Below are 69,017 nucleotides of genomic sequence, written 5' to 3'. Positions count from 1 at the left end.
TGCATGCAGATAATGTCTTCATAATCAAGAACATATAAGAATGTAATCTGTGCATGTGATTTTAAAACTGCTAAATTAAGATGACACTATTTCAACAATAAAAAGCCATTCATACCTAATAGCACCTCCCCTTAAAAATACACACAATTAAAGTACATCAGACAATGTGTATAGATGTGAATTTTATTTTCTACGAACACTTCTCAAGAAGTCATACACAGTTACAGTCCTGAAAACAGGATAAAATGATTCACTGGATGACATGTTGAATGGCTTTGCTCCATAGCATATAACCTACATTTGTTGTCACAAGCTTTAGGTATGAACAAAAATATTATATGTTATAAACATGTTATAGTTTAGAAACACAAACAGATAGAAATGGAGGCCACAGTCCTGCAAGCCTGACTGCTTGTCACTGCTTTTGTGTCCTTTTGAAGTTTAGGCTCTGGCTGTTGGACTGTGGTAAGCATGCAAGCATGGTTCTCATCTGGCTGTATGTTAGGATGCTGTCTGTGCAAATGTTTGCAAAGAGCAAAAGTTGTGTTAACAGTAAAATGTAAGTTGTTTCTGTCCTGAACACAGTTTACCATTTTTCCTTTCTGTGCAGATGACTGAACAGCCTTTGAAATGCATCTCAAATAAACGACATAAATGATATAATTGTATCTATAATGTAATTACTGAATTTAATACAATAGCACATTACATTACTGCAATACTGTGTAACTGTGTACTATGTGATTACATCACAATCAGGAATAGAAAGGCCAGCCAAGTAAACCTAATCACTATAATGACAAAAAACAAAAAAGCAGGGCCCTATCCCACGGTTTTAAAGAAGCTGTACCAATGATTCCACACCAATCAATAATCCAGTCCTTCCTTTGCCCATGTTTCACCTCCGCATTAATTTTCATAAATTGTGGCTTGGTAGTTCTTACCCAACCTCAGGGGGTCACAAGCTAATGTACTCCTGGTCCTGGTTCCAAGCTTAGATAAATGGGAGGATTGCACATGTAAATCCACCCACTCTGGCAACCAGTTGGGAAATAGGTGAGCAGCTCGCAGCAGCTTTTAGTTCTTGCTTAATCTTCCTGACTAAAAAAAAAAAAACACAACGAAAAGCCACAGAGGAGGAATGAATATGAAGCACATATATATTATTGTTATTGAATCGCAGGACATTTACATACTTAATCACAATTTCTTGCAGCTTAAAACAAAGTTAAAAGTTAACTGATAAATCTCAGTAAGTTAAATAGGCATGTTCCTGGAAACAAAATAAACTGTCGGTGGTCATGGCAATAGAGGCACATGAGCCAAGAACAATGGGGCCTTTGGCGGGATGCTGCTTTCCTGAGTGTCCTGCCTGTACTTGGTGGTGAAGGGTTTTGGATAAAAATGACCCTATTGTCTTGCTCATCCTGCTTCTGAGCTTTAGCAATGAAAGGATGCTTCTGGATGCCTGCCCACTGTGCTTTACTATCTATACTAGACATACTTTCTCCTTCATCCATATGGACAGGTAGGTGCAAGGCTTTTATTGTCCTTTCACTGTAGTACTGTGGATTATGTGGATTATGCTGAACATTAGTTTCAAAACTAACTAACATTAGTTTTAATTTATTGGTCATTAGACGGGAAATCAGTGAGTGCCTCCCATTGATCCCCTGAGAATCAGCTGATTCTTTTCTGTTTTTCCTTTTTTGTACTTTATGCTTTTATTTGTTGTTTTGTTGTTTTTGTTTTACCAATGGCTTCATTAAATATAGCAAAATCACTCTTAAAAATAAACAGATGACCGGGTTAAGATGTAAATGTTTTCAAATTTTCACTCATTTTTTTAATGTTCTGTTAGGAAATATGGAAATAAGTGCAGCAATTTGATGAAACATGGAAATATAGTATATATGGCAAAAATAGAACTTCTGCAATTTCATCGAGCTTGAAAGTCAATATTTGGCATGACCACCTATCTTCTGAAGTCTCTTCAACTCAATTCTACTTCTTTTTTTTAATATACCATCACACAAACTGATGCCTCACAGAACTTTATATTGTAAGGTAAAGTGTCCAACAGTAATTGAGATAAAACCGTAAACAATCTAACGACCCCCTATAAATGGACTCATTCTTACATAGCACTTTGCTACTCACCCAGAGTACTCAAAGTGCTCTATACAACATGCCACATTCACACCCACTACATTCACACTCCGATGGATGCATCGGAGAGCAACTGGGTGTTAGTATCTTGCCCAAGGATACTTGACACGCAGGAGCCAGGGATTGAACCACCAACCTTTCGATTAGTAGGTGACTTGCTCTACCTCCTGATCTACAGCCACCCCAGTGGTGCCATAAGCCACTTTCAGTGCTATAAGCAAGCACTTATAGTGGGAAAAAACCCTCACTTTTAATAGGAAGAAATAGGTAGCCATTTACTCTAACCAGTTGGGGGTGAGGGGAAGGAGACAGGAAAAAAGACGCTGTGGAAGAGAGCCAAAGATGAATAAAGATAACCAGACTTTGGCAAATTGGTGACACATCTGAATAACTTGCACTCATGCACAATTGTTTGAACTGATGATGTGGGATTCTGCATTCTCAACTTGTGCAGTTCTCCTTCTTACATCTTTGCTGAGTTCATTGTACTTTCCCATTGTTATGAGTATTAGTGAATGTTATCAAATTAATCTTTTTATACTGGCAAAGAGAAACTACCAGTTGAAGTCAATAATCATTACCAAGAGAAAAAATATCCGCTGGCCTTCTCAAGTTAAAAGATGTTGTTGAAAATTATTTCCTTCACCTATTGTGAAGGATCCGGTGATAAAAATGCCTAAAGATACAATTAAGGTATCTTTTTATCTTTTTACCCCAGAAAGTTTGGCTCCTTAGAAGCAAAATATGAAGAAATGAGATATGACTCAAAACTTTTTCACACTGTTACTTCAATATTTTGTGCTATATTGCAGTTCCTACTTTTTTTAAACAGAAAAAGCGAAATAAACAACAAGAAAAAAACAATAGTGCAGAAATGTGGGGAGTTTCTCAGGAAAGCAATTTGTAAAAGCCTGAAAAAGCACGCAGTCATGCCTAACAACCTCACTTGCTCTGCGGTGTGCCATGTTAACACAGACTGTGATACAAAATAATAACATCAATTTCAACTGTACTGCACTCCTTGGTATATAATCCGATGCATTAAATGCCTTAAAATATTCTTCTAGAGCCCTCTGTAAAAAATGTAGTTGTTAACTCTGGAACGGGTTATTTTTATTGTTTGCACACGCTTTCAAAGTTCTTAGAAAAACAGGGCTGCTAGTATTCCACCTAATCAAAGCCTAAATAGGTCAGTCACCTGTTTGCCTTAGGTTGTGTAACAGTCAATCGCTTTAAATGTCTGTCAAGAGTTCAGCAGGAGTCCAACTTGCTGTGTTTTAAATGAGTACATGCTTGCCATCTAGTGGCTAATAATGGCAATGCCAGAAGGATAAAATGAACATGATTTAACACATGTAGTTGTTCAAACCTAAAACTATATCAATATATATACTACTGCACACTTAGCATGCATTCAGTGGCATAATGAATAGCTGCATGAATAGTTGCATATTTACTTGGCAACAATCACAGTGACCTTGAAGGTTAATATTCTCCGGAGCAGATTACCTTTTCTTATCACAAGATTAAGACTTTAATTGTCATATGTGTTAAGTACTATAGTACTATACAATGTAATCATAGGTGGAGTTATGATCTGAACTGATTGTATTAATTTACAACATTAAAAGATTAAAGATTTTTTTTAAAAAGTATCCTGCTGTAATCTGAGGATGTCCTGCAGCATTGCTATCAGTGTCTGGAGTTCACTCAGTTAGAGAAAGGCAACGGCACTAAGATGTCCAGAAGAAGGAAGGAGCTGCCTTAACATACCCCTGATAGTGCAAATGAACCCTGACTAGGTCTGCTGCTCCTTTGAGCTTGCCCCAGCTCATTCCCTGACATAGACATTTAAGACAAGATAACGTCAAAGATCAAGGCCTCACAGCTCTGCAAGCAAAGCACTGTTATTTCAATTCTTTCTTTTTGATGGCTAGTTGTGAGTTGGATTGTATTGCCCTGATGGAAAACCTAATCAGAAAGTCATCATATAAATAACGGTGGTCATAAAAATAGTTAAAAGTTGCACAGTGAATGCCGTTATAGCCAGCACATTTTAGTTGAGTTTATACATTGAATTTTACAATATTAGTCAAAGCTTTTATGTTGCTACCATTTTTTTATAACATTTTGAAAACGTTTAAAATGTCTCTAAAATTCGGTTATCTTTTAGAATTTAACACTGAAACTCTATATTAGGTTATAGCATACAGGCAGACCTATGAGCTCATGCCCATGGGGGAGGTATCTGTCAATACTCCCTCAACAGTATCGGTCAGAATAAACACACATGATCACCTAATCGGTCTTTACACAAATCAAGGTTAAGTTCAAGGTCATATTTCACAAGAATCTCTGCTCCTCCCAGAGCACTGGGCAGATTTTCGTGAAACCTGCACTCAGTAATCACTCAGTGTGTTTTCATCCAAACTGTGCCCGAGATAAAGTTCAAGGTCAAGGTCATTTTATGGATACTAACCTGTGAACTGTGAGGGATCGTGAACTGGATAACCTACTACATCACTGATATTCTGATTTCATTTATTTTCTGATTTAAGAGTTTAAGGCAAATTTTCTTCTGCTTTCCAAACTTTTCAGCTGCTTTGTTTACTTCTATAGGGCTCTATAGCTCTTTTGGTTAATAAAGATTACTTTGTGTTAAGGTATGTTACTCACTATCTAATTTAACTAGACAAATGGTTTCATGTAAATATTTTAATATAAAGTCAAATCTGTGGTTTCATCTGTGTCACATTCACCACAGCCATACAGCCAGTTCTATAGGTGAGAATAGTTCAGTACTGTAAACTACTTAATGAGACTACTACTAATGAGTTAATTTTTAACTTGCAATGAAGGCTGGCCTGATATAGCTCTGAAGTTTGCATAATAATGATGTTTTTATCTTCCCCCTATGGATCAATGGGAGTGTGGATATATTGATTATCTCTGTTAGTAATAGAGCTTTTTAAAATCTCTGTGACTGCTAGATTTGCTGCAGTGCAGTACATTATTTGTCAGATTATCATATGGGTGTTTAAGTGAATATGGACATGCATGAAGACGACAGCTTTTACCTGCATATCAGACTCTTAATGTTTTATTTTCTTTGTTCATTTAACACATTCAAAAATAATACCCAAGTCGACATTTTCATATCGAAACTAAACAAATATGAACTTTCCGTTCCTTTGTCAGCGTAATGTAATGCACACTCAATACGAGTTGCTTTGCTCATGTGTGGGGGACGCAGAGCCCTGTCTGAGGGAAGTTGTTGGCATCCTCCTCAAGGCTTTTCATGCAGTCGCTTCAGTGGAGTCCAGCCTTAGTGAAACTGGCACGGGACGCACTCACCCCGGGGGTAGGAGATGCTCGGCTGAGAAACTGGGAGAAAAATGAACAAATGCGATGGGACTGCCACCACTCTCAGGCTGCCTGTGGGACAGCCCTTCACAGCCTGGTAAGAGTAGTTTAATGATAGTGGTAGCAGAGAATCAGAGAGGAGGAGTCCAAGAGCCAAGTTGCATGTTTTTGCTCGGGTGTCTTGTGTCACTCTTTTCTCCCAGAGGGTGGGACACATCCAAGTCACATGGTGGAGCTTGATCTGTTACATAAACACAGACCTTCACAGCCCCCAGTCTACTCGCATCAACTTTGTTCAGTAAATACATGCGGATAAACCTGTTGTGATGTCATTAGCGGCGTCCAAGGACAGTTGTTGAGATGTTCGCTCCTCCATGCTGCACCATTCAGCAGTCACTATGCCACAAAACTTAAAAGCTTGCAGTGACCTCTTAAGACGTAACCGTCTGCGACTCAAAACTTACATTTATTTGGTTGGAATATTGATGCAAGTATAAGTATACAGTATACATGAACCAGGGGCTATGAAAATGGTTATGAAATGGTTTATATAGTGAGTATTCACTTGCACCACAGGAATTACGCGTATTTTTAAAAACTTTTTTTAATCTGGTAAACTCATAAGACATTCCAGTGTCTTTGTTTCTCTTTATTTTAAGTGATCTGTTTAACATATAACAATAAATATAACCTTAATGAATATTAAACACCCTCTTTTGGCTGTTAGATGTGGCCAGTCCTTGTAACAACAGCAAAGTCAAACAATGTCTTACAGGGGAATACTGTAATATTTTCCTGGCTCAGGGCAGTCCAATCAATACTTATCAACATGAACTTCAGTTTCCCAAAGCTAGAACAGTCTGACTTGTCCAAGGACACAACGACTGTGTATTCAAAGCTAAACAGCCAGTGGGTTGACTCTATGGCTTGTTTTTACTCAGTAACTTTGTGCATCTCATGCATTTAAATGCACGCTCTTTAAAGCTGAGTTTTTATTGTTTGTCACTGCCACTATCAATTTAAATATCATATCATTTTTTTCTTAATCTTCTGCTGTAAAAACAGTAATCCTGCAAACAGTTATTATAAATAAAATTAAAAAGGCAATACTCAGGCATACATTTTTGATTACATAAGGTGTTTTAGTAGATAATGGTTCTAATATCTTGACTGAATACATCTGCATATTAATCTCTTCTAATATTCTGACTGCTTCCTTCGCTCAGAATGTTTTGATACCAGAGTGATAACTGCAGTTCACATCAACAGTGAGCAATTTCTGCAACTGTTGAGGAGCATAAAGTCTAACTGACTTCAATTTTAAGTCACGCAAATGTTCACTTCTTAGCTAGCTTCACTGGACCATCTGCGTCTTCTGGATGATGGAAGGACTTTAGAGGGAGAGCAGTGCGTTACAACTTAAAAACACGTGCTTAATGGTCCCTTAGGGAAAGCACATGTCCAAACGCCAAATGCTCAAGCCATTCCAGAAGCATCCCCTATCTTCTTTTCCTCACTGCTGCACCAGTGGTGCTTGCTACGCCGCATCTCCTCAGTCAAATGGAGAGGCGAGCCTTGAAGGCGAGGCCTCTGGAGGAAGGCTCCTGCAGGCCCAGATGGCTAGCACTCAGAGATTTATTAAGACCACAGACGACTCAAAAAGAATGAGATTTTAATGCAGACTTCTTTTTTACTGTTATTGTTTTAATCTGGGCATTTATTTCTGTTGGCTTACTGCACTCATAATATTGCAACAGTGTTTAAAGACACTGGATATCAAGAATTTTGCGTCATTTCTGAGTTGAAACTGTGGTTTGATTGATGGTGGACTTGCTGATGTTGTTGAACGTTATTCTCTGCTTTATAGCTGTACACAGATCATAATTAAAGAGTTATTGGGGATCTGGTGAAAGTAACTTTATAATAATATGGCCAACGTGACAATGACCAGGCACATTTCATTAATGCAAGCCAGACACTAACCCCTTTATCTGTCTTCTATTAAAAGTAGTCGAGTTTAAATCTCTTTCAAAACTTGATGGCAAGGTCTGGCACATAGAAGAAAGCGATGGAGAAATTCCTACTTCTAATCTTCCATGAATCGCTTCATCATCTGTATTTTGGGGTGTCATTTCTGAAGCAATTAATGTAATGCACATGTATGTGTGTGAGATTTCTGTTCATATAGCACAAGTCTTTTCATCATGATAAAATAAAGGCCATTATGTCCCTTTAGTAACAATGTATGCCGCTGCACTTCACAGGCCAAGGTGAAAGCTTTAAGTATAAACACCAAGTTGGGAAAAGACGTGCAGCCGCAGCAAAGACTGCGACCTGTCCACTGCTCCTATCTGGCCATCTGCCTGGACAGAAGATCTAAATATTATGACACTTGATATAACTGAGCATACCTGCTGGTTACATTCTGGCGGATCTGTATTGAGGCAAGGTGGCTTATATCTCAGTGACACTGCTGTCCTTACACTTACTTGCCTCCCCAAAGTTGTTTTTTCATGACCGTCACCCACTGTAAACTGTTATGTAATTGATAATAGAGAGGTTGCTAGTCTGCATTTATTTTTTGTTGATATGCTTGTATGTGACAGAAAGAGTGGGATAGAGGAAAAATGTAGTGATGTCTTAAATGATCTTTTCAGAAAACTAAAACTGTTTATCAGTCATTAAAATATAAAGGTGCTAGAAGCTGAGGTGCTTACTGTATGTGGTCAAAAACAGAAAGCGATAAAGACGATGACAAAGTGAGAAAAAGTAGAGAAAGAGAGAGAGAACGATACTCCCATCATCTCTGTTACAAATGTTGCACACGAGCGTTGGGGGGAGGTTGACTGTGTTGAGATTAACGTCCTCCCTCAGCTGGGTGTTCGTTTCAATCTGCAGTACCATATCCTCAAGTCTGAACCCTTGGATGAGGGTCAGTTGCCAGAGGAGGATTTTTTTCTTGTCTGCCTCTCTGTTTTTTTTTTTTTTTTTTTACTTCCTTCTTGGGCAGGAGGCTGGTGTAATAGAAACCAGACACAGGCTAGAATGTGAGGCATTCACAACGGCGAGACTTCACTTCTTAACAGAGTGGAAAACGGGATGAAAAGATATTCCAGTTCAACAGGTTTAGTCATTTTTCTTATTTTTTTGTGATTCTGGAAGTGATTAGTAAGACGGAGAAGGCCAGGACATTAGGATGGAAGTGGTATTCCATGGATCAGACTGTGGAGGGGATATCTAGAAAGGGCAAAGGAGACCTTCAGGATGGGGAAAACATGTGCAACTTTTCCAGGTGAGTTGTTTTTAGCCGACTTTCTTCCCTAGTCTAAACCAACTAGGTATTTTAGTATTTGTTCAACTACAGTCTTGCATCATGGCAGCATGGATGTGTTTGCGTGGACGTTTTTCTGAAAAAAAACCTTGCTGAAAGACATTTTGACGCTACTGCAGCAGTCTTTCAAATATCAAACACTCTGGCATATGCAAAGCAACTAAATGGAAAAATGTGTAGCAGTTGTTTTATAGTGTACAGTGCCGCGGTGTAACAGCTAACCCCAACAGAAAAATATGTCCCAATCCGAGAGGAAGCTCGTCACTAAAAATATTTTAAGATACTACTCTAATTTAGCCAGAATTCCCTTTCATAATATGGTTTTATGAAAAACATTATTGTCAAGGTGCATAAACCACGCATTTTAATATTTTGTATAACTTCCTATATAACTACCTCTAACTGCTTCACTAAATACCTCCCTGTTATTTGCACAATAAACAGCTTCTGGGACATTTGACAAAAAACATGGAAACTCTTCCTCTTTTTTAATGATTTGGAAAAATATTACAGCATTAAATTAAATTAAATTAAATTAAATTAAATTAAATATCCAACCTTAAATTTTACTTAAGGCGACATTTACATGTAATTAATAAAAATAGTTGAATATACTTACTCTACTGCTACTGTAGGCCAATTTATATTTATCCTAAAAAATATCCTAAGAAAATCTATCAGGTTCCACAGACATTTAAAACTCAAGGGGCATGTTGGGCTGAAATTGCTGCAGCCCTGCAATACAAACAAAACCGCACAAAACTGATATTACATTTTCTAAAACGGTTTTCAAAGCACATCAGAAGCGAGCGTAAATGTATAGGAATTGTTGTAAGAATAAGGTTGATGTTAAGATACACAGCAAATTCATTGCATCCTACATGAAACAGCCCTTCTGTCATGCCATCCTGGGGCAGACGTGAACTGCCCACCATAGGTGCCATCTGCCTCCATGACGCCGTAGCCCTCCCCAGCGTCAGCAGTGCTGCATCTGGAGGGGAGGCCTCGTGGCGGAGCAACAAGCCTCTCCTGTTCTCTCAGATGGCAGCAGAGATGGCACATCACACGCTGGGGAATGCAGTGTTGCATTCATGAGATCACCATGAACCATGAATGAAGGGACAGAAGTACTACGCTGTTTCCCCCCCATTACAGCTGCCTCACTGAGTCAGTTGTGATGCAGGCTATGAGAAGAGTATGACACTGTGAGATCTCATTTCTGTGTAGGACCATTGGCATGGAGTTTTAAAACAAAGCTTGCAGTATGTTTCTGAAGAGGCGCTCTTTGGTTTCCGAACTGGCTCGAGTTCTTTTCTTGTAGCAATCGGTTTTGTTCTGTCTAGTCAAATGATTGATGGTGCGTTTATTTGTTTGGCTGATGGAATGCTTTCTTTTTGTCTTTTAATCTTCCCTGAGCTATTTTGTACTATTTCAACCATTTCAAAAACTATTCCAGGGTGTCCTAATGACTTTACCCTATGCATCAACGCAAGCCTTTGTTTATTTGTGGCTGTGCAATCACTTGAAAAGAGAAATATCCTTTATAAAAAGAAGTAGCCAAGTGAGCTGGTCGCACGTCCATACTGTATGTTTCGGCAAGTACGCTTGCAAAGTGACTGTTTAAATCTGAGATTTTGAGAGCAACAAAATCAGTGAAACACCTTTATCATAAAATTAAAATTAATTTGCAATAATTGCCTTTCTCTTAAAAAATAACACCACACTTCTCAGCTATAACTTCATTAACAGAAAATATTTTAAGACTACAATTTGGTCTTAAGTTTAAGGAAACTCAGATGCTTTGCTGTTCAGGGACTGTAAATTACTTCTGGGTTTGTTTTCTTGTCATCGTCTTCCTGGGATCTAAAAAGCTGTGGGATTTTTTTTAATACTATTTTTGTATATTTTTTGTAATTGTATCTTTATACAGAAGAGTAAAAAAAGATTCATTTAATTGTCACTTAAAACCATTTTAGTTAGAGAACACCACACAATGAATACAATGGGTTGATTAGTCAAAGACTAGAGTTCTAAATGACAGTTTGCTAAAATGTAAAATGTTCACATCATCAGTCCAAAACATCTCTTGAATAGTTCCTTACTTGCATTTAATTATTACTTATCTTATTTTCTTTTTGACAGATTCTAGTTGAAAAGCTTCTTAGAGCAACATGAGCTGGAGCTTTCTCACTCGCCTCCTGGAAGAGATCCACAACCACTCCACCTTCGTGGGGAAAGTGTGGCTGACTGTGCTCATCATCTTTCGCATTGTGCTCACAGCAGTCGGAGGTGAGTCCATCTACTCGGACGAGCAGACCAAGTTCACCTGCAACACCAAGCAACCAGGCTGTGACAATGTATGCTATGACGCATTCGCTCCCCTCTCGCATGTTCGCTTCTGGGTCTTCCAGATCATCATGATCTCCACTCCCTCTGTCATGTACATGGGTTATGCCATCCACAAGATTGCCCGAAGTTCAGAGGAGGAGCACAGGAAGCAGCAAAGACTTCGCAAAAAGCCACCTCCTCACTTGAGATGGAGAGAGAGCCACCATCTGCAGGAAGTCTTAGAGGAGGAGGAAGATGACGATGCGGAGCCAATGATCTATGAGGATACACTGGAGGTGCAGGAGGCCAAACCTGAACCAGTAAGCAGTACTAGCAAAGACCCACCAAAATATGATGGCCGCAGAAAAATAATGCAAGAAGGCCTGATGAGAATCTATGTCCTCCAACTCATGTCACGAGCCATTTTTGAAATTGCTTTCCTTGCTGGACAGTACCTCCTTTATGGTTTTCGAGTTAATCCTTCGTATGTATGCAACAGGGTGCCCTGCCCACACAGAGTGGACTGTTTCATCTCCAGGCCCACAGAAAAAACAATCTTCCTCCTAATTATGTATGTGGTAAGCTGTCTTTGTCTCGTGCTAAATGTCTGTGAGATGCTTCACTTGGGGATTGGCACTTTTCGGGATACTCTTCGCATGAAGAGGAACCGTGGCCAGCGGATGTCATACGGCTACCCATTCTCCCGTAACATCCCAGCGTCCCCTCCAGGGTACAATCTTGTGATGAAGACAGAAAAGCCTACCAGGATCCCCAACAGCCTCATCACACATGAGCAAAATATGGCCAATGTGGCCCAGGAGCAGCAGTGCACCAGCCCAGATGAGAATATCCCCTCTGATCTTGCAAGTCTGCACCGGCATCTACGGGTTGCACAAGAGCAGCTTGATATGGCTTTTCAAACCTACCAAACCAAAAACAACCAACAAACCTCCAGAACCAGTAGTCCTGTGTCGGGAGGCACTATGGCTGAGCAGAATCGAGTTAATACAGTCCAAGAGAAACAAGGAGCAAGACCCAAGTCAGCCACAGAGAAGGCTGCATCCATTGTAAAAAACGGGAAGACTTCTGTCTGGATCTAGTGATAAATTTCCTTTAGTTGATAACAGTAAAAACTATCAAGTCCCCAGAATTTCAAAGTGACCCAGGTGGAGTAAGTGTTTGTGTGAGATACAACTTTGGACGATAACAAGTGAAATTTCAGTCTCGCTATTTTAAAGAAGTACAAAGTAGGAAGACAATTTGGGGGAATAAAAAATAAACACGAAGGAATTATTAACTCCAGTATCATAAATCTCCTTTGTTACTGTAGCGTGTCATATTGTGCTTGCCATAGATTTTGGTTATAGGCTAACAAATGCTTACTCAGTTTATTCATCTACTTCCAAATAAAATGTCAAAGCATAAACAGACTGCTTCAAGCTAATTACCGTGACTGATTTGAAGAAATTTTACTTTGAAAAGACACAACTGGATCTAAACCTGAAAATGCAGTCTAAGACACTGTACACATGCACAATGGCTCATTCTGAAGAATGATGAATGTTATTATTATTAGAAAGATGCATGTTTAAAATTAGAAGTATTTCTGGATGTAGTATGGATGAGTGTCCCCTCAAGAAAATTAAATGTAAAATTATATATATATAACTGTTTGACACGGAAGGCTTTAAATCTTCTTAGTGTGGCCGCCAATCAATGTGTCCCAAAGCCTTGCAGTGTCACATTTGAACAGAAAGAGGTAAGTAAATAGAAAATACACTAAATACTGATTCTATGCAATCTGAAGCAGATGATGCATGCTTTGCAGCTGGGAACATACAGCATAGACATAGGCTATAGTAAAAATCCTGTCCTTAGCTATTCAATAAGCTCCTAAGTCTTGGCATGTTAAATGAGATTATTACCTTTTCTTTTCTGTTTCTATAATTGCTTTCATAGTAATGGTTAATCCTGCCTTCGCTGTTTTCATACAACAAAGTGCCTCAAACCTTAAAAGACTGTTCAAGTATTTTATTTATGAAACAAAAATAAACTTGTTTGAAACCTCAGATTTCTGTCTTTACAGCAGCACTCTGCTTTTGTCTCACTGTGCTAATAAAAAAAGTGTTTCTAAAAGTGCAAACGCTTTAAAGTTTTTTTTTTGTTTTTTTTTTATTGAAGTCTGACTAAAAATTAGAAGCATTAAAGAAAGTTAGGATGTTACTGCAGGTACTTCTCAATCACTTCTGACCATCTGCTGGTTGAGCCTTATCTTAAAATGGGGTCATACCTTTGCTGTCATTGCACCAGGACTTTGGAATTTCTCTCGAGTGACCTCAGGCAAGCATCGACTCTGAACGTTTTTAAACCTAAGCTGAAGAGATACCTTTTTTAATTTTTTTTTTTTTGCTTTTAGATATACTTACTTAAGTATGTAAATAAGTAAATAAATAAAATTCACTTACTGACATAGTTTAATTTCCATTTGTGCTCATATGAATCTGGGAAAACTGCATTCAAATAAAATAAAGGTTATTTGTCCTTTTTATGTAATCAGTGCCAAACCTTAAGCTCTACAGGCTGTGCATATGCATCTATTAAGGTACGTGTAGGAAATTTTCAGACTACCTCTCATTTAATTATTTTAAACATTTAATCTGGTGTCTTATAAAATCATGGCTAATGAAAGATAAACATCACAATGTGGGAGCTGGCTACTCCACTGACTTACAGATTCACGGCACCATGATAGTATTAAAACAAGAAGATTCACAGAGCGTTACTCCCCCTGAAGGACAAGGCCTACACTAAAACTTTGATGTTTTTATTACAAACTGTTATCAGCCTGTTATGGTGTCATTGTACAGAGGGTTGCACAGCTCTCTCCATGCCCTTTCATATGCTATATTACTCAATATGGTTTCTTTACATTTTATTTTCAAAGTCAATTTTGACCTTGAGCACTAACAGTGAAGGTCAACGTCATATGTTTAGCCAACCTAGGTACTCATGTCCCCCAAGGCCTAGAATATTGTGAAGTTTGAAGATTGTAATAAAAAAATGTGGGTATTACAAAGTTTTTACTGATTAACTTTACATTTGGTGAGACGATCGACAAAATTAAATCAGCTCGAGCTGTTCTTGTTGTCTACCTATCAGCAAAATTTGAAAAGGATATAATTACTGAGGAATATGCAGAAAACTGGCAAACAAGCAACTTTAATAACTGTGATTTTTGCTGCTTTGCTGTTCTGTTTGTCGTTTTTATGTTTTACATTCTGATAACTATTTATAAAGGGACAGTAGGAGAGTTTTTATTCTATCAGTTAGCGTAAGCGTCCCATACCTCACGAGAAGACGACAGGAACAAATATCGCTCACTGACACACACGTGCTCCGATATTATCGAGCAATGCATTGTGGGATTTCAAAATGGAGCTGTTTGTGCAGAGTACGCTGTGATGTCCTTGGTTATTTAGCTGTCCACTGTCGTTTTTAGTGGAGTAGGCAGTCTTTTTACGACTCAGTACACTCCCGTGCCACTGTACATCATGGGGGTTTTGTGCTTTACTCGGGGAGTGCTGGCGTCCGCCTCTGGCCTCGGTGTTTACGCCAGGAAAAAACCCGGAGGTTTGTGCGTAACCCTTCTCTCAAGTGTGTCAGCTCCAGCTGGGATCCGTGTCAGGAGGTACAGCCAGGACACGGGTAATCCTAAACACTCCCCGGGGCAATTTGTGTGCTATTACCTTCCGCACAGGAGCCTGCTGAAAATTCAGGGACAAGACACGAGCGCGTTTCTCCAGGGTATTATAACCAATGACATGGCGGTGCTGGATGAGCCTGAACACAGAGCTTTATACGCTCACATGCTAAACGTACAAGGAAGAACACTATATGACATCATATTGTACAGGTAAGAGCAAACTTAAAGCACTGTTCAAACGCTTATAAGTGCATTCAGTAAACGCGTTATCAAGAGGGTGTGTCTGCTTACAGCCTACTTACGTAAAGGCGTTTTTTTCTGAGGCGTCACACTACCCGACATAAGCTTATCTTCTATTTTCCTTCTATTTTTTTAAACCCCAGAAACAAACAAACGTATAACAGAGAACGAGCTCAGGCTGACAAATTATTTAATAAGCTGTAAAATTCAGCACAGGAACAACAACAGCTCTTCTTTATCACTTCCCTACTTTTACTGTTACTAAAAATAATGTTAATAAAACTTTAAAAAACAAAAAACGACTAATGTTGATGGTTGAAGTAGAAACTATTTTTTAAAATTCTACATTAAAAAGCTTTTGTCATGTATGCTGTACTTGAGTACATCTAAATTATAGAGTATAACTACTCTAAACTGCAAAAAGACATTTTGCAATATTAGCATCTCATGCTAATATTGAATTTGACTGACACATGATCAATGTTCTTTTGGTTTTGATGTACATTGTTCGGTGAACCACGTTTTCTATACCTTTAATCTACTTAAGATTATATTCTTTTACACCTGGTTGCAAATATCCCCAGTTTTGAATAGTTGCAGTTGTATTCTCACCACTTATAACTCATCTTCATCTCTAAACAGCATTTTTACTAGTCTTTGTAGTATTTTGCACTATGGATGTCTGATTTTTTTTTTTTTTTTATTTTGTTTTGAATACAAAAAAATAAGCTTTAAGAATTTCAGAATAGTACAGTTTATGAAAATTGAAAGTCTAGTTCACGACTTGGAGCAGTGACATTTGTCCATAGTCTGGAATGTTTATTTTACTAGGAAAGTTTGCTTTACAGATACAGTAATGTGTAAAACTTATCAGCCGCCCCTCGTTTTCTTGATTTTTGTATAAATTGTTAAAGCAGTCTTGAGAAGTAGTTCTCCAGGCAAAAAACACGCCATTTGTTCTTACTGATAGTTTTCATATCTCAGTATAGTGTGCATGGTTTGCTTTAAACAAATGAGCTAAACTGGACAAGAGGCAGACTGAAAGTCAGTGAAAACAGGTGTGATAGAGTGATCGATGCAAATTTGAAATGTTTGGTTCAGCTGTCATCAGTGTGCAGAAGAGGTCAGGAGAGAATCTTCCCAGAGTCTGGAGCTCAACATTGCTGAAGGAGTGTAGGATCATCTTGACAGAGAACAGAACAAAAGGCAGACAACATCCAAAAAGAGATGTAAATGTCCTTAAAGAAGAATGGAGAACTATATCCCGAGATTACTTAAAGAAATTAAAATTTGCCTTAGAGAGTTTTGGCTATGTTCAAGAACAAAGGTGGTCATACTGAATATTGACTTTCAAGCCTGTTAGAATTGTGTAAACTCCATGTATGTTTGCATATTTTCACTACATCACTGTACCTAGATTCTATTTTAATTTTCCATTGTACAAAGAAACAAAGAATGGCTGAAGACTTTTGCACATTTCTGTATTTGCCATGCATATTCAGTCTGATTTTTAAAATTCGTAAGACATAAAGATGAAGACAAAATTATTAGCCCCCCTGTGAAATTAGAGCATTTGTAAAAATGTTTCCCAAGTGCTTTTTACCAGAGCAAGTGATTTTCATCGTAATTCTAAACATAATAGTTTTTTTCAGAAAGCATAAATTATTTCTGTTTCTATATCTTACAATTTCACATAGTTTTAAAACTTCTGTGAGGGTTTGCGCTCTCACTTGAGAAAGCATCATACCAAAAACAAATCAGTTTTGAGTTGAGAAAAAGAATAATTGATGCTCACAAAGCAGGAGATGGATATACAAAGTTCTCACAGCATTTCCAAGTGACAAGTATAATCAAGAAATTTATAGAGAGCCACGCAGTCTAGAACAAGCCTGGCAGAGGTAGAAAACAAAAGATTTCAAAGATTCTGGAAAGATAACTAGAGAGAGGGATGGGTCTAAAGACCCCAGAACAACTGGCAAGACACAAATGAATGACTTAGCCAAGTCAGGAATTGTAGTCTCAAAGAAGACAATCACTAGAACACAGCACAGGAATGGACTGCGAGGTTGCAGACCAGGAAAAATGCCACTTCTGCAGGAGAGAAGCCTTAAAGCCAGACTGAAGTATGCTAAGAACAACCTGGAGGAAGACTATGGTCTGGAAGCATGTCCTTTGGTCAGATGAGATGAATTTAGAGCTCTTTGGCCACAGAGATGAGGCTTATGTTTGGATAAAGAAGGGAGAGGCGTAGAATCCAAAGAACAGCGTCCCCACAGTGAAACACAATGGTGGGAGTATTATGCTGTGGGGGTGTATCAATGCATGTGAAACTAGAAATCTTGTCAAGGTAGAAGGAATTATGAAGAATGAGGAAAGTAAAGATTTTGAAAGAAAACTTCACGTGGTCAGCGGTAATACTGCCTCTGGGTTATTGCTTTATCCTCCAACACAATTCAATTCAATTCAATTTTATTTATATAGTGCCAAATCACAGCAACAGTTGCCTCAAGGCGCTTTGTACATAAATCATTTGTATATGTACAATGACAATAAAGGGCTATTCTATGTGATTTTCTATTGTAAGTTAAAGACCCTACAATGATACAAGGAAAACGGCGAAAACCCCAATAATCTTATGATCCCATGAGCAAATGCTTTGGCAACAGTGGGAAGGAAAAACTCCCTTTTAACGGGAACCACCAGGAAAACCAGGCTTAGGGAGGGGTGACCATCTGCCGTGCCTGGTTGGGGGTGACGGATGAAGACAGGACAGGGACACGCAACACAATGACCCAAAACATAGGTCACTCTTAGTGAAGAACTGCCTCCAGAAACCAAAGTGAACATTACTGTCTGGCCTTTAAAAAGCCCTGACTTGAATCCCACTGAAAATCAGTGAGGTGAACTGAAGATCGAGGTTCATGGCAGAAGACCATTAATTCTGAAGGAGCTTGAGAGATTCTCCAAAGAAGAATGGGCTGGGATTGCTTAGGAGAAATGTGTTAGACTTGTTGCAAATTACAACAAATGAGTGCAGACTGTTATCAGTTCAGCAAAAATAATACACAATTTTTAAGCTGGTGGTTTTTGGGAAATAATTTTGTTTCTGTGTGCAAAATAAATTAATGTAAACATCCTAAATAAAACTGGCATGTTTGGAAAAGCTGTGTTTAAAAACTCCTTGCTCCGTTTAACAGGATTTGCTGTTAAATCCTGTTAAAAATGACATTCTCATAGGAGAGCTAATAATTCTCTCCTTATCTGTAAGATACAGTGGGTGACCACAGATGTTCCATCGAAGTTCCACCAAAGGTCACCCAACCAGACAAAATAAGTGAAAACATCTGTGTGTGTTTGCTTTCATGTTGTTTTGCATTCTCCCAAGTCACTCATCCAGCTATATTTGCTTTCAGATTAAAAGAAACAGAAGGAGGATACGGTGTTTTCCTGGAGTGTGACAACACAATTAAGGACTCCATCTTGAAACACTTGAAAGTATACAAGATCCGCAGAAAAGTCAACATTAGCCCTTGTTCAGAGCTCTCTGTGTGGGCTGTGCTGTCCCAGCAAAACAAGCCAGGTCAAGAGTTCAGTAAGCCTGAGCTTTCTTCCCCTGATAAAGCTCTGGCATGGGAGGCTGATCCAAGAACTCAGCAAATGGGCTGGAGATTGGTGCTACAGAGTGATGTTGATCCTCTGAAAGTCATTGCATCCTGTCAGAAAGGAGACACTGAAGACTATCACAGACATCGCTATGCCATAGGTATGACACCAGCTTTGAACAATGACAAACAAGAACACCTGGAGAGAGAGAGCAACTTATTCCGAAGGGCGAGGGCTTTACTTGAACTCAGATTTTTTATTTTTTTTGCATGTTTTTATTACAGTGGGAGGACAGGTTGCTTTTAATACAATATGCTTTATTATCTTTAGCCGGATAAGGATAAAGATAAGATATACCCGTATGGGCAGCACAGTGGCATGGTGATTAGCCTCACAGCAAGAACGTCCTGAGTTCGATTCCACCACCTGGCCAGGGCCTTTCTGTGTGGAGTTTTATATGTTCTCCCCGTGTTTGCCTGGGTTCTCTCTGGGTACTCCAGCTTCCCCCCACAGTCCAAAGACATGCAGTTAGTGGGTTTAGTTTAATTGGCCATTCTAAATTGCCCATGAGTGTTAATAGTTGTCTGTCTCTCTGTGTTAGGCTTGCGGCAGACCTGCCATGTGTAGCAAACTGTTTTATTGGATATGCTATTTTACCCTATTTATAGTGTTTATTGTATCGATTGATATGCTTTTATACCTTTTTTATACCATTTTTATTGTTGCGTTTGTTATGCTTTTATTCCCATGTGAAGCACTTTGAAAAAACTTCCTGTTTAAAAAGCGCTATATAAATAAATTTTACTTACTTACTGCCTCTCGCCCTATCGTAGCTGGGATAGGCTCTAGAAAAAAAAACATAAGAAGAACAAGATAATGGAATGATTGATCTTTACCCATATGATTAGAGCAGAATTGGCTGAAATCTTTCGCTTCTATAAGCTAGATCCTGAGACTTGAAGATAAATTCATGCAGTGGGTGATTTTGCAAAACCTTCTGATTTTGTTGTGAGGTCGTAGGGTGTTGTATTGAAAAAATAAAGTATCGTGCAGCTCTCTCCATGCACTTTCATATGATATGTTATACTCTATGGGTTTTTTATTTCCAGTTTCTTTTCTAGGTCAACTTTGACCTTGGGCTATGAGAAATGAAGGTTGAGGTCAAATGCTTAGCCAACCTCAGTATCCCCCAAGACCTGGAATATTGTTGCGAAGTTTGACAATGATCTATAAAAAATTGGGGATAATATAAAGTTTTTGCTGATTTGTAGTTTTGGTGTGACCTTTACTGTATTCTCACCAAAATTAAAATCAGCTCGAGATGGTATTGAATCTACCATCACACAAAATTTAAACATGATATCTTGAAAGTTGTGGATGTTAGACTGCTAACAAACAGACAGATAAGCAGAGACAGAAAAGGAGGAGGGGGTGGGTCTGAGAAGCTTTTATTCGTCTGAAAAAGTACTCTAATTTTATGACGCGTGTTTGTGTCCTTTGCTGTTTTTGTTGTCTAGGTCTACCTGAGGGAGTCAAAGACCTTCCTCCTGGGGTTGCATTTCCACTAGAGTCCAATCTTGTCTACATGCAGGGTATCAGCTTTAGCAAGGGCTGTTACATTGGCCAGGAACTCACAGCCAGGACTCATCACACTGGTGTGATTCGAAAACGCCTGATGCCAGTACGCTTGTCATCTCCAGTGGAACACCTCGAGGAAGGAACGGCACTGCTAACCCAGTCAGGCAAGCCAGCTGGGAAGCACAGAGCAGGGACAGGAGAACTGGGTCTAAGTCTGATCCGCATGGCGCACGCCAAAGAGGTGTTGACGCTCAGATCTTCTGACGACACTACAGTGACACTCGAAGCCTCCGTGCCAGACTGGTGGCCTGAAGATGCGAAATGTAACTGAAGGGAATGATGTTTTAAAGCTCCCTAAAAATGACATGCATCACATCTGACAGACTTCTCATAGACATAACCCTCAAGTACAGTATGTTACACTGTCATTGCTTAACAGCTGTGTGGCACTAGTTCATGTTTGGGTATTTTTTATTTTTTTTTGCAATAAAGCCCAAGTTTGTGTGTGTTTTGGATTTTTTGTTTAAGTATTATTTACCACTTAACTATGCACTATTATAGATTTATCGCAGCTCGGTTCATATTGGACACAAATAGTGTTGGTGATTATTCAATAAATATTTAAGAGAAAACTCAGATTTTTTTTTTTTTATGTATTTAATCTGTCAGTGCAAAAACAAATGCAAGACATTCACAAGCAATATTTGAGATTGCAGTTCATCTCAACCCAAAGATGCAGTAACAGATATATCATCTTTTTTTTTTTGCACTTTTGCAAACGGGCACTTTTCATTCAAGCTATTTCCAGGCGATAACAATGGTGAGAGGCTGAACACATTACTCCTGATAAAGGAGATGCTGCCCTCTTGTGGACTGTATGGTGTCACGAATTTGCTGTAACATTGTTTCTGGCTGCAGAGTCAATGTTGAGTGATCGAGTCGCTTAAAGTCTTCATTGCACAGGAGGCATTCGATTATATGAGCTACTCTTTGTAGGTCAAAGGCCGCGTGGTAAGGTCCCAGCGTGGTGAGGATCTCTGAGAGATGACGTGAGTAATCGGAGGGATCCCCAGAGGAGCAAGCGTTAAGGAAAGCCATTCTGTTGTTGGCAATGATTTTCAAAAATGAGGCAAATTCTCCATAATTGATACCGGAGCAAGCCTTCATAATTACCTAAAAGGAAACACACCCAGCAATTGCTATTATGATCAGAGCAGAAGCACATTTAAATGACATGACTGAAATGTTCCAAGCATTGTACCTGGCAGTGCTGATGCCACGAGTCCATTGTGTTTCTCCACTCATCTATCTCTTTTTGAACAGATGACAGTTCAGTCTGAAGAAACTGCCACATGATGTCAATGTTGCAACCATTCAGCCAGTTATGATTAATGGAGATGGTGTCCTCCTGTATGAAACCATGTTTTAATATGTCAAACTGGTGATAAATAAAACGCAGTGTTATACAACGTAAAGTAACTGTGATGTCATAATTTCCTGCAAAAAGCCATATTTCTACCAAAAAATATATACAAGGTTAAACTTTATGAAAGATATGTTGACTGGAGGAGATAAACCAGAGCTGCTGTATTGAAACATGAGTGTGTCTGTACATGTGTGTAATGTTAAACAAAACATGAATTTTGTTTAAAACCTAATTTGAAAAAAAATTTATTAGGGCTCTTGTCATCTAGTGAGTAGTAAGTAATCCAGTCCATTAGATTTGTAGGCATCTGAACTTATCACTTCCTTTCATCAATATTCGTTTTCCCGACGAGATCTGAACACTATTAGACACCCGAGTTGTAGGCTAGCCCTCGCGCTCTACTGTCTACACTGTTCACACACGGAAAACACAAAAAACTCTTAAAACAAATGAGAACTGCACATTTGCTTCACATCTACAATGTAAATCTCCCATTGTACTACATTTGACAGATGCTCTGTTGCATTTCTCTGCAGAAGATTGAGACTCAACAGACCAGGCAAAATTGTTCTAATCTTCAATTGCCCATTTCCAGTTAGCCTGTGCAAAGTGTAGGCTCAGTTTCCTGTTCTTAGCTCAAAGGAGTGGCCAGGCATGGTGTTCTGTTGCTGTAGCCCACTCACTTCGAAGTCTGACATGTTTTAAGTTCAGAAGTGCTATTCTTGTAAAACTTGTTTCTAGCGAGTGGTTAATTGAATTGCTGCTAGTGCTACCTCATCGAGAACTGTCGTTCACTGGATATTTTCTGTTTTTCAGAGCATTCTCTGTAAGCTGGGAAAAGTTTCTGAAATACTCAGACCAGCCGGTATGGAACAAACAATAACATTCAAAGTCACTTAAATGGCCTTTTTTCCTAATTCTGATACTCAATATGAACTTCAGCAGGTCATTTTGACCATGTCTACATGCCTTAATGCACTGAGTTAGATAATTGTGTTAACAAGCAGCTGAACACGTGTACCTAACATTGTGGCTGGTGTTTACATTCAGTCTAACAGAACAATTCTCATAGTAAGAAATGCAACTTGTCTTTTATAATACTTGGCAGACCATTTTCCTCTAGTTCAACAGTAGATATGCCTCTACAGCTCTTACCAGATTATAAACTTGATGATGCCAACCACTAGGCACAAAAATGATTTCTCCTGCCTCCTGAATGATTTCAAGAGGTTGGCAGGCTTCTTCAGCGTGTGGAAAAAGGCCTCTGTCTCGAAGTTCAGCTGACGTAACATCATAAGGGAGGTTGCCGTGAGTGTCTCGTAAAAACTCCTCCTGACCTGGAGGATACAAGAGCCACTTCTTCCTGCCACAGATGTTTGCAGACCAACTGTATGAACGGAACACATCAGAGTGGAATGGTGTCCTGGTAACAAGAAAGTGCACTGGGTCGGATCATGAAACATTTTATGTAAGCTTATGTTTTGTTTAGTTTTTTTTAAAATAATGTTTTCATACCATGACCCTTTAGGTCCCATGTAGACAAATCGGTAGTCATCCACTTCAAGGGTGTCCCAGTATTCATTGAGCCAGTCAGAAGTAAAGAACACTGGTGTGGTGTAAACATTATGTTCTGGAAAGTCCCTGTGGAGAAATTTACAAAGGATAGTTACACATTTTTCATACAATTGTGTAAACATTTTTCATTGCATTAATATTACTGTGATACCTTGACATGTGCCAGTCTTTAAGATAGAGGCATCCTTTGGGTGATGAGTGTCCATTCAAGATGTATTCCCTCCAGTAGTGTATAAATTCTTTGAAAGGCATGACTTGTTTGGGGTTAGCATTGTACTCCTTCGCATTGCAGTTTGCAACAGGGACTGGAGTCTCATCTGTGATTGAAACAGTAACAGTTATTAAGAATTATTACAGAATATCTTTGCAGACATTTACAAAGTAATGCATGTTTGTTTGTTTGTTTTACCAAACTCTTGCAGCAATTTCTGGAAATTAGGTTTCCCATCCTCAGTCACCCACTGTTTCCTACACTTCCACTCCTCTGTAAATCTCCTTGAAAACATACAAGGGTGATTGGGGAGCAGATATTTCTTGAAAAACTTGGAATAGCTAAGCTCCTTGTCAATGTAATCTAGAAAATGCGAAGACCAAAACTGTTCATATGACTGCCTTGGTATTTTGACCAGGCTGCTGCAGTTACGGTACGCCTCCCTATCCATGATGGTAAACAAGCCCTCGGCTAGTTATTTAGCAAGCTCAGCTGTCAGGGTTTGTACAGCAGGGGAACTGTGAGGGGAAAAGCTAACTGGAAGACTAATTCGCCATTACACTGCGTACGTATTCTCACGTTTCTGCCACATTTGAAAATCAGGTTAAGATAGAAAAAGATACTAAGCTAAGAAAAAACGCAATTTTCCAATATGACAAGCCGCTACACATTAGCGCATGTTGGGACTCCTGAACGACGCACATATAAAACCGTTGCTATTTATATTTTGTCACGATACATACATATATATATTTAATATATTTATATTAACGTTATGTTTTTCGTATCGCTTGGAAAGTGCCGAAACCGCCGCCGCTGTCATTATTTTTCGCCAGACATTTTCGCAATAGTGCTTCTTTTTTTTTTGACAGCAAGTTTTTTTTTTCAAGTCGGACGGTAAATACAGCCGTGCTCGAGCGTGACGTCACTTCCGCAACAAACAGGAAAGTTACTGAGAGGACTACGAGGTAACGTAATGCCCAGCCCGGTGTTGACGATTAATGTGGTGTGGGTTTAATTGCACCGAGAGGATATAAAACACGTTAAAAGGGTTATAACATTATAATGACGCGCGCGTAATGCGGTCAGCTGGCTAGAGAGCTGACGCTGCCAGTGTGAACGCCTCGACTGAGCTCATCTTGCTGTCTGGACTACACTCAAAAGAAAGTATGTTCTTCATCACGACTCGTAGATCACTCAGTACAAAGTGCTTCTGATGTAATTTCATCTTAACCTGCAGCAGTACCTGTGTGTATGTTGTTGTCATGTTAAACCGATACCTATTTGTCCCCCTGACAGGTGAATCTGTCTTATCTCCTTCAATCACAATGAGCCGGGACGTTCCCATCCACAGCTGGCCAGGCTCCTATTACATCAACAGTGAGAAACGGTGGGAAAACGGAACCCTGTCTCTCACCAGAACCACGGTGCGCTTCGTCTCCAACCAGAGCAAGGAGAGTCTTGCCAGCTTCCGTCTCTCGAGGATCGTGGAGATCAAGATGGAGTCATCTAGTTTCATCTTCAGCACTCTCACAGTACTTGAAGAAGGCAACGTGAAACATTGGTTTGGTTCCCTTAAGCCCAACAGGGTGGTGGTTTATAATGTGTTAGAGCATTTCTGGAGAGAGCGGCTTCTCTCTCCCAGCTCAGAAGCCCAGCGGGCTGAGGCTCAGCCTACGAAGGGAAGAGAGCTGATCAGCCTGGTGGCAGGGGCCCAGAAAAGATTGGAGGACACTGGCAGAGTCCTCGGCCATCAGGGAGAGCAGTTTGACAATATGATGCAGGGCCTGGAGAAGATTGACTCTGACTTGGGCGTGGCTGACAAGTAACTATCTTAAGATATTTTTAGTTATTGAAGTTTTGCACATGTCTTGTTCATATCGCTTGGCCAACTCTATAACAAGGCCTAATTTATGACTAACATAAGTTCCTCCTGCCTCTGTATTACAGACTTCTGTCAGAACTGGAGTCTCCTTCCTGGTGGCCATTTGGTAAACTCCCCTGGAAGACCCAGCAGGATGCAAAAGCCGAGGATGCTGCGAGAGCTGCAGCTGCTGCTTCTTCTTCAGCAGCCAGGTACTCCAGCAGAAATAAGTTAATCACAAGCATCCCAGCAGTGCTGTCCAAAGGTGGAGAATCGGACTTGAAGCCTGGATGTTTGTTGGTGCTAGTGTCCTCGCTGGAGGTGCGAAACACAAACTGCCAGCTCCTTCACAGATTTGAGCGAAATGAAATTGACGAAATCAGGGTGCACAGCCCCTATGAGATTACCGTCAGGCAGCGTTTCATCGGGAAGCCAGACATATGTTACAGGCTCCTGTCCGCCAAGATGCCAGAGGCTTTGTCCGTGTTAGAGATGCAGTACAAAAAGAAGATAGAGTTCACAAGCGATTACACAGATTTTAAGACAACTCCAGTTTCATCGCCACGTGACACAGAAGGGAAAAGCTGGACTGAAGGTAAGGAACACATCAAAAAATAAATAAAGACACTCTTATTCCACAGTGGTTTCCATGCCTAGTATAGATTTGACCACTAAGTGGCAGTAAAGGTCTGCATTTCCACCTATGTGTATTTATAAGTGTGCAGCCACATGTAAAAACATTTCATCATGGTTATTGGTGTCTCCTTGACAGAAATGTATTTTGATGAGTCACTTCACCCTGATTGCCTCAGTTGCTGTACTCTGAGTTTACTGTCTGGTTTCCTCATAAACAACATATGTACTCTGCACTTTTTCACCATCTCCACCCATGGAATCAGGTTTACTGCAGACGTGCCAAGAGACAGAGCTCCCACTGGAGGTCCCCGCAGGAGAGCTGTCCCAGTTGCAGGTGCATGTTTTCCAGCCATCTGTCAGTCAGGCTGAGGCCCAGGAACTCAAACAGGTGAGAAAAGCTAGACTCTCAAATTTATGACTACACTACCCTGGCCTTAAAATGTTTCATATTTGTATTCACAAGACAAGTAACACAAATGAAAAGCCAGTGTGCTCCGGGAACAGATTGATTCAAATAGGGGTAGCTGCTATTGTAAATAATCCCAGAGTCTCAGCAACATGTATTTTGATGTTTCCAGTCCAAACCACAATTCATCATAATGATTTTTTTTTATTTTTCATCCTGTATGTTTAAAATGTTATTTGGTGAGACCACAAACCAACGTCCATCCTGGTTTTAAGAGAGGAAAAGAAACACGGTTAGTTATTTGGTCAGAACCTACAATGTCTTTCCATTCAGAACCTCACAGCGCTGAATGCTGTTACAGACACGGTCTGTGGTGGCAAGACCTACACAGTGACGCAAATTCAGACCCGTGATTCGAGCAAGGTTTTTTTTTTTTTTTTTTTATGTGTGTGTGAATCGCTATTACAGGTTGCTTAGACTAGGATTTTTCATGTGAAACTTTCAGAAAGTTGCTCTTTGTTTAATCATATAATGTTTAAATGATCAAAGTTAATGAGTGACTTCAGTCTACAAGGCCCTACTATATGTAAAAGAAAAAAATGATATTAACATTTACAAGTGAGAAGAAACTAAGCAAATACAGTTAATAATGGTGCAAATGTGCCAGGATTGAAATTTGTAGTAGACAAAAATGGCTTTGTATTACATATTAACACATAAACATATTAACTCAAAGTTTTTCATAACATCATTACCGCCCTCAACTCCTCAAATCAAAAACTGAAGCAACAACATACAAATGTCTTGTCAACCACAGCAGTGACACCACAGACAACAAATACTGTGTTGGGGTTAACAAATAGCTTCATGCTGTAGCTCAGGAGGTAGAGTAGGTCATCTACTAATCTAAAGGTTGGCTGTTTGGTCACTTTGCCAAAGTATCTTTGGGCAAGACCCTAAGTTGCTCTCAGATATTGGAGTGTGAATTTTATAGATAGAGGGATAGAAAAAAGTGCTTATATGAATGTGTTTGAATGGGTGAATGAGGCAAGTTGTATAAAGTGCTTTGAGTACTCCAGTAGAGTGAAGCAACACTATATAAGAACCAGTCCATTTAACATTTGCTTGCATCCTTATAGTAGTATATAAAATAATATCTCTGAGGACCTAACAACATTCCTGGCAAGAACTAATATACACAGGGAAAACCTGCAACCTCCACACAGAAAGGCTCCAGCGAGCCAGTGGAATGAAACCCAGGAATTTCTTACTGTGAGGCAACAGTGCTAACCACTGCTCTGCATGTTCGGTCAATCGGTGATTCTTAATTGTACGTAGAGGTGAATATGAGCGTGAACGGTTGTCTCGCTCTGCAGTAAACTGCCGACCTGACCTCTCACCCCGTGACAGATAGCCTCCAGCCCCCTCCTCTGCCTCCAACCTTCTTCATGATAAGCAGAAGAAGATTGATGGATGGATAATAATATAAAAAAGAAACAAGCACACCATAGCAATAACAGCACCAGGCCAATCACTGGCTAGCCTATTGTGTTTTAAATGGCATGTTATCTGCGGCTGATAATGGGTTACATTTCAAAGCGTGCCAGTTTTGCCTTAATGCTATGCTTTTGTACACACCCTGCTCTTACTGTAATCCATGTCAAGATTAGAATCACTGTGGGCCAACTGGTACTGATAACTTGTACTCAGTTTCATGTCCTGAACTAAGTGCCGTGCCAAATAGTCTTTTTGGTGTCAGCATTTGTATGTTTTATTATTGTTTGTGGTTGGAAATTCCCACTTGCTAAAAATATGCTGTAAGAATATGAAATTGAGTGTGTTGCTAATGCACAGTCCCAAAGTTACCCTACTAATACACAAGACACTCAGACTTTTTTTTTGCTAATATATTTTTTCTTTTAGCTCTAGCCTAAATGTTTAATTTGAAGGGTTTCTACATGACTTAAGTCCCCTAGCCATTGTATAAACAGCGGCGAGAAGTGTTCGTTTTTACTGTTTTTCTATGACACGCCGAAGCTCTTGTGAATGTTAACTGCAAGGTGTGATTCAGTCATGTCCTCTCAGTTTAAATTGTAAAGTCACAGACCTGAGTGAATGAATATCGTTGTTCCTTGGTGTGTATTGACATATTATCTGTTTTTCAAACTGCTAACTCGAGCTGTTTTTGTGCTCAGCTGAAATGTCCACATAAACCAGCCAGAGAACATAATGACATAATGTCAGTGGAGTGTGAGTGTGTGTGTGAGGCAGATCATGTAGCATAAAATACTACCAGTTAAGTAACCATAGTGGTAGGGTTTGAGGTGAGTGTTTATTAGGCTTTGCTTGGCACATCACAATATATTAAAACTGTTCCATCAACTACAGCATATGCAGTTGCTGGATCATGGTCATGTAGTTGTGATATCCCTTAAAGTCACTGAAAATAAGGGAAAAAAACCCAGTATGATATCACCGATCCCAAGAATCAAGCCAAGACTTCCCCCTCTGTGTATCATCAAGTTTCATCTGCAAAATGAATAACAGCTATTATTGTGGTGAATTCCATTGTTCCTTTCTGATCAGCCCACAATTAACAGCAAGCCTTTCTAATGCTTAAGTCAGATGGTTTAAGCGTTAGAAAGGACCAATGTCTGTCTCTCCATATGTGGTCCACCCTGGTCCACCACTGTGGTGTTGTTTTAATGTGCCTTACTTCTAATTAAGACAAAACGTTGTCTTTTTATTGTACTGTGGTGTGTGGGTGTGCTTGCAGATGCTCATGCAGCTAAAGAACCTTGCCTTGGAGGCCGAAACTGAGCTGGAACGCCAGGATGAAGCCCTGGATGTCCTGACAAGCTCCACAGACCGGGCCACCATGCACATAGAGAAGCACACCTGTCGCATGAAAAGACTCCTGTAGTCCTGACGCTTGAGGAGATTCTCAGTGTCCTGAGAAAAACACCGAACACCTTCTTACTGTTCACATGCAGTTTGAGAACCATGAAAAACGCACATCAACAAGGACTTGTGTTTAGTCTCAAAAATAATTTTAGTTGCATTTGATGGCCACTAATTCTTGGGAAGTACAGCAATGGCCACTTAAAACAAGACATCTTTCAAATTTTCACTTTAGTATTAAAAAGAACACAATTGTTTGTTTTAGAGAAAGTAGATAACATGTGGCCGTGCACATTTCTACATAAGAAAACTTGAACTTTTTGCTAAATTGCATCGTATCAATTTAAAATTTCCACCTTCTCAGTTGGAAATGGTCAAAACATTTAATTGGCCATAGCACGAGTAAATGCTCTCCCTGTGAATGCATATTTTTCAGCTGTGGCTACCATTCCTACCTTTGCATTTGGCTTTAATTCTCTCAGCTGCACAACATTTTGAAAGGCAGATGTCCTCTGGATACTGGTAAATAGGTGTTAGTATGTAAGCCTAATCGGCACATGACAGAAAAAAATGTAGCCAGTTAACCCCAATTTAAAATATTACTAGTGGGAACCCAATGATGGAGCACACCGATTTTAATGCCCCAGGGATTCATACTGATCAGTCGTGTCACCTGAGTGGGAGCTGGCAGGAATCTGAAGTGCACGTCGTGCGCTCCCTGTGAAGTTGGCAGGTGAAAAATAAACAGATGATTTCATATTTTCAGGGTAGACAGGCAGCAGTGTACACCTTCCACATCTGCAGTACAGAACAAGACATCCCGAAATGAAAAGAGAATATATTGTACATTCATTCTGCAGTAACTCCTTTAAAACAAGCTGCATGTTGGGTCTCTCTTTGATAATCGACTGCCATTATTTCCTTTTATAACCATCTCTGTCTTTCTCAGGTTCTGTGTATCACGTATCCCTTTTAGACACAGTTTCCCTGTGGCTCAGTGTTGCATGTCCCAATAATTTTGCTTTGCATAACATCGAGGGAAATCTTCCATCATTATCAATATATTGCTGAAAAATGTAAATTTGCAACAAGTTCTTGGACCGTTAAACAGAAAACACTACCGATCCACATCTACTGTATATGCCTCGATTCTCCTCTAAGCCTGTATTATCTGTAAATGATACATACAATGTAATTCTGTAATGTTATAACAGTCTGTTATCGCTGTGAATGTGTAATTAGACAGTAGGTTAATTTAAATATATGTCTAGTTCAAAAATCTTATCAATGTTTACTTTTTCCTGTGATAATTACCGTGACAACGAATGAAACTAAACCTCTCATTCTAAATACAAGGCAACACCGTCTGCACTATACTACCATTATAAGCAATGAATGAATTCCTTTCACCATTCAAGGTCTGGAAAGCATATAATGTAAATAAAACTGAAGTTAAACAAGTAGTTTGTTTGTTCTTTTTTGAAACTGCTGCTTACAGTTGCCATAATCTGTGTCATTGTGCTTGTCAAAGGTGTGTGCTTCAATGATACGATCACACACTACAGTCTCCCTTTGCAGGCCTCTTAGCGTCTTTGAGTCTTTTGTTTTGGTTCACCCTCAGTACTTTTGTCAGCAGTGCAGGGTGACATTACTTTGACAAGCAGCTTGTTGCAGCATGTTCTTGTTACACTCATTACCTCAAATAACACCCCCTTGAACTAAGTGTAATGTATACTGTCCAGACTAAGACCTGTACTGTAGTACTGTATATTATTTGACTTTATTTCATCGAATAACGAGTCTGGTTTCATTTTTATCATTTTTCTCCACCACACAACCACCAACATGCTTGTTAGTTGTATTCGGGGTGACAGCATTAGCTATAGTGCTGTGCAAATGTCTTGGGTTACCCTTTTTTGGAGGGAAATAGGAACTGAAGACTGGCTGCCTTCTGTTCCATTCACTTCCAAGACGATCTCACACTGCTTTAATAATGTTGATGTCCAAGCTCTGGGGAGTATTAGGGCCACGTTTAAAAAAAAATATGTATATATTGTTGATCATTTTGAGAATAAAAACTGATCAGTTGTCTTGTGATACAACGTACATCCTCTTAATTGCATTGGGATGTAGCCATCGATAACCTTGCATCTGTCCATTAAAAGTCATTTCCTTTTGTGCAAATCCACTCTCCCACATTTGTCTGTTTTTCCATCTGGCCAGATGCAGCTTTCTGCACCATCATTTCAACATTCTTAAACTAATCACCACATTGTGTTCATGCACAAAAAAGAGAAATCATGTCCTTCCTTGATGCTAAAACCCATTCTGAAGTACATGTTCACTACTTCACAGGGTATCGCAGCTGTGGCAGTGCGTCTTTAAACAACAACTTTAATCTCCACATTGTGACTTTTTTCTCGAAATGGTTGATAATATTTTTTTTCTTAATGTGGCCCTAAAGCTCCTTTGTAGGGGAGGCAATTCTATGAATGATAGAAAAACAGAGTGGAACACTATCCATGTGTGCGCTTACTGCATTGGCAGTGTGTATGAGATCACTGTTGTGCTGAAAAATTTAAACTGTTGCCCATCAGATTTTTCCAGATGGCTTAGCATGCTTTGATGATGGTACATTCCTGCCTTCACAATTCCATCCATTCTGACAAGATCTACAACACCACTGGCTAAAATTCCCCAAACCATGACAGAACCTCCACCGTGTTTAACAAATGGCTGTAGACACGCACTGTTGTGCCTCTCCCCCGACCTACTTCATACATACTTACAATGTTGTGAACCATCTGGAGCCTATCTCAGCTGTCACAGGGTGAGAAGCAGGCTACGCCCTGCATAGGTTACTAATCTGTCACAGTGAGACAGATAACTAAGGCCCCAGGCTGCATCTGAACCCAGGCTTCACTGATGGTGACAGTCCTAATCACTGCACCACAATGATGTCCTACAATAAAAAACAAAAATTTCACATTTGGATTAATCACTTCATAAGACCTGTTACCTGATTTTCAGTCTAGCTTTTATGTAATCTGACATACCTCAGCCTTTTCTCATCTTTCCACTCATGAAGAACGGTTTATTGAAAGTCATCTTTCAAATGAGACCATTTCTGATGAGGCTCACAGAAATGAAATGACCTAACACAGTCCTGTGTTTGCTCATTTTTCCATTTGGACTTTTTGCTATTTCTTAAAGACCTAACTTTCAGATACTTTTCATCTACTGTAGATGGGTTTTAGTCTTGTCACTTCTTCTTTTTAACTCCACTTGTCCAGTTTCCTCAGATTTTTTAAGGATGCACTGCACACCATCCAAGATATTAAAAAGTTTTCAGCAACAACAAATGAACTAAGGGAATGTTTTTGCAATAGGCTGCAAGTTATAAACTGTCTAAATATACAGTTTAGAGATGGTTCATAAATAAGTTTTCTGTTATATGTAAAAACAACTATAAAAACCCTGCTTTTTATGCTTGAATCATTCATAGGTCAGTATTAAGTGCCGTAACAAACAAAAAAGGGGACAACTTTAAGTACAAATGAGTGAAAAAGCAGCCAATGTCCAAAGAAAAATATTGAAATACCTTCCGAAACCCTGGAGAACTATTGCTTAAGAAAATCTTGGAAGGAAAATGTAGAGAAATGATGGATGATTCAACACTATTACTCAACACTGTATCAGCTAACCATTGTGTTTTTTGGCGCTTATGAATACTTCTTTATCTCTCATCTTGCAATGTGACCATAGCATGCTCACTCAGCTGTTGCTATTTATAGAAAAAATTACTCTAATGAAATCACCATTTTTTTGTAACAGCTAAAAAAATCTGATTTTCTTTCCCATAGAAAAACAGTGATAAAAAATACATGACAAACAAAGTAATGCTAAATCTGCTATAAAAAGATCACTTCACCAACGCATTAATCATATCTAATTTACCAGTGTCATTCTTTCTAGCTAAAATGTCACATTGGAGCCTACTGATGATGGGAAATGGCAAACTTCTGAAAATGTAGTTTTTCAGGGTGTTTTGCTCCATTTTGCATCTCTTCTAAAAAAGTGTTCCCCTATATAGCGTCTAGAGAGAAAATGACCATTAACGAAAGAGATACGACTGACTTTTTTAGATGAAAAAATAGGATTACTATTTGTGGGGACTTGTGAAATGGGCCAGGGAAATGAGTTTTAACCAGGCTTTAGGCCTTAACAGAAAGTAATTGGGAAACGCCCCTCACAGTCAGCTCACATGTGACAAACTGTAACAGAAGACTTGAAAACAGTTCATTATGGTATCGGTCGCTGTGCATGCTGTTGTGAGGAAGTGGCTCACTTTATTCCCTCTAATATTATAACATCCTGTTGGCACCGGGGCTGTTGGCATTGGTTTGACCGCCCCAGCTGGACTTCTTTTACCAGAAGGGGGGACTACTTCATGTCAACAGGAGACCACATTTGATTTGGCAAGTGGCTGAGTAATTAATTATGAATCAGGAAGAAGTCTTTCATAAAGAGGTTTGAAAGACTGGCAGCCTCATTCAACAGTTTGGTCCCAGTTAGCATGAACTTATCACTTCTATTAAACAGAGCCCACCAGGAAAGATGTGACATTCAAAACTAAACAAAAAAGGAATGCCTCAGTGAGATGTTATCCTTTCTTCTGCACAAGTGAGAATGTTTTTATTGTGGGTCATTTTTTGGTTGATTTCTGTGATAAACAGAGTTTTGGAAGTCCCAAACTCCAGAAGCATACCACATGGTTATGTGAATTCCAATCCTTAAAAAAGGTTAGGGGAAATAGAACACACACTGGCGTGGTTTTCAAGCAGCCTTGCAATACGAGGAAGTGGTGGCGGTCTCGTCTGACCACAGATACACGAGATCCGGCTTTACTTTCCCAGTGGATGGTATGAAGACACAAGAGATTTTGCTGGCCTTGACTTCCAAGTCTGTTTACTTGATAGTTCTGTGGTGAGCGCTCTCATTCAAGGAGCGTGTCTCCACTGATGGCCAATCAATCAACTGCTGCAGGGGGAAAAAAACAGCCAAAGTTTGTGGGCTACAAAGGGCACAAGTCGGTTGCACTGCACTCCAAAATATGGAGTCATGTGACTGCAAGAGAAAAGGGTGTATTCATCATCCCAGAAAAAAACATCCAGCTCTTCAGTGTTTTATATTTATGTTAAAGTTGAAGCACTTTTCTTTGTGTTGCTTGGCAATGTGTAAATGATGCAGCAATTATAGTTTGAAATTAATGTGTTTTTATATAAATGTGTTTTAGTATTACACATCTAATTTCATGAGTAATTGTTGACGAGGAGCAGATCTACTATACATAAATAAAATATTAGAGAAATTTCACTTCCACTGCACTATTAGACCATGTCTGAGTCTAATGGCCTGATTTTTGACTCACGTCCTGGACAGCCTGTTTCTAGTGCAGGTGTTGCTGGGTTTCCTTTTGCTGAGGGAGTTTCTGGTTTCAGGAAATAAGGCCTGTTGGTTAATGTTAGAACTGGGAGAAAACATTCCTGTAGGGAAGGTGCTTGAGTCCAACTAGGCGGTGTGTATGTAGTCTCAAACAGAAAACGAGATGACACCAAACATCCTCTTCTTGTTTGTGCATGTCAGTTTGATAACCTTGCCTCTTTTGCTTAGGTCAGATACAAACATTTTTTGCAGGGATGAGGTAACCTGTAGATTTAAATTTGAGTTTTATTTTTAAAAATATAAATACACAATGTTTATAAAGCTGCTCTTTGGAAACGTTCTTTCTTTCAGTTTAGTACAATCATAAATGTGCTTTGGTAATGCGGTACTTTCCCAAATGCTGAGCTGCATGATGATATCATATGCCATTGCACATCATTATGCTTTCCTTGGTACTTTGGTTTTCTGGCTTTTGTTTCACCAACCTTTCCCATTTCTGCAAGACAGAGTTAACAGCTAGCTGGCCAAACTAAACATGACTGTGGTTGTATACAGTAGTATCAGCCTCAAATGAACTCCAAGAGAAACCCCACATTACAATCTACCTGAAATCTGCCAAGGTGTTTGCATTTCTTGTATATGAATGTTGTATAACTTGCATAATATTACTTATAGTGATATACAGGCAAGTCCTGAGAATGGCTCAATTTATATCAAGAGCAATGTGCAGCTAGCAGACTACAAATGTATGTACTGATTGACTGAAACAGTTTTCAACAGTTTTCAACTTGACTTTGCTATTGTGGTACATCATTTTCTTATTTATTTTACTCTTTTTGCTGTACAGTCCATTGTGAGTGCTTGACTTTGAAAACTGCTTCATAAATAAGCTCTTCTTACTTACTGAACTATAACTGAATAAGATGAAAATGCAGCACGGTGGCACGGTGGTTAGCACTGTTGCTGCACAGCAAGAAGGTCCTGAGTTCAATTCCACCATCAGGCCGGGGTCTTTCTGTGTGGAGTTTGCATGTTCTCCCCGTGTTTGCGTGGGTTCCCTTCCGGTACTCCGGCTTCCTCCCACTCTCCAAAGACATGCAGTTTGTGGGGATAGGTTAATTGCTTAATCCAAATTGCCCATAGGAGTGAATGTGAGCGCTAATGGTTGTCTGTCTCTGTGTGTTATCTCTGTGACAGACTGGCGACCTGTCCAGGGTGTGCCCCGCCTCTTGCCCTATGACAGCTGGGATAGGCTCCACCGCCCCCTGTGACGCTGAAAACAAAAGCAAAATGATGGATGGATATTGTAATACTTTACAGACAGTATTTTGTACAGAACACTATTGGGGGGGCTATATTAAATATAAAGTCTTTACAAGCACTGTGTGTCATTACTCAGAAGTTGTACGTCAGATCATATTCTTATCTATCATAATTCATGTGCTCATGTAGGATTGCATTCTCCCATTCACACACGAATACAGGGTGTGATAATATGGTGAAAAACGAAAATATTGTTCTAGCAAAATGATCCTTAATGTGTACTCATAGGAATCAGTAGATGGCAGGAGTGGGTTGCTGATGGTCAGTTTTCCATCCATTGATCCATCCATTTTCTTAGCAGCTTCAGAGTTGCAGGGGGTGCTGGCGCCTAAGAGGAGAACCTGGCCCTGATCGCGTTACCAGTCCATCACAACATGAAATTTTCATTAAATAAAAAAAATAAATTTACTATAATTTATTTGGTTGGTGTTGTGTTGGAAAGAGTGTGTGTGTGTGTGTTGGGGGAGTGTCCACCAGGTATATGAAATGCATTTAAATGTTTACAAAACACATGTCTTGATGTATGTTACACTCTGTTATTATACAGAGTGTAACATACTACGGATGTTAGTATATCATCATAGAAATGGTTGTATTTTTAAAGTCAGTATTACATTTTTTCCACGCTTTTTTCATAAAAATGATAATAGCCCTAGTAACAGCAGTAATAATAGCAATAGTAATACTTATAGTAGTAGTAGTAGCAATAAAAATTTCATTGCAGGTCTTGTTTATTTTCTTTGGAAAAACCAAATCTCTAAATACATTACATTTTTCTGCTTAAGGCGGATGAGAACACAACAATCCAGACCTGCAGCTTTGGCAAGTTTGAGGGCTCCTTTTTGTGATGACTGGATTATGTATTCATTAAAAGTCCATCTATACAGCTCCCCAAACAGGTTGTCAGGCCATAAGCCAGCTCATACCGCATCAGAACATTTACAAGCAGGCCCCCCAGAAATCTTCAGCGAGGCTGTTTTTAGTGGCTCTTACTGCAAATGGAAACACTTAGCTCCCACGATAAATTACCCACCCGACTGATGCCACACTGCACAGACCCCCAGCTAGTTGCAGACATACTATGGATTTATATTTCAACATTAGTTTCTCTTGGCATTTGCTATGCTATGGTGACTCTGGGTCCCATGAACCGATAAGAGGACAGAAAAAGGAAAAGAAAATTAATCACACGAAGGTTGTTGCACTAGCGTGCAGCCTGCAGGCCCGATGGTTTGATTAAAGTTACGGATGTGTCACCCGTCACCTCAGTGGGTCTGACTCGGGGGTCATTTCGGGATAAAAATAGACTTTGTTGGTTACTCATTTTCTCTGCAAAGTAAATAGCCATTAGTGCAGCAGGCCAATGATCTCAAGGGCAACACTAGTGTTCAGGCTAAACTACTGTTTATACTATAGTCGGATGATTAAAAGCACCAACGGGGTACAGGAGACATGCTTTTAAATAGCAAAAACAATGATGATGGTGCTCTTGTGAACACAGTCCACTGGGGTCAAGTTGAGCCCCTGTGAATACATACTTAAAAGCATTTGACTTAAAGCGCTGCGTTAAATGTCGAGGTGTGTTAGAAAATGAGAACTTCGTGTTTGACCCTCTCTAAGAGTGCCCATGTAATAATCCTAATTATCATTCCAGCTAACTTATGCGTTTGACCACCTAGTGATGTAATTGCAGCTGACCAAATAGATTGTTGTTGAAATATCGCCCTGCTGTTATAGGTACGTTGTGACAGCGTTGTGTGTTCACTGAGGGCCGGCGCAACCATAACAAACACAGCTGAATCTGGGGTTTACATTTCAGCAGGATGACGGCGCATGCAGCGTCTGGGTGGAACTTGGGAAAAGGAGCCTGGGCTGACAGCCTGGTCTGGCTTCCTGCCAGCATGGTAAAAACAGCCTTGTCAGAGGGGCCTGTGAAGTTACTGTCCATATGCAACAGTTTGTGAACGCAGATAGCTTTACATCAATACAAAGCTTGAAGGATGTTTGAGTAAACCGTGCCAGTACAATAGACCGGGTCTGTAATGAGGGTGGGGACCATCGAGTTGAGACTGGAATAATTGTGACATTTTCTTTTGAAAATTCCAAAAGGAAGCCGCCAGCCTAATACCATCCAGGACTTGTGATTTATGAAGTCGACGCAACCACAATGGAAAGAATAATTGCAATCATCTTTGGTTTAAGAATGCGTTTAATTTAGAAATGAAGTGAAACTTCTGTTGTGTGCACATGTCCTTCAACTTCTAAGAGACAGCTAACATTTTACTTGAATGTCAGCTGAAAGAGGTTTCCTCATAAATTCTTTGATTTCATCAGAATTTACAAAAGAAAAGCTACCAATGAAAAAGGAAAAAAACAAACTCGAGTTGATTCAACCAAATTTCAAGTTTCTTCTCCCTACTTTTCTCAGTCTCAATAACCTGTCCTCTTTTTGTGCGTTTATTTCCATAAGTGCAAGGAATTTTTGGACAACACCTATTTTGTGGAAACTCCTTCCGCAATACCCAAACGTTTTGTCCACGTAACCTCAAGGGAGCAGCCAGCAACTATGTAATTGGAGAAGATTGAGTACACACGGCAAGACCATAGTCTGGTGAGCTATTGAGAAGCTGAAACAAAGATTAACAGATGTTTACCCAGCCATGCCATATGTGAAGTGGATACTAAACTTATGCACAACATGTGTGACTGGCAGACAGAAACATTATGAACCTTTGACCCAGTGTCCATTACAGGTTAAGAAAAACTATAATGCCAGTTGACCATGGAGCCAGTGCAAAACAATGACGTGCTACCCTGTTTGGTTTTCCTCTAAAAGGAAATCTAGTGTTCCTCAGGATATCATTCAGGAATCCCCTTTTACTGATGGAAACCATGAAGCCGTCAAAACAGAGCTCTGTAATTTAGCTGCCTGGTTTCAATTAAAGCATTGAATATCAAAGACAATCACTCCCATTTTAATGTGCAATTTTTATGTGTTCCCAGTTTATTTTGACGGAAAATTTGTGGGTGGAGCACTTGCTAATTGGTATGGAAAACTTGCACCTGTGGTAGACCAATGTTTTGAAAGTCAGAAGCATTGAATATTTGCGTTCTTTTCTTCTGAGAAAGAGCCCGGCTTTATCCAAAAAAACAATTCCAGGCTGGATCTGATGTGTAGGATTGTCTGGAACAAATTGGTTGTGAGTTTTTCAGGCTCATGGCGCAGCATAATTTGTCATTTATCGCAACCACGGACCAACTATTTAACCATTAATTTACCACAAGATACTTGAATTGCAAATGAATATAAAACTATTTAATACCAGCAGACATTAAATGTTCCAAGATGTCAAAGATGACAATGATGGTACAATCATCTACTTTGTTCTTTGTGGTACATGTATTCTTAATCTCTGAAGCTTTGGGTCTTGAGTATTTCTGGACTTGCTTTGCTACGTATACCCAACATACCCTTAAGAAGAAGGCATACTAGCTGCTACTACCATCTAGCATTCCAGTATTGTTGCTTCAGGGTGGCTTTGTGAAGGAAATCCTGTTTGTGCTTTATTCCCTACTACTGCTGTCAGCACTGATACACTTTGTTCATCTACCATTTTTCATATTTGCTGTCAGTCCACCTCAAGTTGGAAGCCAGAGTTTCCTGTCTGTGTTCTAACAGCTTCAACAATGCTTGCCAACTTTCTGTTAAAACTATGAGGGTCACTGCTTTACTTTATCACGCCACTTTCTGCATCTGAAAATGCAATTACTGAGCAGCATTTGTTGGTGAGCAACATTATGTTTCCTTTATGGTATGTTCTTTCTGTCTGCATTGTTTAGGTGTCTGCTGGTTTGCCATTATGCAAATCCTAAAATGATTTTTTTTTAGGCTTGGACTCACATGTTTAAAGGTATTGTAGTTGTATGATATTATTATTTAATAACAGTGTAATAACAGTGGCTGCAGAATCATTTTAGGGCCTTATTTTGTGGCTGTTTTTCCCTCTGTATGGATGCGTGTGTGGGATGGGTCTATCAAGACATTCCTTCCATTCTGGTGAAAGAGAGGTGGAATCACCATGTCTATATATGTAACAAAATGAGTCACTTTCCACCATCCTCTGTGGTTTTCAGGACTACAGTGAGATCCGTATGTAACTGTATTCTGTCATTAGTGGTAAGCTTCAATCTCCAAATTAGAGGGGTAAATCATTAAAAATTGCTTTCATGTGTAAACAGGAAGACATATAATGAGTCTTTCCCTTTTCATAAAACAACTGGCTGACATATACAGGGGAAAGATAATGTAGTTAGACACAGGATTCCCCAGTTTTCTGCATTATTTAGTTTTTTTTTTTTTTTTTTTTAAATGCTCATCTTCATTTAAATAATAATAACATGCTTAATAATGACATCACACCAGCAATTACAGTTTTAATGGGTATCAAGCGCCATGATCTGGCTTCTTCTCCTTACCTCATTAAACATTTACCTTTATGACTTTAGGGTGGATTTAGCTCAGTGCCAAATAACAAATTAAATTATAATTTTAAAGGCAGATCATTCCAAATGCTTTGCTTGCTTTTTCTTTCGGTGGAGTTCATCCAGCTCTGTAGTGATTATGGCCATTGAAAAATGAACGGCCTTGCCTCGTAGAATTACCGTAAGCACACAATCATTATCATTTCATTGATTTTTTTTTAAGTATTTAAAGCAATATACTCGCATATTTCTGCGCAGAAACTTACATTCAGTTTTATATCGCAAGTATTACAGAAGATACACTGCATTTAATGCACTCTAATTCATTCTTAAACTCCAGTGAGTGACAGACCAGAGTTTTGCTTGCTCCCTTACTTGTTCACACCCATTGTTGTCAAGATCCTTAACTTGATTTATAGCATTCTAACGTTTCACTGTGTTTAAGAGCTTGAGTTTATTAGTTTGGTCCTCACAATTTGTTTTCCGGAGAGATATGACGGACCTCTGAGAAAGTCAATTTTGTGGTTGTTAGCTCAGTTGCAGTGTTATGAAGCAGCTAGAGACATAACAGTCTCCAGTCCTACAGAAACATATTTTTCAATGACGGCATGAGAACATCTCGCTGAGGTGACGCTGAAATCAACCGAGCATAGATGTCACAGCTTCGTGTAAGCAGCAAACCAGACCTGACCATGTAAAAGAAAATTAGTTGCTTTGTTTTAGGCACTCATGAGATCTGAACTGTTTTGGACTGGTTTGCAATAATATTCATGGTTATAGACCCCTATTAACCTCCTAGGATGATTGTTTTAGTTTTATATGCCCACTGAGAAGTGATATTAAATTTTTTTTCCAGGTGTCAAATAAAGTTATCATTTTATAAAGTCACATACTGTGATTTTGTTATGGTTTTTACATGTGCACACCTGTGCTTGATACATTCTCCTTGAAGTCTTTGGGGAGGTAGTAACCACCATCGATTATGTGAATTCATTCCGCACTTTTATAGTCTACTGAAAAAGGTATGGAGAACCAGAGAAGCAGTAAATGAGCACTCAGCTATGAGACCATGTCTGGTTTTATTATTACCTTCATATGACATTTCACTCATTACTCCCTTATAAAGAGTACCAGAATACCAGAGCTTTTTGTCTTCCACATCATTTAAAGTAACTTCTACACATGCTATGATTTTAGACTATCTTGCTTCAATCAGACTTTTCTGTTTCCTTCTCAATCATCGAGGGATTCACTCCATTATGGCCTTTAAACATATGCAAAGGACAGCCCTTCCTTTCTGCTGATCAAGTATCTTCGCTCTGGTTCGCCTGTCAAAGTGAAGCTACATCTGGGAATTTTTCTCTACAGTGACTAAGCTGTAATCTGAGGCTAGCGACTCACTCCTGGAGACTGTGACCTCTTGTGATTTGGGCTTATGCTGCTGCTTACACAAAGCCACCATACCAGAATGAGGTGGGACGTGGGTTTTACAGGCCCACCCGCAAGGAGAAAGCAGCTATTTCCTCTCCATAAATCAAAATGGACATCCTCTGTCAAGGGGTTTTCGATAGTAGAGGAACATGTTCATTTTAAAATAAAGCTAAATTCATTGCTACACATGAGCTTTTGTGCACCAACGGATTTAGGTTTACAGTCTGAACTATGTACTTGAGTAATGTATTTTTAAACCACGTGACCATTAAGTGTTCAACTGAAACATTTTAATATACCACAGAAATTCACAAACAGTATAGATGGATATAGCCATAATAAAGTTGCCCACTGGTTTCTGTGCCCCACTCCATTTTGAAGGCTTACTGTTAGCATTTTTGGTCACTATCATAGATAGATAGATAGATAGATAGATAGATAGAAAGAAGACGATAAGATGGTTAAGCACTAACTAATAACTTAGCAGATATCTGTGTTGTGTGTGTTGTGACCATACAGTGTTGGTGTGACAGTGCTAGTGCTAATGGTTACCTTAGCAATTCCACCAACACTAGCAAGCTTGGTTAGCTAGTTGCATCTATACAAAGATATCATCCAACAAAATAAAGAAATACTGGATTAAGACTTACCAAAACAACAGGAAAGATGTTTTGGGTGGGCTTTACCACACAGCAACTCATAATATTTGTCAAATAACCCTACTAAAAAGAGTTAACAATGTCACAAACACAATGGAGACAAGTTCTAGTGAGGTCTAGCAGCACCTGTGATTTGCTAAATCTTAAAAATTTCAGTTGTTAAAGAAAAGAAAGAAAGAAAAACAAATGCATATATTTATTATTAACTGGTAAGCTAGTTTTATACCATGTTAGTTTCAGGCCAAATTGGCATTTTAACATGGGCCTGTGAAGACTTTTTCCACTGACTTAATTTTTCAGTCCCAGAAGTTGCCGCTTGGAGAAAACACCAGTTGGATGTTCCATCCAACTGATGCATGTAAATTTATTCATTCTCCCATTAGTTTTGTACGATCACTGCCAACTCCTGAATTTTTTCCCACAAAGGCATACTTATATACCTCTAATATAAATCATTTAGTGATAGATTTGAGAAATCGGACCCATGCCTTCTGCAGCTGACCTGAGCTGACATCACCACCAATGCATTAGGCTATATCTGGCTACATCTAGTCATTAATATGACTTGCACACTTCAGAATTCCTGACAAATGTGATTTTTCTTCCCGTCACTAAAACAATTACCACCATTTTCTTTGTAATGTGGTTTTCTGTCGGGACCAGGGGTTATGGAACGCGCACAGACGAGTCATGACATGACTCACAACCAGCAAAGATCATCCACAAATATGTGCCTGATGTCAATGACACCACGTCTCGAATATTAAAAACACTCATATCCCTGAGAAAATATCAGGCAGTAATTACACATTTCCTCTGAGATATGAAAATTATTAAAATGTACTTTAGACAGACTAGCAGTGAAATCATTATGAAACTGGGAAAAGAAATGAAGATAAATCTCTTGCCGGCATGCATATGTCTATCACTCATTTGTAACTTGTACAAAATCAATCCCTAGCAGCCTATGTGATTGGTATTTGTATTGCTATTTGCAGTGTAAATACACAGGAACAATTCAGCCAAAGTGCCTGACTGAGACTCTGCAGAGCTGTGTGCAGCTTGGGAAGCACGCATAAATAGTATTGTGTTTGTGTATTGATAACAGAACATAGTCTTATGTGATATAAGTTCTGTAATAATTCCTTTATTAATACATCGAACATTTATCAGCTGTTATGGAAGAAAATACTGTTTCACTAAGTCCGACTTTACTCTGCACTTTACAGTCTCCCCTGGTGAGTATAAAAGTGTAAGCACATTTACAACACTGGGATACTAGAAAAATATCCATCAAAAATGAGGAGTGCCCAGTCCCAGCTCTGGATAGAGTCCATATCTGTGGTGAAGAAACATTTGTATTGCATGACCTTTGGGGTAAGACCCTTATAACTGCACGACAGCCAATTTCATACAAGAAAAACTGGCTTCCCCTCAGCAAAGAGCTTGACGGAGAAGCAATTCTTGTCCACCATACCTCTCCTCTTGTTCGATTTGGTCAATATACAGCACCAGTGGTAACTGTTATTGTAGGGAGCTCCCCATTGATCAGTAGTGGAACAGAATCCAGATCCAGCCAGCTGGGGCTGTTAGCTGGGGAAGCCGTGTTCTTTGCAATGAGGTAATACTTCAGACATCTACAGCAGGTTCTAATTATGCCAGAACAACTCAGTGTCTGGCTGTGTTTGGCTAGAGGATTAGCCAACACAAGCCATTCTACTCTTCTCTGTGCGTAAGCCATAAAGGCCAAGGGGATGCCCTCATACCGCCCAGCTTCGTCACTGAGTGCTTGTGAAATTCTCAAGAGCGAAATATGCTAAAAAGTATAACCAAGTCGTGAGGTTACTTGTTATGTTTGTGGTCTCTTTCAATCTTTGAGTTACAATGTTTAATGTCCTCCCTGCCCCTATCAGCAGTGATAATGCAGTAATGTAATTTAGTTTAATTTTGAACGTTACATTTGGTAAGGTTAAAACCCCATTCTTTTAGACCTTTTAACCTTTAGCTGTGTCACAACACAAGGGGGTGCTACAGTATCTTTGTGCTCTTTTGCTGATGTAGCAGCCAAAGGACTAACAGGGTAAAGGCCATGTGTTTAAGGTCAGGGCTTATGTTTAATTTAAGCAACCAATTCAACATCTTATGAGCAAAATGATTAAAAGTTCCTGTATTCAAGACTATACTGCCATTGGTGTAAAATATTCTCAATGGTTACAGTTTCTTGCTTTTCTTCATTCAGTCAAGGTTTCTTTTTTATGAAGTCATAGCTTCAATATGTGTCTTTTTGTGTAATTAAACTTACATTTCCGTCCCTGTGAGAAAATTAAAGGTTTCACGAACAACATCCCAGTCTTAAAATAAGACGGTATAACAAGAGCAAAACTGCTCTTTGCAATGCAACCCTTGATTTGAGTAAATTGTAAACTGTAAGTTGACAGTGATTAACACAAAAACATTGGTTGCTATAGCCACCGATTAGCAGAGTGTGTAACAGAGATGCCTGTGGATATACTCACATACAGTACCTGGCAATTACATTCAATCTGTTTTAATTGCCCCTTTTTGAACAACTATAATTCAACTTTCTTAAAGTGTTGAACATGCATCTGCAAAAGAAACATGCGAGCAGCGTGTGCCCGTAACACCTTGCATGCACGCACTTGCCACAGCTCAACAGTAGCTGCAAATACAATCTTGAGTTTAAATTGCACACATGGCAAAGTGGCTGCCCAGCCTCAAATCTCATCATTACCAGTGCTGCAGGGGACGAGAGAACCCCTTCTGTAGTCCCACTACAGAAATAGAGTGGTGACAGTTTAATGGTCTCTGGGCTCACAGAACCACACCCTTGCCAGCCTATATGAAAGACCCCACTCCCACCACAGCTTGTGACGTCAGGTGCTTGAACCTGCTCTGCAAAACTTTCTGGCATTGTTAATACTCAGGAGGGTTAAATTCCCTTTAAGTGATGACATTACTGTGCGTGACTACAAATGGAAAGTTTTTTTAGGCCTGCATAACTGTCAAGGCTCCAAGTGCTAATATTTACTTCTCATTTATTTATGCTAATCAGTAACAATTGGATTTTTTCGTAATGATTGGCAATTTGATATGGATAAATAATTAAAAGTTGGAAGGAGATGTACATTTTTTTCATACTTTGGGAATTATTTTTCTGTTGATATGAGAACCTCATTTCATTGTAATAAATTTTTTATTCGCCAGCTCCTGTCCACTACATCCATGCTGAATATTCATTAATTTTCCCCTTAAAGACTTTTCCAAATAATATGACTACTTTTTCTGGTGCACTCAGTGAGCCATCTGCGTGGAGAATTACAATCCACAGACTTTCTGTCTCTCTCAGCCCCGTATTCCACAACATGGGGACCTGGTCGAGACAACTGCTGAAAGTTTGCTGGAGCAGCTTTGCTGGCCTGACAGCGTTTGGTGTGAGACACTCCAGATGGGATCCCACACTTTGAGCTGTCCTAATGACCACCAGTATCACTAGAACCATAAGTTAAAACCTTTGATGTGACAGGGAAGGAAGGAACATCATTAATAAAAATAATGAGGCAGATGGGTGCTCTAATGGGTGCCTGAAGTACACATTGAGGAGTCAGTCAGGGGTGAAGACATCGGATGTGTTTGTTAGGACACATTCAGATATAGAAACCGGATGCTTGGGTGATTTTGACCTTGAATAACCACAGTAAATACATGTCAGGCAACTTTGCAAAGATCAGATTCAGTGGATTCCACCACCTTCATGGCTACATGTAAGCTTTCCCCTTCTCTGATATGAAAAACAGTAATATAATCACAGTACTGAAAAAAATGGATCAAATTTAAAGCCACAAAGGCCTTTTTTATTTTGCACATTTTTCTCCTTTCAAGACGTTCAAACACAATTTACCACCAAGATAATATGGCTCAGTTCTGTCAGCTTTATAGTTTAGCAAGCTAAAAAGTCTTTGCCTCAAGCGATATCACTTAAAGCAGTCTATTAGATTTCATGGAGCTCCCATCTCTCTTGTTACTCAACCTTTTTTGACAACATGCAGCAGCACTTCCCAAGACCTGTGTTGTCCAGACCTGAGGAGGTGTGAGTAAAGGCATGCGTGTAGTAGCTTCAGGGGGGCCTCAAAACTTTCAGCTAGCTGAAACGCATTGACACATTATCCCAGATTTGAACTTCATGAAATTTAACTGAAATAAAACCATTGCTTTCATACACTTTAGTGTCAGTTTCCATTTTATGTTTTGACTTATGAGCTGGGTTGTAACCATAAACTTGGATATAAAAGATGGACCTAGTCACCGTGACATTGGTTTCTACATTTTGAACCCCTCACTGTTGGCATTCTGTCCTCTCTCTTGCTTGAGTTTTTTTTTTACCCTAAGCCAGAAGTTATTCAGACCAGAGCACATGGTGCCTTGTTATCAGTTAACTATCAATAAACTGAGTCAACTGATAGTCACAGATACCTGCTAAATAGCAATAAAAAAGTAATGAAATGCTAGATATCACTCACTAAATCTGCAGAACATCTTCTTCGATGGTCTGTAAAATGGTCTGTAATGCACAGCAAGTCATTTTTTCAAATAAATTCATAAAAATGCACCAAAACGCACCTACTCAACAAACATAGAGGTCCAGTTGTTAGTGAAATTAGCAGAGGTGAAGTCTAGCAGATAGTTATCAGCAGCAGCAGCTGTTTTTGTCAGCACAGCTGTCAATCAAAAGAGCTACACCCCTAATTTTAATCGTCAGCGACTCAAAACTGATATACATATATGCAATATTAAAAAAACATCACCTTATATAGTTATTATGAGATGAGATGATTATGTTTGTTCAGCAACTTATAGTTTCAGTTCTGTATAAAAGATGAATGTAGCTTTAGGGTCTGAATTTTCTTGAATCTGCATTGTTTTTAACGGCCTGCAGGAGGTGACATCTGTGGCTGCAAAAAGACTCCCAGTTCCCTAGAAATGGCACTGTTCTGTAAACACGTTTCCTATGTGTTTATTCAGACCCTACAGTAAGACTAGGGAAAACCCCAACAATAAGTTGACCCTCTATGAGCAAACACTTGGCAACAGTGGGAAGGAAAAACTCCCTGGTAACAGGAAGAAACCTCCGGCACAACCAGACTCAGGGAGGGGCAGCTGATCTTATCCCAGATGTTGACCCAAAATGGCAAAGATAAAAATAGTTATGACTTACTTTATGAGCCAGATTCAAGTGGCCATTAATGGAATTGCAGGTTGTGGCACTACTTCTTGACTGTTAACTGGGGGTTGCAACTCGGTCACGACAAGGTGTTGCCTGGTTTCATGGATACAGTTGTGATGATCAGTCCAATGTCTACAGGTCATACCACTAACGAAGATGAAGAGACAGAGAAGATGATGATAGGCCTTTTTATATATCTTACCCCAGGGGGGCATCAATTTAAAATGTTTCTTATGTGCAACCTACTAAGATTTTCACTGATAAGGGAGCAAAGGGGTGAATATGTTTACATCATCTTACTGCATTTGCATTTGCATCTGCTGTTTCATTGTTGCTATCAGTGGCTCATTCACAGCTATGTGGCTCAGCTGACTATAGTGAATTTCAGTTATGTTCATGCTGGTGAGCAGGATTCCTGTTATATGCAAACACTTCACACTATTACTCAACTGATATGCCAAAGCCAATGCTATTTGCTGCAGCAGATACCTCTACCAGCCTATCTTCTTCTTCGTGTGTGATATTTTTAGCATCGTTGTTAATGTGTTTGTATTAAGTTTGAATACTGCTTGTTGCTCACTGTCATTACAACTCTGAAAACCAAGCACTGTCTTTCTCTCATGTTTTATTATAAATATTAATTTATATAATGCATGTGTTTCTGAGTACATTTGGATTTTGTTCTGATATTCCATGTCCTCTCATGTCCTTTCTATGTTCACTCCTTCTATGTAAAATGTCTTCTGTCAGCTCTGAGGCCAGGAGATATAGCCCTATGAGAAGGGAAACAGTGTGTTGATACGCCCAGGGGCAGTGGAAAAAAGGGGTCTGTGTGAACTGTCAGCACCAGATAGACACAGAAGCAGCTAATCTTCTCTCAGGCCACCATTACTACCATGTGCCACTTGCACTCTTGCTGACCAACTTCCTCCATGTGAGCGCAGAAGGAGTTGGAGACGGTCTGGGTGTACCCGCAGGTGGAAATCCTGAGTATAGATATACGTGCATTAGGAGAGGATGACCAAACATGAGATGCAACTGAATTCTGGGAAAACGGTTTTCCTGGCAAAGGATCCCCATTTTGTAAAAAGCACTCTGAATGCAGACTTAAGTGTGGGTTGTCTACAGATTCAAGACACAATGACACGTGAACGCAACTGTATTATCTCACTCTGTACACTGGGGGAAGTGTTGACATGCAGCTTGTGCGTTAATTAAATATACAATTTTCCAGACAATGGAAAATGGATCATTTAATCAGCCACTCCTAGCAGAATGAGAAGAGCAAATAAAGGGTTGTTTGCTCAGTGACTAAGATTTGGAGATGGATTGAAGATGGATAGCTACAAAAGAGACCAAACCCCATGATATCATATCCTTTACTGTAAATCTTCCACCATGAAACTCACTTCACGATTCATTAGTGCTGAACAGAGTCTGTCTTGTCATTAAGGCTGTTTAAATCCTTTGATTGCTGTTGAATGATCAATAATAAATAAAACTTGGTTTGGGCATAAAGGGAAGTTGTCATGACACTGAACAACATAATAATAATCTTCTTACATAAAAGTTATGCCATGCCCTGTCAATCATTTACAGCGTAGCAACAGTCAACAAATCTTGACTCCACCTGCTGCTATTCCACTGGATGTGGGGACTGTCTCGTCTAAATAGCTGGTGCCCAAACATTGTGCCCGACCACTCGTGGCTGACACAGTGACCCTCAGGATCCTGTTGCCTACAAGGCAGTCCAGGAGCTGGTCAGATCAAAGTCTAAATCATGCCCCACCAACAGAGATAAATACACACTTCCTCTCTTCTCTTTCACACCGCTTTTTTCCCACACTCCTGCAAACCCTTATGCTGTTGCAAGGCCAGCTCAGAGGAAATGACTGACCACATCAAGGGTCTGGCCGTTGCTTTGACACGAGGGCTCGCATCAGCCTTCAGGATAAAGAGAGACGCTTTAGCATCCATCAGCAGGTTGAAATTTGTTTATTTGTCTTTTGCAAACATTTACACCTGCACAACGGCACATTCAAATAGAAAAATATGCTAGTTTTGACGTGCACATTACCTACATTAATCACACTCTCAAGAGTAAACCAGCAAATGTGCTTACTTATTTGAAATGCCAAGTCATTAGTGTCCAAACCCTATGGGAAAGAACCCTATAGACTTCGAGCTAGTTTAATATAATGAGAGGTTGCAAGAGTTTGTTTTTTGCATCCATGACAAGCGCGTGATTGGTCTCACTCTTTTAAACAAAACCCAATGCTCCAAAGTGACTTTTTCTTAATTTTGTCATGGGTTAAACCTGCCAATTGATTCTTGCTGCTTTCAATTTGAGGAATTGATTTCCTTCCTTCTGTTGAGATCAGTGAATTTGTTGTTTATTGTTTTCTTTCAGTATTATACATAATTTACAGATCTTTCAAAAAGAGCAACTTTAATGTGCAAAAACTGTCAAATCACAGAAGCGCTATACAAATAATGGAGGAATGAGCCAGGAAAACCTGACAGCTGGTTGCCTCATGCTGACGACAGAGCTGCCCCTTGCAAAACCGCAACTTGTTTCATCATTTTCCTATTCTTAATATTAAATACTGAATATTTCCTATAATTCCTATTGATTCCTACTATTCATTTACTAGCTATGATTAACTGAGCCCATAAATGGGGCGTTTGTAAGTCATGCAACCTTTGAATGCCCTGCCACTTTTAAAAATATTTATTTGCTTGCTCTTTCCAGTGGCTGACTGATGTTCTTCTCACTGAGTGGCATATCACAGGCAAATACCCTCCTAATAGCTCAGTTTTACTGCCTATTAGGCTTCTGGCTGTTCCCGGGAAATGCAATGTAGTACACCCGTGTGTGTTTTAATAGCATGTAAATCTTGCACGTCTGATCTCATCTGAGCCTTGCAGACTCGACAGGTCTCAGTAGAAACATGAATCTAAGCAAACTGATACTAAACCAAAACCTTTGGGAGATAAATAATAAACGGTTTTGTTCTTCCAAGGTCTTTAGTCATTTTTAACATCAGCCTCTTCCTTGCTTTCTCAAGTTGTCCATCATTACTGCTGCACTGCAGACATGCCCCTGTCCTTGGTTTTGGGGTTTGGCCTTGATACTTACCTGTTTCCTCAATCAATGTTTAGCAACAAAAGGCCCTCTCATTTTGAGCAGCTCATGGAGTAAATCAACTTTACTTCTGGCCATGTTTCTCTAACATGATCCTTCTGAGACATGTACTTGTCATGGCAAAATATGGCAGCTGTAAGGAAAATCTTCTCCTCAAGCAATGAATTATGTTTGGGCATTCCCTGGACAGCGTCTGTTTATATTTTCTTGGGGGGATATGGAAGGCCACCCAAAACAAAGTTGTGTAATGTTATATTATTCCACTGCTTTACTACAAACAAGAGAAAACGCCAGATCCTTCTAATAGGGCTGTGCAGCTTTTCCAGTTTTCTCCTCTGTTTTATGCTTCTCCTCAGGAAATCCACCCATGCTCATAAGTTTCTCCACCTGTTTGGAAATATGTTTGAATCGTTTCTGGTCCCTGTGAAGGATCATAAGCAAGGCCCTTAATGAGCAAATAAAGTTTGCCGATGCTTTGCACCCAAAATCGGAGCAAATGAATCATTCTCCAGATTCATCTTCTGCAACACCTAATATTGTTCGTGATTCATGTAGACATGTCAAAAAGGAACTGGTGGGAGAATGGGAAAACTGAGCCTTGATATCCCACTGCTGAGTCCAAATCCTTGTAATGTAACTCAACATTTTTATGTTCGTGCTTTCAATAACTGCCCAAATGCGTCAATGTGCTCTGTATTTAAAGTGCAACTGTTAAGACAAATTCTGTTCTGACACAGATTCATGCAAACACAGAATGCAAAATGCAATATTGTGATTTTGGATATGCATTTATCTCAACTTATATTTAGAAAGGTGTGAAAAATTGTTACAACATACAAATATTGTTTTGTTTGGAAACATAACTTTTTTTTGTTAAACTGAAGTCCATGCACATGCCTGAAATTTTACTTGAGACTTGATTTCAAGGCAAGATAAACCAAAGTCTTAAATAAAAATTGCAAATAACAGTCTGTTAACAAGAGGCCTGTGCAGAGCCCTGCCATTTTTGGTAATGGATAGGTGAGCATGTTCTGTGGCTTCACCAAAATAAGTACAATTTCTAAATTCCTGCACAGTGCAAGAGAAGCCTTTTAAAAACCTCTGTTAACTGTACTTCTGCCAGCCAGGTTTAGTCTGTGGGAGCAAAGTGGTTGCCTCAGCTAAGTGATGTGGAGGGGTACCAGAAGTATGTCCAACCAATGAAAAACAGGTGGCTTAACAGAACTGAATCAGTTGTAGAGATAAGTGTAAATTGCTGGTAATAACTGAGGGCCTTCAAAGAGTAGGTAGGCGATAGCTGATGTATATTCAAGGAAGACACTAGCTCCATCGATATTATATACAAGACAGTGAATCTGTTTGTGTTGACCATGATTGTTCACTCTCCCTTATATCCTCATAACCTCTATGACCCAATGGGCTTTATGTTGTGTCACTGTAAATGATCAGTGAGTATAAAGAAACCCAACCTTAGCTGTTTGTGCTGTCAGTGTCAAGAGAATGTCAGAGGGAAAAAAAGTACCAGAGCTTTTTAGCGATCTGTTTGTTTGTTTTCTTTTAGTTCATTTGTGGCACTTTTAAAGCTTTTGGCATGGGATGATTCCGGCTGGCACCCCCCCTTCCTCTCTACCGCACACCTTCCCTCTTGCCATCCGTAATTACCACACTGTTCGAGTACTAGCCTGTCCAAAAGCCACTGCAGGTTTGATGTTTTTGGCTTGGCTCCTCTCTGACATGCCTGGGAAGGGCAAGGAAAGGAAATGGGTGGACCAGTCGCTCTCCGTTCCCCCAAAGCAGGCCTGGGAGAAGCCAGCCCAGTGTTTTTCGACTCGGCTGAGCTTGTAAGGGAGCACAGCCCATCTGGTTCTAATAAATCCTCCATGCGGCTTTGCAACTGGAATTGCCTGACCTGTACGGGGATGTGATCAGTGATACAGTCATTTTGCAAAACAACAGGGAAGAGCTTGGGAACAGTTATGAATGTCATCATATTTGTGGTCCCCAAACAATCTTGTAATCTGCAGAAAACAAAGCTCATACTAAGCAAACCTCTCCAAAACCTAACATTGCTAGGTGATGGATGTGTGGTATAATGGTGACCGTATTGTTACTATGAATTCCTGCCAACAGTGGGCAACGCATCACTGTTTTTTGTATCACGACCCTTTGTACCTTATCAAACACTGGTCATGTTTAGACCAGCACTAATTTTTATAATGAGGCTATAATGAGTGCTCTATTAGCCAATTTGTAATTCCCTTTGCTATCACACAAGTACAAGGTCGAGGACATCCTACTTGGCATGATATCTATAGCAAGCACAGAAAATGAAAACTGCTCCAAGTGGAGAAAAAATAAACTGAAATTCATCCTTTAAAAAATCACTTGTACCTTCTATTACACCAGGGCAGTAAATCTATGTTGCATTGTGAATGAATGGTAGTATAGGCACACCAAAACAACACACTACGCCATCCATAGCCTGCCAGATCATTAGGTCATGCAGTGCTATGTTGGTAATGTCTGCCTCTCAATCCCAGGCATATATTTATGACCTGTTGGCTGCAAGAGTCCTGCTGACTCGTGTGTATGAGGTCAAAGCCATCAAAGTGACCTCACCATCAGAGACAGCACAACATCTGTCCTCATCTTTCACACCTTCGGTGGCTGGGTTTCCTCAGACCTCCCTGCCTCTCGATGCCCTCACTTCCCTCTAATTAGAAAGAGTTTGATTCAGCACTGTGAACACGGTAGATAAAAATAACACGAGCCAAGCGTGTTAAGGCTTAACAGGGAAAATTTTACAGCAGCAGAGTTTACAAATGAATGTAATGCTCTCTACATTTAGCAGCTAAATCAAAAACTACTTAATGCACTCTTCACATGATATTAAAATAGAAGGAACAGCTGCTGTATATCCAATATAAGCCTTCCAACTCGGTCTGTTGACATTTAACTGCCAAAAGCTTTTGAGTAATGAGTAGGATTCAGTGGTAGCATCTTTCCCCCTATGATAACACACCGACTATACAGTAGCACTACATGTCCGCTTTTTCACTGCTGAAAAGGTATTCTAAAAAGGGAAAACATGCGACTCTAACAACAGTCGCTTGTATATTAATAATATTTGCAACAATAATGATACAATATCCCACAGGTATTATCCTGTAATCAAAATGGGTGATAATAGGATTTGGGTTGGGGTGGGGTGTAGGGTAGGAGACCACACATGGGGTAAGCTTGTATTGTACATGATTAATCTGATTAAAACTTTAAATGTGATTATGAAAAAAGAGTGACACAGACTTCACAGGAATGTTGACATAAACCTGGATTGTTCTTACAGTCCCTCCTGACAGGGCAGGACTTTTCATTTCACTACAAGTCTCCTCTCAGAAATTTTCCGGAGGATTTACACTCAAGTGGGCTGAAAGAATCTTAGTGAGCTGATGGTGCAGATTTGCACACCTGGTAGAGAATCACTTATCATCCCAATTTTATCCCAGTGTCTCAACTTTCAAACTCTCAGTCAGTAATGAAGCAGCGTGGTGACTCGGAAGGTACTCAAACACATTCGTGTTTGTATTTTTTAGTCTGTGCCATTCAGTTATTTATACAACTTGTATAACTGTTTAAATTTGTGTTTTTGTACTTTCTTTCCACGAAATAAACCAGTGTGTTTTTTTTCTGTTACTTGCACTGATGGAAAAGTGTGTTGTAAGTAGGTTGTTTTTATAGTCAAACTAAACAATCATTTGTGTTCAGTAAAACATAACAAAGTATTAATTGACTTCATCTGTGCCTGATGAGGACTCAGCTTTGTTATTACAGATTTCTGGGGGTTAGTGAAAGTGGGCAGGTGTTTGCCGTTACTAGGCCTTACATGTCTGATTGTGTAAACATGACCTTCATCACATATCACATTATCAGTTTTAGTAAACACACTTAAGTATACATATTTGATTTTATATATATATATATATATATATATATATATATATATGTATAAAGTAATACCTTATCGAAATAGTTCAGTATACCTGAATATACAAAAAAGAGACCATTATGCATAATGCAAAGCCACTCATTCCTTTTTGTCTGTTTATTATCGATGCCCTTCCAAAATTCCTTCCAAAAAGCTGTTTGGGTTTTTTTTATTTTTTTATTTAGTTCATAGCGGCTTTTGCCCTCTGCAGGATGCAGGAAATACATGCTTCTTTTTGTCTCTTTGTGGCCACAAACGGCACTATAATAAATTGCCTGAGCACGGTGGTAAAAACAGTAACATCTGAGGACCACATGGGACGTAACAAATTCCTTTGCATCCTTTGCCTCTTAGACAAAGAAACTCGAATTCATTTCTGCCACAGTATAATACAATACATATTAGTAGCACATCAATAAGTTTGTTTTTTTCCACTAGGAAAGAAACCTTTATCTTGGGAAGTTCAGCTTGCAAAGTATAACACCTGGTATGTATCAGTAAATTGAAGGGAGGAAAGGGAAAGCCATATGTCCACCTTCAGTCTTCAAAGGAGCTTGAATCTGTATCTAAGTGCATTTGAAGACTGAAACAATCCAAAAAGGAAATTTATCACTGAGCTGAAATTTCTGGGCTCTTAAGGATTTAGTTTCATAAACATTGCATGCTGGATGTTTTTCAGCTCAGACTGATGCATGCCATTTGAGCTCAGACATCTACGACTGTCGGGATATTTTCAATGTATTTGCCAAGGCTGTTCATGTGTGCCTGTAATAGCTTTAGTAATGCCACATATATCATTCGTGTCTTTAAATGCACTCAAACAGACCAGATTCCTGTTAATATTTGCAGCCTTTTACTCAGAAAGTCATTTTTTCCTTCACACAACACAAGCTGTTAAAGAAATTGTTTGACACTTTGGAAAATTGTTTTATTCAAATTGAGATTCAGATCCCATGAGTTAGGCGAGATGATTAGTATCAGTACAAAGTCTGTTTGATAGATATGAAAAAGGAGAAAGTTAGCTCATGTTTAACATTAAACCAGATTGAAACCAGCATGCCAAAGCTAAAAATAAAATTCCAAAAATTCAATTAATATCTGCATATCATTCCCTTAGATTTTCATTAATAACTTTTTTCATTAACATTTTTCAGAAATACTGCATGAAATAAGAACCAGTGAGTTATAATAATTTTATGGTCCACAGACCTCCATAAACACGCATTAGAAATTATAGCTGCCCAGTAGTCCTATCATAGTCACATTGCAGAACAAAGTTTAGTAGTGAGGTAATGGAGCCAGTAAGATATAATCTGTGTTAAATGTGTTTAATTTTACTGAGTAGTAGAAGTAAATAACAGTGTCTCACACATTCTTTGTTTATAGTTTGCAAAGTAGAGGAGTTAGGGAATGGTAGGCAGTGGACCAATCCATTATGAGGTACATGAAGGGGAATCTATCTTTCGAAGCTTACCAATTCATTGTTTTACGTATGTCTATAATTAAACCAAAAATTTTCATTGCATGTAATATTTAAGATTGTTCTACTTAAAAGCCATGGCTATACCTTCTTTCTCATCTATTCATTCATCCCCGGTCTGGGTCAGTGGGGGCAGCAGTATAAACAGAGATGCCCAAACCTCGCTTTTCCTAGCCACCTCCTCCAACTCTTCTAGGTGTACACCCAGTCATTTCTAAATCACCCAAAAGAGGTAATCTCTCAAGTGTTTCATTCATCTGCCCTTGAGGCATCCTCCTGCTGCGACATGCCAGAAATAGCTCACCAGGAGGTGCTCAAGAAGCATCCCCAGTCAGATGCCCGAATCACCTCAGCTGCCTCCCTTTTATGTGGAGCTGAACTGAATGACTGAGCTTTCATCCTATCTTCATATGCACAGGTGAGGGTATTCATTTCCATCTCCTGCATTTGCAGTCTCATTAGTTTAGTCAATATCCAAAGCGCACATCAGTAACAGAGGCCAGTAATGTGGATTACCCAGGAAACCAACAGCTTCACTCTCAGCTCTCTCTTCACCACAAGAGACCCATAGAGCAATCACACTCACTCATCATCTTACCAAAGATGGTCTACAAAGACTATGAACACTATTGGCCCTATCAGAGTCCAATACCCATTGACTGGATGAGTTATTAGGCCAAGATTCAAGATTATTTTGTTAGCCCCCCCCCCCCCCATTTATTTAAAATCATTTTAACTAAATGATTTAAATAAATTTAAATCATTTATTTAAATGATTGTTTCATTTAAATAAATGATATATTACGTGTTAGTGTTACCAATTCAATTCAGTTTATTTATGTAGAGCTACATCACAACAACAGTTACCTCCAGGCAATAAGGTTTCAAAATTAAACCTAGATCACAGCGGTACAATCTGACTCTGAGCACCCCCCCCCCCCAAAAAAAATTCCAAGATGTCAAACAAGATTTAGATGACTGAAAATATAATCATGTCAAGTCAGGGATAAATGTTGGATTATATCGCCATTATCTGGACTCTCTATCAATAAAGTACAAGAACTCAAGACTTCTCGCTGGCTCCCCATTTTCCTACTCTTAGTCCACCAACTGCATCATGATGTTGATAGGTTTTTTAATGGTCTTCCTGTGTCTCATCCTGTGTCTCCGTGAATCATGCCCACTGCAGTAGGCTCTCCGGACAGTGAGGTGTCATTTCATAATAAATAACATGCACTTGGGTGGGTGGAGATGGGAGCGTTGGACGATAAGCGGACAGAGAGAATCATCATTTACTCTGCTGGGGAAAACAAATACATATGGTAGTTAGATAAACTTCAAACAGGGCACAGACATCCTGAGACCAGAGAGCTGCTTTGCATGTCTCTTTGGACTAGAGAGGAAAGAGATTGAGCTTGTGTTTGGAAAGCAGAAGTCCCCCCTGATAAGATAAGTTTAAGATGTCTAAACAGAGATAAAGATATTTGTTGTGTTTTGCAGCTTTGAATGACATAGTTATGTTTTGTCTTTTGAAAACCAGTGTTGCTCTTCAAATATTTATCATGCTAAATTTACAATCATTTTCACTTTAAAAATATTTAAGTTTTACTTGTTTAGAGGCTTCGGCTATAACATCTATCCATGGGTCAGGAGGATATTATTATCTAATATTATTTCCTATTGCATGGCAAAGTACATGGCAATTTTCAGGCTATTTATTTTATGCTTCTATTGTACATTAGACAGATCGCAGGAAATGATGGGAAAGAGTCATGGGGAAAGACATGCCACAAAAGCCTTGTACAGGATGTTGTGGTTCATGGTGTGTGCCTTAACCCCAGGCCACCAGAGTACCGTAAGGTTGTCAAATTAGTTACTGTTTAAGCAATTCTAGTGTTGACATACTGCAAATATTTAACAGAAGTACTGTGAGTTCATACTTCAGTATGAGTTCATTTCAAATTATATTAGTCAAAAAGGAGTGTTTGGTGTAATTATGCTGCTGCTGCTGCTGCTGCTGCTGTATAAAACCTTCAGAAAGATACTAACTAGAGGTACTACACTGTAAAAAGAAATGTGTAAAAAAAAAAATGGATAAAAGCCCTGGTAGTTTTCTGCCAGCGCATTATGCTTTTTAATTATTGTAAGTTTCTATAAATGGCAAACTTCAAAATTAAACGTCTGATTAAAAACTGCATACCAACTTTTAAAATGGTATGATGTTTTCACAGATTATTTTTTATGTGGTGAGTGTAATTGTCTTAAAAAATACTTCCACTTCCAACATCCAAAGCAATAAACAACATTAACTGGTGAAACAAACGCTCAAATAAGTTGATGGACAAACAGTCCTCACACAGTCTGCATTCTGTTGTTGTTGTTTTTGCTTGATGTCATCTTTTACCTCCTGCTGAAACACCTTTCCTTGCATAACTGCCTCAAGGTCCCTTGTGGCCCTCCACCCTCACAGGAACTGTAGCCAAAATGTGTAGTACCTGTCAAGTTTACACCAACAGATAGCATCATTGCAGTCCTGACAGTGAGCGACAACTACCCCTGTATATTATTTGGCAGAAACGGGAGTTTCCAAGGTACTGCATGTTTGTCTGCTACCTGCAGTCAAAATAAAACATAAATACATGTCTTGGGGATATTTAGACTTTTGAATGACCCCTATACATGGAAACATGGTGGAAAACAGCACATCACAGAACTTGGGATACCCTCAGAGCAACCATAGTAACATGATAAACATCGTGCCTGCCATTAGACGAAAAAAAAGCAAATAAAGTGACTCACTGATTCTCATTTTTCATCCTTCTATCCATCCTGCATCAGCAACATATACACTAAAGAAAACAAGTTGGCCGAAAAGCGCTGGGTGGGTTTGTGCTTCAGTTTCAACTTTGGCTTTGCTGGCAAAAAGAACTGCTGGAGGAAAATGTGAGCTGATGATGGTCACGCCCAGCCAGCTTCAGGTGAGTCATTTTATGTGGCAGTTCAGGTTGCAGTCAGTCCAAACCACCCGCGTCTTCTTGTGGCCATCATAGGTCAAATGCTGGTTGGAGAGAAGGGAAAAATCGAGGTAGACTTAATTCATCCTGGGCTGTGACAGGTGTGTTTTTATTTGAGGTTTTTTTTGGTTTTGTTTACCTAAATCTTTCTTTACTAGACAGTCTCTTGCCCCCCAGATGACTGGATCTGTCATTTTGAGGCTTTCAAGGCATCATTAACTCCTGATTTAGACAACATGTTGAAATACTATTTAAGACAAAGTGGTTTATATCAAAATTATGCTCATTTACTACTCTCAAATTGGTGTAGTCAGAAAATACCAACAGATACAATCAGTTTTGACTTGTTAGCTCCATTACAGTTTTCTAGCAATTTAAAGTGGCAGATAGAATTGCATAATATGAGTTTTAACCAGTCTAAATGTCGAGGATATCATTAGTCTACAGCCTCTACAATATGCCATCAGGATTTACTTCAATGAAAAAGATACAGTTATGTTAAAAAGACACTTTTAACCTTTTACTTCCTGCTTTAGTTCATTTGTGGATTTTTATTTATGCACAACTCTCTTTGGTCAGGTTGAGTCTTTGACTGGGCCATTGTAACACCTTGACCTTTTCTTTTTCAGCCATTCTGTTGTAGATCTACTGCGGTGCTGTGGGATCATTGTCTCGTTGCATGACCCAATTTCAGCAAAGTTTTAGCTGTCAGAGAAATGGCTTCACATGTGACTCTAAAATAATTTGGTATACAGAGGAGCTCAAAGTCGACTCAATGACTGTAAGGTGCCCTGGTTGTGTGGCTTTGAACAAGTCCATAACACCACCACTGTCCTTGCCAGTTGGTATGACGTGTTTGTGCTGATGTGCTGTGTTTGGTTTTTGTCAGGCATGATGCTGTGCATTTGACCAAACATCCCCACTTTGGTCTCATTGGTCCAAAAGAAATTGTTCCAGAAGTCTTGTGGTTTGTTCAGATACAACTTTGTATACTGAAGTTGTGCTGCCATGTTCATTTTAGAGTGGAAAATATCTACTTATATATAGGTACTCACACTAATGAAGTGAATTTAATTAGAAAATTCGGGCTGCTATTTACACATGAATCCTATGGAAACAGCATACTTAGTTTTTTAGAGGATGCACAGAATCCTGTGAAAACATTCTTTTTTATGACTTTGAAAGCAAAACACTACAGAGTAATGTTTTGCACTGACATGCTCGTGGCGTGGCACGAACAAACTTCATTGTCTGGGAATGATGAGCATCTGAATGTTATATAAATCCTACCAAGAATGTTGATATTACTGCAAGTGCATTTGATTAGCTGCAGTCCACTGGTAGTGCTGGAGAAAAAGTCCAGAGACCAAAAAAGTTTGTCAGCATCATCCACTGGGGACCATCAATTTTTTGGCAAATTATCGATAGGCTGGAACCAAAGGGACCTGCCTAAACAACAGACTAACATTGCCATCCCTAGAGCCACACTGTTAGTGCTGCTTAAACACTGATTGCAACAAATAGTAACTGTCCGCTATCCAATTAGCTTCCAGCGGTGTATTAACAAAAAAAAACTTTCCCACAACTATTAGAATAGGAAATATGCAATGTCTCACAGTAAGTCGTGGATTCAATTAGGCAAGAATTTCCACGCAGATGAACAAGTGCTTTTGCTTGAAACCAGGTGACGACCGTCATTTAAGAAGCAGGAGAAATGTTGGAGGGGTTTATTTCCATCCACGTGTTTTTGTTTTAGGAGAAATTTATAAAACCCTTTGTTTTAAAATCCAGGGGTTGACCTGTACTATGCCTCCTCTTTCTCACCCTCTCCAATCTTGTTTAAGCCTTTAATCAAACGGACATCTGGATTGCATTGAGTGTTGCAGAGAAAGAGGCCTGATTGCCGTTAAGCAGACCACGCGATGATGTCACTTTTCATTAATAATGATGCTGCCCATAGCAGTCACATTTATCTTCCTGTCTAACAATGCGGAGACTGGAGGCCGAGGAAGCAACAATGACCGTGGACACTCGACTGAACAGCTGAGAAAACAGCACAGGCTGCGTGATCACTCTTTGGTCCAATTCATACAAGAAACACAACAATGTGATCATGACAGAGCTACTTAAAAAAAGACAATACCTTGACTGTCATTAAATTCACATGAGAAGCTATGCCGAAGGTTAATCTAGTGACTTGTAGCTAACAGATAACAAAGTACATCAGCAGGTTACTCTCTCAAGGTTTAGATTTACAAGCACTTTGAAGTGACAACAAGCAGTGAATCCAGAGCTGTTTTTTGTTGGTATAATAGGGAAAAATCTCAAAAACATTCCAACTTGTAAAGTATTTCAGCATTAATGAAAGATGTTACACACATGGGAAAAATTTAATGTCTTTTTTTTCCCATTAAAAACGAACAACCCAACAAAGTTCATTCCTGACACAGTTACTCTGTGAACTCTACAAGCCTTTCTTCTGAGCTCAAGTTTCATTTAGTTTTGACAGTCAGGGGTGGGCTCAGTTTTAAACCATTGTGTCCATAAATTTAATCTGTTACTGTTAAGTCTACACCCTTCTCCAAAAGCCTGTTATGACTGGCTGATATGCTGTGCAACAGCGTCAATACAGATTAAAAGCAAAATTTAAAAGAGGACAGCGGAAACAGGCCTTTTTCTCGTTTAGAAAAGAAGGTCTTCTCACAGTACATTTTAAAGAGGACCCTGTTACGCTCATTTGTCTTTATTTTTTTATTGTGGCTTTCAGAATTCAGAATAATTCTTATTTATTTATTATAACCATAAAAGGTAAGTCCTGCCTTTTTAATTCAGTGAAGATCATGTGTGCCACTTGCAGTGGGCAAGGACTTTATCACCAAATTCTTCTCTTTTTTGTAATTTTCAAATCAATTTTATCTAGTTTCTGTGGATACTCTATTATTGTCCATTGTTTTGTTCTGAAGTAAATAAATATGTAGTTTATTCATTTTGATTATTTAACATCATCAAACATTCGACTCTCCACATCCAAAACAATCCAAGTTCCACAGAGTAGTGTTGTTGCTGAGATGAAGGGACACTTACTTTCAATATTAAATACATACAGTGCCCAGGAATAGGTCAACAATATTTAATAATTAATTTTTAAATACTTAGTGCTTTTTCACTCAGTTGGAGCACTCAAAGCACTTTCTTACCACAAGCATCATTCACCCACACATTCACACACCAATGCTCCAAGGGCAACTCTGGGTTCAGTATCTTGCCCAAGGATACTTCAACAAGCAGACTAGACGAGCCAGGGATTGTACCGCTGACCTTGTGTGTAATAGACAACCCTCCATCCTACTGAGCCACAGCCGCCCCTAAACTAAACTAAAATCTGTAGAGGCCTGTGATGTGAAGTCAAAGACTGCCTTTACCTGCCTTTATCTCGTATGCACACCCGTTCCAGCTACTACATGTGACAGACTCAAACAAAGCAAACCATGACATTTCAGAGGGACAGCATGAACTGGAGTAACTGGGGGCAGTTGTGGCCCAGGCTGTAGCACAGGTTGTCCACTAATAGGAAAATCAGTGAGTAGGCTCCATCCCCAGCTTCTCTCGTCTGCATGATGAAGTGTCCTTGGATACTGAAATACTGAAATGAAATCTAAGTAGCCCCTGAAGTATCCACTTGAGCATGAGTGTGTGTATCAATATTAGAGAGTTATTTTAGAAATAAATAAAAGCACTAAACAAATGTGTGTGCGTGTATATGTTTGAGTAGAAAACTACTACATAAATATCAGTATAAGCACCTTGAGCTCTTCAGCATTTGATAAAACACAAATTAATCCACAGTCAGTGTCATTTTAGGTTGGTTTTACTTATTCACATGAAAGTACACACAAGATATATTTTGCAAGCAGGAAATTATGACTGCAATAGTCGAATCATCTTATGGTAAATGGTAAATGGCCTGTATTTATATAGCGCTTTAACAGTCCCTAAGGACCCCAAAGCGCTTTACATATCCAGTCATCCACCCATTCACACGTTCACACACTGGTGATGGCAAGCTACATTGTAGCCACAGCCACCCTGGGGTGCACTGACAGAGGCGAGGCTGCCGAACACTGGCGCCACCGGGCCCTCTGACCACCACCAGTAGGCAACGGGTGAAGTGTCTTGCCCAAGGACACAACGACCGAGACTGTCCAAGCCGGGGATCGAACCGGCAACCTTCTGATTACAAGGCAAACTCCCAACTCTTGAGCCACGATCGCCCGATCGATGTTGAATTATTTGTTATTTTTGCAAACCTCACTGTCACTACAGTCAGAGTGGAAGTGATTAAGAAGTAATGCATATCTTACACAGTGCTTTCCTTTCAAAATGAACAGCTTATAGGTCTTCTTGTAAGAACACCTTCAAAGGTTACACTACAGATGCCCATGGGAACTTGGACAAAGTACAAAAGTTTATTGAAAAAATGCCTAAAAATGTTTTTTCTCTTCCAAACTTAAAATACCTTCATAGTTTAAAGAGAACTGTCATATAACTGTTTACCTTTCAAGACTTTTTAGACAATTTTTATTATATTTGAATTATTAAGATACTAAACGTACTACATTTTTTTCCACACTGACAAAGTGTTTACAACTAGTCAGACGAGTAGAGCACACGTTTAAATACAACCACATGCTGTACTGTATTTCAGTCCTTCTGGATAACTGTAGACGGTAATTGGAAACAGTGGGGGACCTCATGTTAGGTGCTTTCAATTTTACACCAGCCAGTGGTTTCTGACGTTGAAAATTTTTTATGTATGAGTGTTGAATATTTCACAGCTTTTTGCCCTGAAAGCGACCCAATAGGGCGATAGCGGAAAGTGCAATTTCTGATTTTAACATGAGACGCTTCTGCGTCATTCTTGCTGAATTAACAGACAGAAGGTACAAAAATGGTTTTGTAAAGTGATGAGGCATTTAAAAGAAAAATAGTGCATTATCCATGAATATTTATTTTAAGTGAAAGAGTAGAAGGAGTCTATATTTGGACATCTTCTCAGACATTTCACTGCCATCTGCTTTTGATAGTCATTAAGTTCTGTTTTCACTCTAAATTATGTCTTGCTGTTACGCTCCGTCTGTTATGAGGCTGAAAGTTATGTAAATTTAAACTAAAAAGGATTGTTTTATTCAAAAAATGTGAGTCTGCAGCTGTGATGTTCCTTTGTGTTTCTGACATGAAACATTTGGGAAGATAAAATACTTTTTTCCCCCTTTTTTCATTTTCATTGCAGAAGCTCTGTTTTATGTCATTTCTGTCAAAGCCAAAATAACAGTTCGACTCTCTAATGAATTATTAAACCCCTTTGTTAATGAACAATGAAGCTTCGGCTTTTCAGAGTCATCAGCGCATGGATTATGTCCAGACTGACTCGGGTGCAAACAAGAATGCCCTGCTTCAAAGTTTAAGTGAACATTAATTAGGATATCATTTTTGAAAGTGTTTTGCTGATTATGTTTCTTATCCAAATGAGGAGTGGGACCTTTCAAAAGAGGAAGCCATTTATCTGTGCAGGGACAGCTGAGCTGGTCTGGAGAGCCTCACAGTCCTGCTCTTATCAAGAAAAACTTGCGGCGATTCAGTTCGTAATGGCACTCATTTGATCTCGATGGGGTGGTGGACTGTCTACTCTCAACTACTGACCCTATGAGTTTTATCAAGAATGTTTCACAACTCCACCAGTGTGATAAATCTGACAATGAGCATTTTGCAAGATCCACGTCTGAAAATGGCAGGCAGATCGAGAAGCTCCAGAGGTCACGTGTCTTGCTGTGGAGAAGCTGTCAACAATAGCGTGAAAGGCTTTCACCCTTTGAAAAGCAAAGAATATTTCTATGAAATATACTCCAGATTTAGAATAATAGTCCGCATGCCTATTCTGTCCTCGAGCAACAGCATGCTGTGATCATACACAGGCTTTCTGTCAGTGCAGAAATCATTACTGAACTGTGCTTCTAAAAAAAGATGAAAGACCGCATCTGGACTGGCAAGGTGGCCTCTAGCAGGTCTGGTGCACCATTGCGTGCTATCTGTGCCGTCTTCTGAAACCTCAAGGTGAAGGGGATGAACAGAAACACATGTGACCTGGGAGGGATTTCACACTGCAAAGCCAGGTCAGGTCAGTCTCCGTATTCCTTTGTTTCAGGTTGCTTCTTTGAATCGCGCGGCCAGAAACCTGCTAACTCCATCATAAACACTACATGAATCTTCTGGTATGAGGGGCCAGAATATATCACTGGCTAATACTCAGATTTATAATGTTAGAAGAAATTACTATTGCCCCCAATGTCCTTCCCTGTGTTCCACCTTGTTTCTCAATATAGCCTGTAGTCTGCTTTTTCTTTTGTTTTTGGTAATTCAGCAGCAACATGTAGTACAAAGAACCAAATTATTGCTTGAGTGGTAAACCCGATGAATGTTACAAGTTGAAAAAGTTGGTTCAAACAAAAAAAGTTGTTCTTTATACTGCAAGTACTGCTAGATGTGCTTCAGATTTTCTCCATGTTTTAAGATTTTGGAAGTAAACGAATTTGTGCCTGAAAGCTCACCTCTGTTTCAGCTGCTTGTGAGTCTTATGATATGATTATCTGCCTCCTCTGTACAATCAATAATGCTAGAGCAGAGAGAGTTCACATTCCAAGTAAAAGTTGCACTTTTGGAAGTGTGTTGCCTGCAGTGGTAAAGCACAACTTTTACTTTGATTGTGAATGTTCTTCTTTTTCCAGTTTGTTTCAGAAAGTTCCAATTTGAACTTTGATCAGACGATGGACAAATTTCCCATAAGAACAAACAGTCAACTAAAGCATTTAGTGCAAAGTGTGTGAAGCATCTGCTACAACATGTTTATGTTCGTTTTCATATTTCTTTTTAAGCCTGTGTGGTGACAGGTTTTGAATTAAAACTTTGCTCAACATGCAGGCCTGCCGATAAAAATTGGGAGGTGTGCATGTGGGATTTTTTGTGAGCTTTTTCCCATCCATTGCTGCATAAATTCCACGGAGACATTTACGTCTATCCCAGGGAAGCACAATTCGAACATAACAGATGTAATTATAAGTGCACTTGGCGAGCACAGCCCTCCGCCAAGGCCAATGTCACAATTTTTAGGGACCAGGATCTGCATCAAAATATAAATGGATTTTCCTTTGCTCATGCATCACCCCTCCAGCAAGTTTCATGAAATTCAGCCTGGTATGTTTGGGATAATCGTGCTGACAGACAAAGAAATGAACAACTTGCCCCCCTCAACACACACACACACGGATGCCACACACAGTGTTCAGCACAGCTCCAATCAGCCAAAATGAGTAAAAACACCTGTCCAGTGGGGACCATGTTGTATAGAGGTTTATGAATTGCCCAGCATTCCTTATTCTAAAATATGTCTTCTTACAAATTACACAATATACTTCACAAATGATTTTTTCTGCAATTCAAACAAATCTCTAATGCATGTTCCTGCAGGACAAGAGCTCTTTTCATTTGCTCGTTATAACTAAATGACATTAGTCAGTATCAAAAAGGCTGCAAGTCTTCTCGGCCTACAAATATTTATAATTTTCATTTGATAAATTACGTTGGCACCGAGGAGAAACCGTAATGTGTTTAGGAAAAGAGTGATTTGAGACTGGCTCTCTGCCTGCGTATCTCGTTTGCTGTCCTAGCATGTTTGATTTCACTTGCCTTCATCCACCGTATGTAATTGTGTTATCTCTCTCAAGCCCTTCCCTTCCCAGTTCATTGGCAGAAGCAAGCTGGTAACTGTTTGATGAAAGGCATCCAATTAAGAGGAAACATGTAGGTCCTGATGTCAACATTTTTGTCCCGACGACGCTGGTGGTCATGGAGGCCCACTGTATCAGTCTCTCATAGTGTGGGAAGTCTGCATTACCCTTTGAGACATGGCCACGGCTCAGTATTAATTCCTTTAGTCATTAGTAGCATTTCACAAAGTCTTTCGTATATTGTTTTAATAGGGGAGCGAAGCTGACGTAAGGAGGGAGCAGTGTTCTGACTGCTCAAAAGGGAGGGGAGACCAAAAGGTTTCCATTGTCTCAAATTAAGTTGGCAGTGAAAGTGGTTTGCTTGGATTCTCCCTGCATGGTGTAATTTGTGAGTATTATATTGATAACCTGCATTCGGCTTCAGTTGTTTGTCTCTTCTCTGCTGTAATAAGAAATGATGGCATATGTAACCGAAGCCAAACGGAATAAGATTTCAGCCAGACGGTTAAGTGAATCACCAACTGTGTTGCATGTGAATTGTACATTTGCGTGACTTGTTGTTTATTGCCCACATTCAACTTCGTGACTCTCTTCCATATTTGTGCCAAGTCTGAGGCCACGTTCCTAAATCTCTCCAGTTTGTTGGTAGAGAAAGTGGCTCATTTTCCTCCCCTGGATTATTCTGGTACATTTCACATCCACTATATTTACTGGGACATGTATATTATACTATAAATATCGCGTGTGTGGCCTGTGTGTGGCATAAAGGACAAAAAAATCCTGTCGTGATTCTTATTCTTTCTATAAGAACTAATTCTTTTAAAGAGAGAATTTTAATGAATGTCAGCAGACTTGGATTAATTTAAACTTTTATTTTACTTGGTTTCATGGCTTCACTCAGACACTCAGTACTGGCAGAATCAGAGGCCAGATTTATAATGTAGTTACAGGCACATTTTCATAGACACTTTCATATAAGTATGTGCGGCAGCTCACCTCTATGGAAGAGGATTTGGGCCTTTTTTTCTCAGAATGATGAAAAAATAACAATTTTGAGATAAATAAATAAATAAATAAAAGCACCTATAACAGAAATCTGAGAAAAAGTCCAAATCCTGAGTTAAGATCTCACATTTCTGATTTAAACTCAGAATCCTAGCATTAATGAATTCAGATCTCTGACAAACACAAAAAGTAATGGCCCAAAAATACTTTTTTCAGTGGCTCCTATTCTCTTCTTTACAACTCTTCTAAGGGACCTAAACATGGCAGCACTAGTTGCTCTTTTGATATGACTGGTTGAGTACATGCTGACCTGCTGCCTGTACATGCTGTATACATGGTTTTGCCTTATTAAACTTTATGAAATATGCCGTACAATTTTCATCAGCAGGTGCAAAATGTCTTACTCCATTTGCCTGATTGTACATGAGCACACGAGTGCCAAAATGTGGGACTTATTTAACACTCACTCAGGCTAAACTGTTTTGATCCACTCTGATGTGTTTATTTCACAGGGAAAAAGAGTCTGGTGTGATTTGCATTCTAGAGATTCCAGTTTTCTAAAACAAAAGAGAATTTCTCCAGGGTCTCTGTGCTAATTTTATGCTTCACGTGCTTAGCATGTGTAACATATTTAAATGTTCAAAGGGGTCAGCTGTGCTAATAGGTTGTTCTAAATGTCTGACAGTGCCAA

At 39.3% G+C, this 69,017-nt stretch overlaps 4 protein-coding genes across 5 annotated transcripts; 3 read left to right on the top strand and 1 right to left on the bottom strand.

The window, feature by feature from the left end:
- Positions 1-8,432: 8,432 nt before the first annotated feature.
- gjc2 (gap junction protein gamma 2) lies at positions 8,433-13,334 on the top strand. The gene is made up of 2 exons (XM_031737798.2): positions 8,433-8,824; positions 11,006-13,334. The coding sequence occupies exon 2, from the start codon at positions 11,035-11,037 to the stop codon at positions 12,289-12,291; it is 1,257 nt and encodes a 418-aa protein (XP_031593658.1). The 5' UTR covers positions 8,433-8,824; positions 11,006-11,034; the 3' UTR covers positions 12,292-13,334.
- Positions 13,335-14,591: 1,257 nt separating this feature from the next.
- iba57 (iron-sulfur cluster assembly factor IBA57) lies at positions 14,592-20,947 on the top strand. The gene is made up of 3 exons (XM_031737779.2): positions 14,592-15,104; positions 18,548-18,897; positions 20,255-20,947. Exons 1-3 carry the CDS (start codon positions 14,743-14,745, stop codon positions 20,644-20,646), a joined length of 1,104 nt encoding a protein of 367 aa, XP_031593639.2. The 5' UTR covers positions 14,592-14,742; the 3' UTR covers positions 20,647-20,947.
- A 6-nt stretch (positions 20,948-20,953) lies between these two features.
- jmjd4 (jumonji domain containing 4) lies at positions 20,954-24,012 on the bottom strand. The gene is made up of 6 exons (XM_031737769.2): positions 23,726-24,012; positions 23,468-23,633; positions 23,257-23,382; positions 22,897-23,164; positions 21,577-21,723; positions 20,954-21,488 (listed from the first exon to the last, which is right to left on the bottom strand). The coding sequence occupies exons 1-6, from the start codon at positions 23,976-23,978 to the stop codon at positions 21,153-21,155; spliced, it is 1,296 nt and encodes a 431-aa protein (XP_031593629.1). The 5' UTR covers positions 23,979-24,012; the 3' UTR covers positions 20,954-21,152.
- Positions 23,978-30,797, top strand: snap47 (synaptosome associated protein 47). 2 transcript variants are annotated; one of them, XM_031737772.2, is made up of 5 exons: positions 23,978-24,092; positions 24,827-25,352; positions 25,478-25,986; positions 26,291-26,415; positions 29,210-30,797. In XM_031737772.2, exons 2-5 carry the CDS (start codon positions 24,856-24,858, stop codon positions 29,354-29,356), a joined length of 1,278 nt encoding a protein of 425 aa, XP_031593632.2. In that variant the 5' UTR covers positions 23,978-24,092; positions 24,827-24,855; the 3' UTR covers positions 29,357-30,797. The 2 variants fall into 2 exon arrangements, with proteins under 2 accessions (XP_031593632.2, XP_031593631.2); XM_031737771.2 differs by lacking the exon at positions 23,978-24,092 and adding an exon at positions 24,465-24,694.
- The last annotated feature ends 38,220 nt before the right edge of the window (positions 30,798-69,017 follow it).

Source organism: Oreochromis aureus, linkage group 18, assembly GCF_013358895.1.
Source record: "Oreochromis aureus strain Israel breed Guangdong linkage group 18, ZZ_aureus, whole genome shotgun sequence".
Lineage (NCBI taxonomy): Eukaryota > Metazoa > Chordata > Actinopteri > Cichliformes > Cichlidae > Oreochromis > Oreochromis aureus.
The sequence above is the reverse complement of the archived record's forward strand: the minus strand, read 5'-3'. Positions and strand labels throughout refer to the sequence as shown.

Bases quoted from the DNA above. Each gene is read 5' to 3' on its own strand.
- snap47 (XM_031737772.2), top strand. From the start codon at position 24,856: ATGAGCCGGGACGTTCCCATCCACAGCTGGCCAGGCTCCTATTACATC. The intron at 25,353-25,477 runs GTAACTATCTTA...TCTGTATTACAG, and splicing joins GACTTGGGCGTGGCTGACAA to ACTTCTGTCAGAACTGGAGT. The intron at 25,987-26,290 runs GTAAGGAACACA...CCATGGAATCAG, and splicing joins AGGGAAAAGCTGGACTGAAG to GTTTACTGCAGACGTGCCAA.
- jmjd4 (XM_031737769.2), bottom strand. From the start codon at position 23,978: ATGGATAGGGAGGCGTACCGTAACTGCAGCAGCCTGGTCAAAATACCA. The intron at 23,634-23,725 runs GTAAAACAAACA...TTTCAATCACAG, and splicing joins GAAATTGCTGCAAGAGTTTG to ATGAGACTCCAGTCCCTGTT. The intron at 21,489-21,576 runs GTACAATGCTTG...GTTTCCTTTTAG, and splicing joins CGTGGCATCAGCACTGCCAG to GTAATTATGAAGGCTTGCTC.
- iba57 (XM_031737779.2), top strand. From the start codon at position 14,743: ATGGGGGTTTTGTGCTTTACTCGGGGAGTGCTGGCGTCCGCCTCTGGC. The intron at 15,105-18,547 runs GTAAGAGCAAAC...ATTTGCTTTCAG, and splicing joins TATGACATCATATTGTACAG to ATTAAAAGAAACAGAAGGAG. The intron at 18,898-20,254 runs GTATGACACCAG...TTTGTTGTCTAG, and splicing joins CAGACATCGCTATGCCATAG to GTCTACCTGAGGGAGTCAAA.
- gjc2 (XM_031737798.2), top strand. From the start codon at position 11,035: ATGAGCTGGAGCTTTCTCACTCGCCTCCTGGAAGAGATCCACAACCAC.